Here is a 72,089-nt window from a genome sequence, read left to right on the forward strand (position 1 = left end):
ACTCGACCTGTTTTAGAATCGAAGTCAATGATATAATATTAAATACAATTACTGATTTGTTTCAGACAAATGGAAATGTATACGAGTTTTGTATATGTTTTTTTTTTTACAAAAAAAAACAATTAGTAATGAAGATAATGATATGCAATTTTAAAATTCAGATGGGATAATTTCATTACATGGTTTTCAATGCAAATGCTTCAGATTCGTGTATATAACACAATTTGAGATTACAATACATGCGTCAAATTCCAAGTACAGTGTTATAATGAACTGCTGTAAACATTAAATCTTGGTTACAAAATACCGTTTTTTGTATGCTGTATAATACATTGCAAACTAAAATCTCTTACATAGCGTCAAAACATTGTAAAATGCAGAAGATATACAAGCAGGTTAATGAAACGTCCTGTAATAACGTTTGCAAATGTAAATAAGCATTTTAGCAGTATCAATGAACACATTCTCCCAGCAAGTAATCATTTCGTAAATCACTTTGTATAACTGTAAACGTAAGCGTAAATGTAGCTCAAATTAAACTGAAATTATGAATTTGAAACCAGTCAAAACTGAATGCAAACTAGTTCGTTTGACACTCGTTTGATACTAGGAACGAAGAATCAGCCCATTGCATTAAGAAAATAAGGACTAAAAGCCCGGTTCATACTTCATGCGAATGCGATTAGACTCTGACGACACGAAGCATTTGGTGCGAAATTAACCGGAGTTGACATGTGTTCAACTTTTGCGAATGCGCAGTGCGAAAACTCCCTCTGACGTCACAAAGCTGCGTTCGCGTTTGCTTTCCCACCGAGTGTGAACCGGCCTTTTTAACAATCTTAAAACTAGACATTTTCATTCCTTACTTTATAGCAGTTACTTCACATAAGGTACAAAGTTGAACATCCCAAGCAAGCAAACAAAATATAAATGTCAGAAAATCCAAACTACTTTCATTACAATAATGAGAAAATGAGACAAGCCGGGAGTTTTGATTTGCGTTACCCTCTTAAAGGGAAAATTCAAGAATGATCTAGAAGCAGCTTTTTTTCCAAAGTCTAAGCATTCCTAGCAGCATAGCTGTACTATTTTTTTAGTGATCAATGATCTGGTGTATTAATAAGAACTCTTATCGTATACGTACACATATTTTAACAAGTAATTAAAATATATTACACATTCAAGACTTATCAAAACTGAAAGCCAACCATTTGTTTTCAATAAAATCGAGTTTAAGAAATAACATATCTTTGGGGTTATAAATAGACTCATCATTATCTTTTGTGAAATTAACAGAAAGCAAGCTCATAGACATCTAATTTCGAAGCAGCTGAGCTGACACATACACTATTTATGACATACAACATACTTCTCTTGGTGGCCTAGTTGTCCCCAAATAAACGAGGTTATCCTTACTTGTAGCTTGTATGAGCTCTCTTTCGCGTGATGCTGAAACAAGCAACACGTGACTCGAGCTCTCCCATTGTTATACACCGACTTATTCATTTTTTATTTATTAACAAACCTACTCTCACAATGCCCCGTGATTTTACGGTGAAAATGAAAACTTGTATTTAATAAAGGACAATCTAAGTGAAATATTCAAGTGATGTTATCTTACATATTGCCAAGACTCAGGTTGCAAGGTAGCGTAATGCATGGGCGAATTACAGCGATTCCATGGCATGTTAATTTTCGCCAAATTTAGATTTTTTTCTTTTTTCTTTTTTTAATTTCAGAATGCAACAAAACATACAAACAGAACAGGTTGAGTATAAAAAAAATGGTAAGCAATACACCAACACAAGCAATTTTCGAGAAAACTTAAACTAAAAATTAAAAAAAAACCAGACAACCAACAGACAATGAACTATACAATACCAACTTAATACCTAAACATTACAAAAAGAGATATTGATGAGGAGAGAAAATATCTTATTGGAAAAGATTAAGTCATTTGTTATGAAGTTGTCAAGTGACCTATTTCTGTAGCAATGGCCTGCTTTGTTTTGAAATAGAAAAAAAATCAAGGCAGTTATTGACAAAAGAGGTAAAAATCTTCACACTTATTATTAAAGACAAACTTTTCGCCAGAACAACGGTAATAAACCAAAGCAAATATCTTTACAACTTAAAATCACTGTACGATGATAGGTAGAATTAAGCCGGGTAAAAATAGAACAGCTGGATTTGTCCACAGTCCCAAAAGAGATGTAGCAGATTCTCACACTTTTTCTTTCTTATTGCAGAGGAAGATTTGTCGGGATGAGAAAGTGAACACATATATTTAGAAAATATTGCAGCTTAGAATATTTGGTAATCCCAAAAGGAAATTGATGTATCTCATCCCACTGTGGGAAGAATCCAAGTAAAGTGGTCCACTTCTGCTGGCATTTAATTTTGCTACAGCTTGGGAAATTGAATTCTAAACATATTTGGATTGCTTCTATTTTATAAATTTTAATCAAGCTTTGTCTTAAGACGCACTCTTCCCGCTATTCCAATGAAAACGTCTTCCTCAAAATCAATATCATGTATTACTTAAATAGGTCTGGACAGCTGTGTAATATATTTTGTCTACTCTAAAATGTAAACGTTTCTTTAAGTAAAAATTACATGCAGTCAACACTCTTCATACAAATCCTGCAGCTGCCTAAAACCAGTGCACAAAAATGTTGCTGAGTACAAATGCTTTGAACACTTAATTTAAATCCTACTTCGGTTATCACTTAATAGCCTACTTCGTAGCCTACTTTGGATTTTATTGATAGAATAAAAGAATACGTTTTCATAGACTTAGGCTTTAAGTCACTGTTTCTTTTACATTTTTGAGTAAATATATTGCTCATATTTTCATTTAAAAAATGGCTAAACAAATTTCTATTTGATACGGCACTGTTCAGTTGGAATATGTACATGTAATTGTTTAACGTTCTTGACCTCATAATTATTTTCAGCTATTTTGCATGAACAATAAAGCTTCTCAAAGCTAGTCCTAGCTTGGATTTCGGAAAATGCGACAAAACTTCGTTTAAAAATTATCGTCTAAGGGCCTTGTTTCTTCACTTTAGGAACAAATATACACCGATTAAAACAGATACAATATACCTCCATTTCAGACGTATTCAGTCGGTTATTTTCTTTCGTATAAATTGTTATAAGACTTTAGTAATTATGTTGCTGATATATTTTCCCAGTAAAATCGGAGTTTCTTTGTGGAAGTACACATTGATTACATGCTGATCCAGTAATTAGACGCATGAAGACTATATGTTTTACCTGTCAACTTCTCTTTTGTTTTACAACACAGCGATTTATATATGGAACATTATTCGAATTCATTTAACGTTGTATTTTTATTTATCCCTCAAAATTATTTTAATATTAATATAATGGAGACTGTTTCAAGAAACTATTCCGACCTACATGTGTTATCCTGTTATGTAAATAATTCAATACAAAATACAAGTACATATACGAGTTTTTATATTTGATAAATTTTTACAAGACATTCCCCACAAGTAGACTTTACACTTGTAGCATTCATTTCCTTGCTGCACGTAACATAAAGTATATATTTACAAGGTATACAGTCTTAACTTTGTATTCAATGTCTCTTAGTCTTTAAAGTACATGTTCATCAAATATGGTAACACGCCACTTAAATCTCTCTACCTTATTCTGCATTGTGCTGTTAATGATTTAAAGCATTTGCGAATCGGTAAAACTATATAAAAATAGTCTGGAAAAAACACGCATTTATTTATTTATTCCTGCCACATGTTACAAAAAGGGCAATCGCGTGAAATATAGTAGCACGCCAAACTCGTCGTGAATGCACGTAGGATGAGAATGCGCAAATCTATATGGAATTTATATAAAAATGTAAATAAACATTTATATTTTCATTTAGTTGTGTTTAATCTACTTGTGTTTCATGCATTCCCACAGTCATATCTTGCATAGTCCTGAACATTTTATCCAGACAAATATGTGTTTCTGGTTTGACCGAATTGTTCTGTTACCTCCTTCATCACGATCTCTTTTTTTCAAGACCCTTCCTGAATGATCTGAACCGCTCTCTCGAACGTCAAATCTTTTAGTAATTTTACCAAATACTCTATTGCTTTCTCGTCTGACGTCTTGCTGGTTCTGCAAACGCTGAAGTAGAGTTTCAATAAACCTTTCGCCTTAACGTTGCCTGATTTAACAGCAACGGCGACAGATACGTTAGGCAAGTCGGCCATCCGTTCCGCGAGACTCGTCCATCTATTATCGGTGTCGAGATGGTCACACAAGGACCACACAGTTTTCGGTAACAATCCGCCGAAATCGTGGGGGTCAACCGCTCGGTGAACCATGGTTGAAAATCCATTCCGAATCTGCTCCTGAGTGAATTTGAAATCAAATTCCATTTTCAATCGGCAACCTAAGCAAGGCCTAAATGCGAAATCGCTGAAATCGGATTAGTCTTTTCCCGGTTCGATTGAGGTGTGGTTTAAAGAAGGCTGTAGGTTTTGGTTTAGGTTCTGCATATTTAACTGGGATTGCTTATAAGGTTCCCGAAAGGATAGAAGAAAAACCAAGTTTGCTCTGCCCATCGTTGGGACGGGTATTGAGTCTCCTGGGTCTTTTTAGAACCTTATAACAACTCACAAAATAAATTTACCACTTGGTACTACCATAAACGCTGTCTTATTGCTACCTCGAACATGCAAACCTTCAAATTATAAGACCTGTAACAATTGCTGACCATCAGGTCCGCTCATGCACATTTCATTTCTCCCCCTTCCCCCTCCCCCCCCCCCCCCCAAGGCATTGCACTCTAAAATGGCTGCTTCGCACAGGGTATATATTTTACTTTGATTTTTTTTACAGGGTTTGTATGTCTTGGCTGCTACGTATCAGAAGGGATTGATAGAATAGGAGAAAAACAGACTGTGATGCATGAATTGGTGGTATGATCTTACCTTGCAATAGGTACAAAACTCAGCAGCCCCTTCTTTCTGATAAAAAGAAACATTAAGGAAATTGAGGTTCCTTTAAAAGTAAATCTGGGCTCCTTGTAAATTGAAATTGCATTTGGAACTGCATGCTTCCCTGAAAGAAATACATGTTCATCACTAGTCCATCACAAAGTTCAGAACCAAGTCGCAACTAATTGAACTGTAACAAAGGCATCATCCTTCGTTCTCTGTTCTGAACTGCAGAGGATTGTGGGAGAGCCGATCGAAAGTGAAGTGACGTGCTTGCAATGGATTTTCCGCGTGGCATTTACATTATACATGTAATATCAAACGACACAATTCCATTCTAAAACACAAACAATAATTAAATTAGGGTGGTATAAAAGTCCACCTGTGAAAACGTATCAGTTTGCGGATCCTGGGAAGAAACAAGGTACTGCAACTTATCCACGAAAGACAATTGGATCTTAGATTGCACTTAGCACTGCGCCTTTGTTCTTATCGTCTTATGTTTGACATGTCTTAGAATTGGACTGCTGTCGTTTGCCAACAGCCCGAGAAATGTTTTGACGTTTCACTCCTTACTACAAAAGTCTCTGGGCATTAGGTTCGCTTGATAGAAATGTTATATCGAAAGACAACTTACTTGCAGGCATGTACAGCCACTGATACCTTTAGTAGACTCGACGCAAGGCTTAAAAACAAATACAGTTTTTAAATCTCAAATATCAAGAGTTACGAATGACCAAGCAGTATAGAGGCAGTTGCATACTGGTACTATTACCCTAATAATGCTTGAAGATGAACTCTTGTTAACCAAGTTTAGTGTCAAGAAATTTAATCCAAAATTCAAAAGCGGTAGCATCCGTAACATTGGCACAAAGTCGGCCGAATGTTCTCTGACGTGACGCACATATACGAACCCCAGAAATTCCCAGGTGAACATTTTCTGCATTTTAGGATTTTTGCTAGCATTCGCACTCCAAATAAAATCGGAAAATCGCCTCAGATTAAAATTCTCTCTTTACTTTGGGACCTAAAATCAAAGCTTCCGAACGTAGATGCTGAGAGGTAGGTAACATTTCACTTTAATACCGTGAAGTTTTAAATACAACTTTTGGTCTAGCATGGCACTAGGGGTAAGACATCAATGTGCGCCAAGTTTACACGTTCGTAATGCGTTTTAAATTTGAAGTTTTAAATCTGCTTCGCCAAAAGTCATCCGTGTTGAGTGCGTAAGCAGATATAGCTCCCGTGTGCGGTCAGGTTTACCAAAGATTTTGGTCATTCGTGACGCTGTGCCAAAAATCTAACGTGTATGATCATTTCAGTCACTCGTGCCAATGTCTTACCATAGAGCAAGGACCCAAGGAGTTCGTACTCCAAGACTTCAAAAGTAAAATGATGGTCTCCGCGCTCGAAAGCTACAATAGAAAGCACCTGGCGCCAGCTTGCTCAGTTGCTCACTACGCTAATCTCGACACAATAGAGATCCGCGCTCACTAATGCCAAAAAAAGGAGTTTGGATGTCTTCGTAGACAGTACCATGGTAAATACGCATGCGCAGTTGTCATACATGGCTAAAAATGAATGATTTTGAAGTGTTTGTTCGGAGTTGGCTAATACTGGCTAACAATGTGGTCAACATCACTGAAACAATCATTTCATGAAGAACAAAATGATCTGTACCTTTAGTGTGAAAACTTATGAAATTGTCCAAAAAAACACATTTCATCAATGATATATTGCCAATTAAAATGTCTGAAAATACATGAAAACTTATCTGAAAAAATCCAATTTATCTCCAAATTACAGTGACAGATAACGCCTTTAAGCACCAACAACTGCACATTGCTAACTTGAGTTCATAACTCACATCTAACAGCTGCGCAGTTGTAAAAACCTATCTTGTCGTAAAATATATTTTTCAAAAAAGAGCAGCGACGTGACATGACTTATTATGCAGCATATAGGGAGGTTGTTGGTTACCAACTAAAAAGGCGGCGACGATCATCGTGTTCAAAGGCCGCTGGCATTCACGCTTTGAATGGTCGAGGCTTGCGGTCACAGTGCTGTAGCTATAGACATTCCCGAGGGATTGGTATGTTAACGGTCAAAATGTAAATCGCCCAAGAGTTCTGACTCCTTGCGTCCTTGCTCTATGCTTTTCCATAGTGCTGTTACTGCAGAGTAAATGCTTTTAGTTTTTGCTTAAACTTCCTGGCATTTGTTCGTTTTTATTCATACGACCCATTGACTCCCCGCCCACAAAGAATTGTACCCTACAATGCATTTGGGAGATTTTAAGCAATAATACAGTTCTCGCAGATTTTACGATAGTTTGTATTTTGCCTAGAAATATGGTGAGAAAGTTTGTGGATGGGAACTGCAAATCTGAGTCTCGCTTATGCTCTTTTGTCTCGAATGTCCACCGGCACACTATGACGATTTTGTTCGACACGACAGTGAACCAAAACAACACAACTTTTGCACCACATTTTCAAGACCACGGTGCACAATTATGGATTACCTCTCTTTGAAACACCCTGTATTTCTGTGAGAAAAACGTGTGTCCAGAAATTTACTTTAACATGAAAAAATGTCTCTGTTCTTTGTCAAAAGATATCACTTTTTTAACCGCTTATAATTTGTCATTACCATATTGCCACCAGAAACGTATTCTTAGTCAATATATTGTTTACATGGCAATGAAAACAGAGTTAATGAAACGAGGAGCAATAAAACGTTATCCACGGGATACAATAAAAACAAGTTCCGGTAATTAAAAGCGGACAAATAAGAAAAGAAACCTACTTGGGAGCATTTGCAGCGATTTGTATTTTCTTCAGTTGACCGGACACCAGGCTGAAAAAGGAATAACAATACTGTTTACTGCTGAAGCAATGAGCAGCGCCAACATGCTAAATTCTTAGAGTGTTTCGCATGTCAAATTAAGGATTACTATTTAAAGGGCAATAAAGGGGCAACAAATAACTGCAGACTCCACACACAATCTCGTCCTATACAGGATGATCCAAAAAGGCAACCCCAAAACATTTAACTTAAAAAAAAGGGATCTGTGGATTTTATGTTTTGGGTATTGATTAAAAACTGAGAGTTTGTTCTTTCAAAAACTAAAAAAAATATGAAATAGCACTTAGGTTGCTTAAAAAAAAATGCCAATTATGTAAAAGTAGTGATTTTTATCCTTTACAAGCATTAAAACATTTTTCTGCAAGCCTACTTTGCAATTATCCATCATTTGTGAAATGTATTTAGTATTTTTACATTTTTATGATGCTGAATGGTTTTTAGATTAGGACTTAAAAGGTTGAGATACCTGTTCAGGTGCAAAAAAAAGGTATTTACATCAAATTCATTTATAAGTACTCTCGCCATTTTATGTGCCGTGTTGTTTTTAAGGATTAGGACATGCGCAAAAAGTACAGTGAAAATCCCTTACTAGGGTAATTGATTGCATACAGGAAAAATTACAACTTTTACATAATTGGCATTTTCTCAGTAACCCAAAGTTCTATTTGCACGATTTTTTTTCAGTATTTGAAAGAAAAAAACTCTCAACTTTAATCTGATACCGCTAAATATAAAATACACTGATCCTGTTTTTATTTTTAAAGGCAAATGTTTTAGGGTTGCATGTTCTATGGGGGTCACCCTGTAGATGTCTGCAGTAACTATTTTAGGTCAGTTTGGTAAACAATTCTCTATCGTTACAATGTAGCTCAATCTACTGAAGTCCTCAGCCCTGTAAACTGGACTTATTAACGCTCTTCTATGGTAATCATCATGTGCCTTATGTAATTTACACATTTGTTTTTAATTAATAAGCTATTAATTTCGCAAACTCATAGTTGCATAATCCTTTCAGACTGAGACTGTCGAGGAAGGACTATACAAGCCTAAAAATGCTGGTTCAAGAGCACACAAAATTCCATTCAATTGATTCAAAATGGCTTAAATGTTCTTGAACTAAGCTAAATGATGTAGTAGACTTTAGTAAATGTAACCCATGATATAGTGACATAAGCCACTTGGATAGGTAACTACTCTCATTCACAAGTGACAGTCAGTCAGTGAGATCGGTAACCAGTCTAATTTACAAGTGACAGCAAGTCAGCGAGAGATATTAGCAAGTAGATGTCACAAGTGACAGTCAGTCAGCATCAAAGAGGACCATAGGCTGGTCCACTGGCACGAGCAAAATTACCAACTTAAGAAAGCAAAAATGTTGTCCTCATTAAAATTACTGACTAGTCGTCCTTTGTCACGACTATGTTGGGAAGCAACTAAAATAGGACAATGACTTACTTGTATCGGACAGATCGACAGAAGAACTTTGCTTTCGTTCCTCAAATCTTCAGTTGGAGAACACTGGTATGTGTGAGCAAGGCAGTACAACCCTTCGTCTTTTAGATCCCGTGCTTGCAGTATTAGCTGGAACGTTACGGAGTTTTCAGCATATAATCGTATTTGTTCCTTGCTTATGATCTAAAAAAAATATATTCAAGTAGAAAAATCGAACAGTAATAGCAATTAGTGACATATTTGTGAGATAACTATGGACAGAATGTTAGCTTTACAACACTTGAAAATGAATGCAAAAGTGGGACAAATACAAGTGAAACTCTAATCACAAAATGACTATAAATATTCAACTGTCATATGATGCCCTTCTTTTAAAATATAGTATTGAGAAACTCTTTGTGGTAAAACTACGACTTCTGGAAAGCAACTGTAACCACGATGAGTTACCCAAAATCAAAACATTGCAAGGACAATCACAACAATAAGAGAACGGAAATGATTACACTACACCAACCTGTTCAGTCGCTCCTAGAACTTTCCATCCATCCTTAAGATCAGACACCCTGACAGTCAAATTCCCACTATCCCAGAAAAACGGCAGGTTTCTGAAGAAGTCCAAGCTGTTTGTTGCCATCTGCCTCCCCGTCTGTTGGACGACATTCTTTGCAAAAAAAAAAATACAATTACATGGCGAATTACAAATGTGATTACTAACAAAGTCTGTCTCGATACTCCGGACCGCCTGCGAATCTTTTTTTCCCCAAACGACATTCGTTTTCCATCTTCTGATTGGTCAATTACATTCATATCTAATGCATTTTTCTCCAAAACACAAACCCAAGATAGGCTTTACGTCTTGTGAGATAATGTTCCTTCCTCACTTTAGTTGTTTAAAAGGTAAAATGAGAAGAAGTGAAAAACGCTCAATGAGATTCGTACTCGGATCACCTGATTAGAAGTCAGGACTACTTCCAACCAGTCCCTAAATCAGCTGCCAGTTGTCGGCGATTTAAACGCCATTATTCCTTGTTACATAACTTATTCTCTAAAGCCCTGGACATCATGAATATTCAGAGAATATAACGCAGAGAAAGTGCCCTATTTTGATATTGTCAGATCTTGTTTGGGAAAACAAATCGCAACCCGGTTTGCCTTTAGGTTAGTGACATCGTAGGGTACAGGAAAAAAAACGTGCGTATTGCAGTTTAGAACAGGGGACAGGCTTATAAGCATTGTTGGACCACAAGGAATGGTCTGCGTTTTCACGTTAAAACTGGATCATGAATCATTTCCAATGCGCGCGCTTAAAAAAAATAAAAATAAAATATGATGTCTCAAAACCGCCAAACTCACTGGTTTGACTGGAATCCTGCTGCTGCACAATTTTAACGTGTTTTTAGATGGGATTATGATCGAGAATAAGCTTTATGTGGCCTCTCTGGACTCCCATATATTTGCACTAAGTTTAGTCAGGCACCATTTGCAGTCATCAGCCGACATTTGACCCAAAAAAAAACAGATAAAAAAAAGCTGCGTCGCCGCACCACTTTTTGGAAGCAAGTCCCATACCAGAAACCGGAGACTTTTTTGGCCTAAAACGTTGTTCTATATTTTGTGCAAGTCGAGTCAACGAATAAGCGGGTTTTAATGTGGTAGACGCAAGGGCGCCCTCACTTGACGGGTATGCTTTCCATCGCTTGACGAGGATGTTTTCCCCTGCATTCGACAACTTTGTTACACAGTCGACAATTTCACTGAATTCTCAAGCACAAATTTAGCTTATTATTTTGTCTTGTAGTAAGGTTGGGCATTTTTGTAGAACAGCTTACTGAATGTCCTACTTGATCATCCAGGAATGGGTGAGTGGAGATACATGTTACAAATTGTTTATTTTGTGTGATCTATTCAACGTTAAGGTCACATAATTATAATGCCCTATTATAAATGTGTCTGTTGCGTGTAGGTGTACATGCATTCAAGTATGGGGACGCTGGTTTGCGTGTACTCGCATATATGCACGCGTACGATAGCATTAGCCATGTGAGGCGTATTTTAAAGTCTTGTATTCATTATACAATGTGTTTCTTGGAGTGTTTCTTGGAAGTGTAATTAGAGTGTTTCTTGGAGGTGGTTGTTGTGACAATGAATAAATAACCATTGATATCAGTTGCTGATAATCCTGACTGTTGATTTGAGTTGACTTCTGTGTACCAGCCCGCCTCCTAGCCTTGGTCCAAGCAGGGATTCATGTCCCATCCTCGTTGTCGTTCACACCTCAACAAACCCTGGGGCTGCGCAAGTAGCTTACATCACATTAAGTCACGAAATGTTCAGGAAAAAAAGTTAAAATATGTGCCTCACAGTTTTGACGAAACGTCAAATGATGCATTGATTCGCATGTAAGCGCAAATACAACATAGGTGGACAGTTTTCCATGTTGTTTTTTACATGTAGACTATTACGTACCTTTTCAACGTCTTTGTTGTCGTTCCAAACATGTACTCGAAATGCATACTGACCACATCCTGGGTCAAGGCGGCCTCCAAAGGCACCGACCTTCAGCCGCTTACCACTACCGGGAGTAAGTTGGCCAACCAGGTAAAATACGCAGAAATGATCGATCAAGACAGTTACCATTTCCTCTGTTACTAATGCAGGATTGCCATCCTCCCATTGACCGTCTTGTGAGTCGTCATGACGCATTCTGACAACTAACTTGTCATATCTTTGACCTTTCAAATCAGCGTGGTGAGGAAAGGACAGCCCCACGCTCTCTTCAAATCTCAACCCTTTAGGACCGCACTTGACAGGTGGTGAAAGCACGACCTCTGTAGGCTCAACAGCATTATTCGGTGGTGCAGTAGGGTCTACATAGATGTAGACTTGCTGAGGAGAGCCTGGAGCTATTGCACCACGTGGGATGGTGAGGTGCACGCCGTACTCATCCAGGGACAAGCTTCCACCCTCCTCGTTGAAGTAACCCATGGCGATGTATGGTAACTGTAGTCTGCTATCCAACAGCTCACTTTCAGTGTGTTTCTCTGTCAGCTTCTTTACTTCATCTAACACCAGATGGAGATGGTCTGACTTCTGCATTTCGGTGATCTTTCTAGTCTTGAATGGCAAAATATGTTTCAATTCGTTAATAAAAATATTCCAATTTGATTGGCCATAGTCCTAGTTCTAAATCACCATTATTTGCAATAATTATTACCTTCACACATTTTAGAATGTCGTTTTAGTGTTTTTTCAAAAATAACTATTGATTTAGAAAATTACAACGGAGGGATTTGTTTTAATTTGTGGTCTTTAACACCTTAAAACAATATTAAAAAACACAAGACATAAATTGATTAGACTCTTGAGGTAACGATAAAGTTAAAATATCTAACTCGGTCAGTTTCCTGACTTTCCGAGTCTTTGTTCATACGCAGATGTGTAGGAAAGCAACTGTAATTTGAGGCAGTGATAACTTACCTGTTTTGGGCAGATCGCCATACAAACTCTGATTTTATTTCTGGAATATTCAGTTGGGAAACACTGATACTGATTTGTAGTAACAACGCAGTAGAATCTTGCGTCGTCTGAACCCATCGGTTGCTGTATCACGGTAAACGTCACGCAGTTCTCTGCGTCCTTTCGTATGTTTTCCTCATTGATGATCTGTTGGTAATAAGTTTGAAGTAAATAATTCGGACGTTACTAGCAAAGAGCAAATTAGTGACACATCTGAGACAAATTTAGCTAGAGTTTAAAGTGCTTGAAAATCCATGAATGTGACTTGTCCGACAAGAGCCATTCTATTTATTGTTGTGAATATACAAAATCCAACTTTTATCAGATGCATTGCAATATATGCATGGTAATCCATTTGGTCACAAGGATATTGGAAATTGTTTACACATCTGGGAAGTGTCTTTTTTGAACAGATAGTTGTCAAAACAATAGAACAGGACTCATTGTATAACACCAACCTGTTCGGTCGCTCCTTCAACTGACCAACCACCTCCCAGACCTGACACACTGACAGCCACGTTTCCACCATCCCAGAAAAACTGCAGGTTTCTGAAGACGTCCAACATCTTGGACTCCATTTTTTCCTCCAATTTGAGAACATACTGTGCAGACATTTCAATGATAAGAACGTTATATATTCGATGTTAAACGTTGAGTAACTAGTAAGCGGATTCAAGTTGCGGAATTTTTAGGCGAAAAAGTTTCGCACTTTCACGATTTACAACTTTGACGCATCATCAAATGAAGCATTGATTTGCATGTAAGCACAAAAGCGATAAAACATGGAATGATTCCTGCATTTGTTTATCTATACATACCTCTTCAACTCTTTTTTCGTCGTTCCAAACACGGACCCGAAATGCATACTGACGACAACGCCTGTCAAGGAGGCCTCCGAAGGCGCCGACCTTTAGCCGCTTACTGCATCCGGGAGTGTGCGTACAAACTAGAGATGATTTGTTGAAATTATCGATCAAGACAGTTACCATTTTCTCTGTCACTAATGCAGGATAACCATCCTCCCACTGCCTCTCTTGTGAGTTGTTATGACGCTTCCTGACAACTAGCTTGTCATATCTTTCACCTTTCAAAACAGCGTGGTGAGGAAAGGACAGCCCCACGCTCTCTTCAAATCTCAACCCTTCAGGACCGCACTTTACATGTGGTGAAAGCGCGACCTCTGTCGGCTCAACTGCATCATTCGGTGGTGCAGTAGGGTCTACATAGATGTAGACTTGCTGAGGAGAGCCTGGAGCTATTGCACCACGCGGGATGGTGAGGTGCACGCCGTACTCATCCAGGGACAAGCTTCCGCCCTTCTCATTGAAGTAACCCATGGCGATGTAAGGTGACTGGAGTCTGCTATCCAACCGCTTACTTTCAGAAAGATTCTCAGTCAGATTGTTGACTTCTTTTAACACCAGTTGGAGATGATTTGACTCATGTGGACCTTGCTCATTTGTGTCGTGGCTGGTCTGAAACTGATTCACAACATAAAATCACCATTTTCATATAAAAAGTGTGATTGATAGGCTTTAGTTGCGATTTAACACAAATATTCATTGCGCCCAAATTAGTAAGTCGTTTAGCATTCCACTAAGCAACTTTTCATCACGAATTGCACAGAAACATTCTTATATAGGGCATCAGTTATTTCAACGAGAACTACAAAAGAGCGTACAAGTTAATAGCTCACCAAACCGGAGATGAACTACTAAGTTTGAAAACACGCTCGTATCGTATTTTTGTGCCTGTTGTTATAGAGTTTTCGTCCCTTTCATCATTTCAACGTCCTGATTTATCTTCTGTCAGTGTCCCGATTTTGCTTTTAAAACCTCCAGCCCGTTGTACTCTGCCACACTGCTGCTAAAAATGCATAATGGCCTTTTGTTTTCAGCATTATAAAAGAGAGCTGACATCAATTTACAATAGCCATAACAATTAATCGAACCAATTACACCCATCGTAAAGACACCGTTAAAAATACCTTTGATTTGGTTGAAGAAATGCTTCCAGTAATCAAGGATTCACGACTTGCTTGAGCTCTGCACTCGTGTGTTTCTTTGGATTTGAAAAATAGTAGAAAATCGGAGGTGGGTGTTAGTCTATACAGTGAATTTGAACGTAACCAACACAGTTAACAAAGTAAGATAAACACATAATGTTCGTCAGTTGTGCATGTCTGCCTTATCTCAAGGTCTGACAAACCTATTAATAAACTGGTACATCCTGATAAACAACAAACGACAGAAAGCCTCGTTTCCCTCTCAAACAGTCGTAACTGGAGGAGCCATGTTGGACAGAACAGATGAGCAGTGACCATGACAGTATCTGCAAAATAGACAGAGGTTGGTAACAGACCAACGGTGGGAACGACCGAGGCTGTAACGGACAAGCCCAACTCCATACCAACCATATTAGCTAAATGGCCTACCGTAGGTGACAGGCAGAAAGAAGCTCAAGCCCATATGTGGCAGCAGTACTCTATAACAGGACGAATAGCTATCTTATACATATGCGGATGGAGAGGACAGCATAGGTGAAAAATACGATTCTACCTTACCCGCCAAATGACTGAAGCTTGTGCAAAAGGCCAGCATGCCACACTATGTCAAAAGTCTCTGAGATCGCTCAAGCTATACACAAGTACACAAGCCTCATCCCTCAGATCTAAGGTCCCGTTAGAATAGTCAGTGATTAGGGACAGCAGAACAATACAGCAATACTGGCAGTCGGTGAGAATGCCGTTGTTCTCTTGGTGAAACATCTTACTACTACAGGAAGCAGACTGATAGGACGTTAAATGGTGGGCTTGGAGCGCTCACAAAAATCGGGGACAACTGACACCACTGTCCAAAATGAAGGAAATACCGAGGCATCAAAGCACACTTTTAGCCTGGACAAAATTGCAGTAAGTTCAGAGTACCACTCTTTCAAAGCACGGCCAGTACATTTGGAAGCATCCAGGGTATGAATAATTTTGGCAACCTTCTTAGTAGTGATGAGGGTTACATATACTTGGACTAAACTGCAGAAAGTTCAGGTAAACACATGTTCATTGCAATGACAGAGATTACATCAGGGCCAGTGCGTTTCGAAGCTTCCATGGTTTAAAATATTTTGGAGGGATGAGGGTGATCAGTCCTGTTCGTTGTAGTGCGAGAAGGAAAAGCAGAGGGTGTGTCCATCATTATGTGTAGAATTAGACAAAGTTGATTGCAAAAGAGGTTTGCCTTATGTGATTGAGCAGCAATGACTTTAGCTTTAAGAAAGAGAGCAGGAATAGAAGACGTGTTTGGGTCACGAACGCCGATGGCAATCCAATATCTTGGATGCCTTAAGATGATGCCTAGGTTTCGGGCAGCCAACTCGCTCCTTTCCTTTAAAGATTTCTCCGTAGAATAAAGTCCGAGGAAGTCTTGACTCATCCGTCCGTACTAAATGCCCAGCCCATCTCAACTGGGCAGTAAGAAGCTTAGACTCAACACTTGGCATGCTGCCATGTTCAAGAACCTCAATATTTGTCACACGGTCCTTCCAATGAATTTCAAGGACATGTATCAGGTGACGAAGCTTCACGCTGTATAATTTCCTTATGGTCGTCTGTAATGAATGTACATTTCATCGGCTGAATACAGCAATGTAGTTAGGTCAAGAGAACGATAGACTTTGCACTTTGTGGTGTTCAGAATGTTCTAAAAAACCGTGTTTGGTCCAAGTAAGTTTACCATGCTATGACCAACTACGTTTTCGGCTTAGCTCCAGCTTGGATGCAATATAGAAATCTCGGCATCAAGAGTGTCGTTGAATGTACTGTACTCACCAGATAATTATGTAAACTTCGGGACTGACTGCAGCTCAGTAAATCTTTATAGAATGACGGGTGAGTATAGGGTTCGGTGCTGGTTGGTAGAGCACTTCTGTCTTTTTTATGTTAATATTGAGGCCCAACTTCTGAGAGGCTTCAGCGAAGTGGTTGATGACCTCCTGGATGTCCGCAAAGGTGTGAGCCACAAGGCCAGAGTCGTCGGCAAAGATCAGCTCTCAAACACAGTCCTCTCTCACCTTTGTTTTTGCTCAGAGTCTTGCCAGATTGAATAACTTCCCATTTTGTCGGGAATTAATGAAGACAACATAACTTAGTTTGTCTATCAGGGTCTTCAGAACTGCTGACAGGAACAGATAGAACAGGGCTGGTGCTATTATAAGATGGGATTTTTATTATAAGATGGGATTTTTATAATAGGACTGGTGCTAAAACACAACCCTGTCTTACTCCATGGGAGATCTCAAAAGGGTCAGACATTGATCTGCAACGAGTTTCTACCGACCATGCCTTCGTTAAATCCTCGAATGATGTCAACAAAACTCAGACGCCACTTACCAAGACGAAGGAGATACAGAGGCATTCTCGACATGTTAGATAGCTGGACAAAACTAAAAAAAAAGTTCCGGGAAACACGTTTTCATTGCAATGACAGGAGTTACATCAGGGCCAGTAAGTTTGGAAGTTTCAAACTTCCATGGTTTTAATTATTTTAGCAACCTTCTTTGGAGTGATGAGGGCGAGTAGACCTGTTCAGTAGTGTGAGAAGTAAAACAAGAGAGGGGGGGGGTCCATTCTCATATAGTGTACATGAAGAATTGACATAAAGTTGTTGCATAAAGGTTTGCCTAAGTGATGGAACAGCAATGACTTCAGATCCATGAAAGAGAGGAGGAAAAAAAGACGCGTTTGGGCTAAGAACGGGCAATCCGCAGTAAGAATTCAAACACTGCGGCCACGAGTCTATTATTCGCCGAGAACGTATGATCATCCCGCTCACTTAGTTTGTGCGCATGCACCAAAATCTCGGCGAATGCCAGTGACTGTCGAAATGGCAGCACCGCGGAGAGGAAAGACACGCCAGTTTTTATCTGAAAAACATCCCGTTCGTTTTGTTCAACTAAGTGAAAAACATGCCATCGGATGAAGTTCAATGAGTTCATTTTAATCTTATTAACCATTTTTTTGTGATAAAAACTCGACATGTTGAAGAAATCTCATTTTTATCTAAACCCCCTTCGTGTAATCTGTCTTCTCGTTCAGCTCAATAGCTTCAAATGACATTCCATGGACACCTATAAAATTGGTTGCATTTAAATAAACGTGCATAACTTCGGGTAATATGGAACAATTTCAGTAAATCTTTTCTTTTTTCATTTTGAACTAAGAGGAAGAAGATGGTATTTTTTGAGATATACTTCCTTGGTGTTTGAAATTTGAGGGAAAAAAAACTTTAATTCAGGTCACTTTTGTTTTGACTCACCGTGTATGTGATGCGAATCTTCACCTTGTGCTAATGGCTCTGTTAGGGCTCTTCTTGTCTTTGTGTGGCCCAATCTATCCTTTTCCTGTGTTTTGAATTTTTCGTCCATGTCTGTTTAAAATAATATGGCACAATATAAATTTAAAAAGAACGAAACATATTACCCATAAAGACATTGCGAATGTTCAGGAAAACATTCAAATGACCTAAAAAAAAAATAACGCCCGATATCGACCACCGACCGACAGACCGACTAACTTTGCAAACATATTAGGCAAATCTTTCCGAAAAGAATTTCACCCCTTTCAATTATTAAAAGAAAGGAATTGTCTTAATATTTGACGAAATTTGATCAAACTTGATGGATTAAACTCTCATATTTCCGTCCAGTTGTTTCAATCTGATTTACCTTTGTATATCGTAACGTTGTCGAACCCTCCCACTGCAAGATATTGCTGACCAGTGACAGTAATCCTATGGGGCGGGTTGATTGAACGGTGCCAGCCAATGCATTCAACGAACTTCCCTCGGTTATCAAGCCGATGTGTGTGCCCTCCGTAGCGTAGGCCCGCATATAGATCCACGAAGATACCCAATTTATTGCAGCATAAACCAGATACTTCACCTGTTCGACCGTCTATCGTTGGTTGGAAGGTGATGGATTGAGCGCTGCTTTCGTCGACTTCGAGTATATTGTGGCAATCGCTGACGAGGATTCTGTTGTCGTCATCAACGGCCAGAAATGTCGGTTTAATCTTGACCTGCATGGTGCGTAGGATCTTACCATCTTTGGGGCTGTGCTCAGTCAACACATACCTTGCCACATCACCCACTACGATGGTACCGTCCTTCTTTACTGCCATACTCTGTGGACAAGGAATCACTAACCCAGTAGCCTCCTCGCCTTTATCATCATGTTGTTTCGTCAAAAACTGGAAGTCAACCTTTCCTTCCATTGTGTACATTTTGACATAAGGGTCATCTTTTTGTATCACCACCAATCGATCTTGTGTAGCTGAAATGACATCTGCATCTGTAGTTCAATCAAAATTCGAAGAAAATACATGTAAAATTATCTCAGTAATAGCCTTTCAAACGCCAGTAAGGCCAAAAATAAAAATACTCGGTCTCTGGTCAGACCAAAGTTCCGGAATTGATGCGGCGAAGCGGCTTTTTCCCCCCTTTTTTTCAAGCTTGTATTCATTGTACAGACAAGGTGGGGGACTATTTTGCTTTTTTGGTGTCCTCATGTACATTGGTGTCCTCCATAATTTGCCTTGGTGCCCTCGATCATTTGCCTTGGTGCAATTTCCCATTCTTTGGTGCGGCACTAGAGGGCGCTGTTGGAGCTACCGCGGAACGTTTTGGAAATAAAGTCGACGCGCATGATTAAAATCGACGCGCGCGCTGACCAGAGACTGACTATTTTTTTTGGCCTAATTTTTTTACATTGGCATTATATCCAATATAATTAAAATTATGGAAGATTTAATAATATGAGAAGTCCCATACAAGTAGTGTTATTTCACATTTAAGCCATGTAGTAATTTTGCAGTCACCAAACCGATGGAGAAAAGTTTTAAGTAGCGCTATTAGTGTACGAAACTTTGTCTCGTTGCGAAATTGGTATTCCGATGTGTGCGAAAGACATTTAGAAAATATGTCGAGAAGAATCGACATTTAGACAAACAAGCATGGCGGTGATATTCAATGAAAAACAAAGAACTGCCGGTTGAATAAAACTGATGAAGGTCTTGGTACACAAACTTTACAACGGCCTTATTCGACGCCATTTTGTGGACAATAGTCAGTAAAGATGGACTGCACCAACCTCTGTATGGAACAAAAGCAAAGCGGAATATATCTTCTTGGATTGTGAAGATTCCTTTTCGAACACCTTTGATGATGTCGTATATCTTCACTGTGTTATTATCTGATTGCAGTGCTATATCATTAGAAGGAGTTGCAACAATAGAAGATGGCGAAGGTGGCCAAAGTGGCTTCGATCTTGAACTTAATTTCCCCCAAGAAAAATCTTCCCAGGAAGGCAATCTCCTGAAGTGAGGACTGGGCGGGGTCGGTGAGGGACTCTCTGGCAACCACGTAGATGGACTAGTGCCTGTGGAATAAAAAAGCAACATTCAAAAATTTAGTTGTTGTTACTGTCACACACAGTATTGGTTTAAAAGTCGAACAGTTGAACAGCGGTTTCAAAAAAAGAATATTATCTAACAACAGTAGATTTATCTTAATATGAGAGTCTTGCCATGATTATTTGGTAAGAAGATTTGTCGTTTGATGGTTTACCAGAAAACAAAAGCGTGCATGCTGCTTTGTAACGGCAGTTTGATTTTCGGAGGACAAAACTTGAATCAGGAAGATTTTTAAACAGAAATGTCTCAAAAAGAGCAATGATTTTTTTTGGCAGCGGCAATATTTACAAGTACATCAAGCGCATTTATTATGGCGATATCCAAGAATAGCCACAAAATTACCAATGACGGCTGCCATTTTTTGACATAATGATTGGATTGGTCATCATGGGACTGATTATGATTTGAATTATTGTCAGCGAAATCTGGCTCACAAAATATTTATTTTTTGACAATGATAATATGTCAATAGGTTTTTAGCATTCTTAAATTGCCTCATTTTATAACTAACATGAAAAAAACGAAACATGAGAATAGAGACAGGTACAAAGCCGAATTAGAGTAAAAAAAAAATCGAAGAAAAAAAATGTATTTTTGAAGCAAAAAGTGTCTTTTGAAAGATATAACGTGTGCTTTAATAACGGAATGTACTTTCTCAAGAGAAATTATGCATTCAAACGTGTACTTTATTTACAAATCAAATGCACTAAAAAACAACGTATTTCGAAACATCCAACCTGCGTTTTACTACTTGAATGTTTTTAAAAAAAGGTGTATTTCGAATGCCATTTCCAAATCGGAATATCTCATGAATCTAATGTTTGTTGACTTCCGCTGGTTTCGATCAAAGCACATGCATTCGACATCTGAAATTGAATTTGATCCATCCTTAACAAAAAAAGACAATTATGTTTGCCCGGCATGCACGAGAAGCTCTTAATGCTGAAGTGATTGAAACCTTAAAGGATCATTCATTGGGGAGCCCTTTCCTGCTTTGCTCACTGTTACAAATCTTAACTAAAGTGCTGTCTTATGGAAATCTTCACCTGGTTTGGATGACTGAAGAACTAATCCTTTGACGAGTTTCTTCTCAAAGCCCAAGCTAGGCTGTAGCTCCACTGGCGTTTTGAGTTCTTCGTCCATTTCTGTTTCACAATTGAAAACGGAATATCTCTTGACTCAATGCTTTTTTGACATGCACTGGTTTCGATCTAAGGCTAAGCACATGCATTCGACATCTGAAATTGAAATCAGAAACTAAAATTCACAACACACTTGCATTAGATATGTAAAAACAAGTTGTCGAAAAGGTACCTACATTTCATAGTTTTAGGCAAATACCACTTTTTTTTAGCAAAGACACATACAGAATGTCCTGAAAATAATGGTGCATGTAAACCCCGCCTTTTTCGCCAATTTACAACCGGAATTTACTGCAACTGTTTACACGATCCTCAAGAACACAGACTTAGCTTGAAAATACCGTTTGTTTAGTTAAGATTGCTATTGTAAATATAGAGATACGTTTCAATAACCGCAAAGACAAAAAAAAACACATTCTGTGCCACTTTTAGGAAGCGAGTGTTTCAAAGAAATGTCCTATTTGGTCTGCGTTGCCAATAGCCTCTCCTATTCACACTCCTACTGCCCGGCTTCTCGTGAAGATCCCTATTTCCAACTGAGGGCAGAGGTGTGCAGGCGGATCTCTGGCGCCTTAAAACCAGACCGCTCCGAGTAGGTGGGGCTCGTCAGCCATGGGAAAGTGATACTCTGATTCTAAACTCGGGCAGGTGGGGCTCGTAGCCTTGGTTGGCTGCTCACCTAGGAGAGTGATACTCTGATTCCAAACACAGGCAGGTGGAGCTCGTAGCCTTGGTTGGCTGCGCACCTAGGAGAGTGATACCCTTAATCTAAATTCGGGCAGATTGGGCTCGTAGCCTTGGTTGGCTGCTCACCTAGAAGAGTGATACTCTGGTTCCAAACTCAGGCAGTTGGGGCTCGTAGCCTTTGTTGGATGCTCACCTAGGAGAGAGTGATACTCTGGTTCAAAACTCAGGCAGGTGGGGCTCGTAGCCTTGGTTGGCTGCTCACCTAGGAGAGTGATACCCTGATTCCAAACTCAGGCAGGTGGGGCTCGTAGCCTTGGTTGGCTGCTCACCTAGGAGAGTGATACTCTGGTTCTAAACTCGAGCATGTGGGACTCGTAGCCTTGGTTGGCTGCTCACCTAGGAGAGTGATACTGTGGTTCAAAACTCGAGCAGGTGGGGCTCGTAGCCTTGGTTGGCTGCTCACCTAGGAGAGTGATACCCTGATTCTAAACTCGGTCAGGTGTGGCTCGTAGCCTTGGTTGGCTGCTCACCTAGAAGAGTGATAGTCTGGTTCCAAACTCAGGCAGGTGGGGCTCGTAGCCTTTGTTGGATGCTCACCTAGGAGAGAGTGATACTCTGGTTCCAAACTCAGGCAGGTGGGGCTCGTAGCCTTGGTTGGCTGCTCACCTAGGAGAGTGATACTCTTATTCTAAACTCAGGCAGGTGGGGCTTGTAGCCTTGGTTGGCTGCTCACCTAGGAGAGTGATACCCTGATTCTCAACTCGGGCAGGTGGGGCTCGTAGCCTTGGTTGGCTGTTCACCTAGGAGAGTGATACTCTGATTCTAAACTCGAGCATGTGGGACTCGTAGCCTTGGTTGGCTGCTCACCTAGGAGAGTGATACTGTGGTTCAAAACTCGGGCAGGTGGGGCTCGTAGCCTTGGTTGGCTGCTCACCTAGGAGAGTGATACTCTGGTTCCAAACTCGGGCAGGTGGGGCTCGTAGCCTTGGTTGGCTGCTCACCTAGGAGAGTGATACCCTGATTCCAAACTCAGGCAGGTGGGGCTCGTAGCCTTGGTTGGCTGCTCACCTAGGAGAGTGATACTCTGGTTCCAAACTCGGGCAGGTGGGGCTCGTAGCATTTGTTGGATGCTCATCTAGGAGAGTGATACTCTGATTCTAAACTCGGGCAGGTGGGGCTCGTAGCCTTGGTTGGCTGCTCACCTAGAAAAGTGATACCCTGATTCTAAACTCGGGCAGGTGTGGCTTGTAGCCTTGGTTGGCTGCTCACCTAGAAGAGTGATAGTCTGGTTCCAAACTCAGACAGGTGGGGCTCGTAGCCTTTGTTGGCTGCTGACCTAGGAGAGAATGATACTCTGGTTCCAAACTCAGGCAGGTGGGGCTCGTAGCCTTGGTTGGCTGCTCACCTAGGAGAGTGATACTCTGATTCTAAACTCAGGCAGGTGGGGCTCGTAACCTTGGTTGGCTGCTCACCTAGGAGAGTGATACCCTGATTCTAAACTCGGGCAGGTGGGGCTCGTAGCCTCGGTTGGCTGCTCACATAGGAAAGTGATACCCTGATTCTAAACTCGGGCAGGTGGAGCTCGTAGCCTTGGTTGGCTGCTCACCTAGGAGAGTGATACTCTGTTTCCACCTAGGAGAGTGATACTCTGATTCTAAACTCGGGCAGGTGGGGCTCGTAGCCTCGGTTGGCTGCTCACATAGGAAAGTGATACCCTGATTCTAAACTCGGGCAGGTGGAGCTCGTAGCCTTGGTTGGCTGCTCACCTAGGAGAGTGATACTCTGTTTCCACCTAGGAGAGTGATACTCTGGTTCGAAGCTCGGGCAGGTGGGGCTCGTAGCCTTGGTTGGCTGCTCACCTAGGAGAGTGATACTCCGTTTCCACCTAGGAGAGTGATACTCTGGTTCGAAGCTCGAGCAGGTGGGGCTCGTAGACTTGGTTGGCTGCTCACCTAGGAGAGTGATACCCTGATTCTAAACTCAGGCAGGTGGGGCTCGTAGCCTTGGTTGGCTGCTCACCTAGGAGAGTGATACCCTGATTCTAAACTCGGGCAGGTGTGGATCGTAGCTTTGGTTGGCTGCTCACCTAGGAGAGTGATACCCTGATTCTAAACTCAGGCAGGTGGGGCTCGTAGCCTTGGTTGGCTGCTCACCTAGGAGAGTGATACTCTGATTCTAAACTCAGGCAGGTGGAGCTCGTAGCCTTGGTTGGCTGCTCACCTAGGAGAGTGATACCCTGATTCTAAACTCGGGCAGGTGTGGCTCGTAGCCTCGGTTGACTGTTCACCTAGGAGAGTGATACTCTGATTCTCAACTCGGGCAGGTGGGGCTCGTAGCCTTGGTTGGCTGCTCACCTAGGAGAGTGATACCCTGATTCTAAACTCGGGCAGGTGGGTCTCGTAGCCTTGGTTGGCTGCTCACCTAGGAGAGTGATACCCTGATTCTAAACTCGGGCAGGTGGGGCTCGTAGCCTTGGTTGGCTGCTCACCTAGGAGAGTGATACCCTGATTCTAAACTCGGGCAGGTGGGGCTCGTAGCCTTGGTTGGCTGCTCACCTAGGAGAGTGATACTCTGATTTTAAACTCGGGCAGGTGGGGCTCGTAGCCTTGGTTGGCTGCTCACCTAAGAGAGTGATACCCTGATTCTAAACTCGGGCAGGTGGGGCTCGTAGCCTCGGTTGGCTGCTCACCTAGGAGAGTGATACTCTGATTCTAAACTCGGGCAGGTGGGGCTCGTAGCCTTGGTTGGCTGCTCACCTAGGAGAGTGATACCCTGATTCTAAACTCGGGCAGGTGGGGCTCGTAGCTTTGATTGACTGCTCACCTAGGAGAGTGATACTCTGGTTCAAGGCTCGGGCAGGACTGGTGGTGATCGTAGCCTTTGTTGGATGCTTACCTAGGAGAGTGATTCTCTGATTCTAAACTTGGGCGGGTGGGGCTCGTAGCCTTGGTTGGTTGCCAATATAAGTGCTTAACACCTCTCTACAAGTCACATTTCCACTTCTGGCTTTCGTGTTCCTGGCCAGGAGCTATCTACATCATATTCAGTAGAGCTCGGCCGTTGTTTGCCTCCGGAAATAGGCTGTTCGCCTCCGGAAATAGGCTGTTCAGGGCCAATCACCCGTTCAGTTTTTTTCCAGACCTGGACTAAAATATTGTCTGGCAAAGAAACGATTACGAAAACTACAACAATGAATCTAAATACTTCATTGAGCAGTTATTCGCTGACATGTCAAATCCTAACCATAGGCTGAATCATTTGCTCGAAAAACACAAGCCTGTATCGTATGCATTAAGGAACCAAAGACAGTTCAGCCTGCCAGTTCAGCCAGTCAGTTCTGTAAAACGAACAGACTAAAGAATAGTTTCATTCCCTGGTGTCTCTATAATTTACAGTCCTAATCGTTAGTCATTTTTTGGCAATGTTATTGGTTGATAATGATGTTGATATTAATGAGTATTTTAGGTTGAAGTGTTTTTATATCGTGTTAAGTTACCTGTGAATGCATGTGTGTCTAAATGATTTAAATATGTGTTATAACGGAAATGTTTTGTTTTTAAATTTAAATATTTGTCATGTCCGGTGGAGCTCTATTAGTCATGTTCTAGGTCTGTGAAAGCATGTTTCCAGTAACTTGGTTTGGATTGATTTTTTTTTATAGGAGGTTTTAATGTTTAATGTGCATTGCTATTTAAAAGTTTTAATATTTTAAACTCAAATGTTATTTAAATATCTTTCAAAATGTTTTTAATCCAACCATTTTAGATGCCTTGGTTGCTAATAATAATAATAATAATAAAAGCTAGGCGTCCGTCTACTAATGACTTCATGACGGGCCGGCGGGAAACCGGGAAGTCATCACGGACCGTTGGTCCTGATAAGCGTCGTCTGCCTACCTTCAAACCCCTTGTTGTGTCCACCTACAATGTTTGTACCCTATATCAACAAGGGAAAACCCGTCAGCTGTTCTTTGGTTGTGCTGATGCTGGTATTGATATAGTCGGCATACAAGAGCATCGGCTAATTACCTCTAACCCAACTGAAGAGCTATGGTCTGATGATAAGAACTGGGTACTTGTTTACAGCTCAGCCACTGACAGGAGATTGGGGGGCGTTGGACTACTCATGTCTAAACACATCTACAAATGTCTCCAGTGTGTTCACGTCATCACCAACAGAATTCTAACAGCAACATTCTATGAAAATCCCCAGTTAATCATCACCATTGTGTATGCTCCAACGGAGTGCTCCGCCGTTTCTGACAAGGATGCATTCTACACTTCACTGACTGACTACTTGGACCAAGTCAAGAGGCACAACATCACCCAAGTCCTAGGTGATTTCGACGCCAGAGTTGGACTAGACAGCCATTCCCATCACCCGACAGTTGTAGGACGACACTGCTTTTATGAGACCACAAATGACAATGGTGAGCGGCTAGTCACCATGTGTGAAGAAAACAACTTGCATAAATCTCCAGCACAAATGAGATTCCCCCAGCCTAAATCACGATTCTGATCATGGCGTCACCCCTCAGGCTCTGTGCATCAGCTGGATTACATTTTGATAAACAACAAGTGTTTACAAGGTTAACTCTATACGGAATTGCCGTGCTTACAGCACAGTAGAACTGGATTCTGACCATCGCATGTCAGCATTACCCTAGTCACCAGTCTTAGAACTAGCAAGGATAAGCCATCTCGACGACCAAAGTTCAACTGAAAGAGACTGCAAAACCCTGCCATCAAGGAGAAGTTTCAACTCGAGCTATCCAAAAGATTTAAAGCACTCCAGAATGACATCACTTCAACAATTTCTGAACGGTATGACAGCTTCGAAACCGCTGTAAAAGAAGTGGTTGAAAATGTGATCGGAGGAACGCAGACCATGTGAAATGCCAAGCTTGGTGTCAGGAAAAAACCCATCGAACTCAAAGATGAAAGAGATGAGGCCAAAAAGAGGTACTCAATATCAAAATCACAACAATCAAGGGAGAAGTGGAGGAAACTTAACACCTCTCTGAACGAATCATACAAGAGGGATGAAAATGCCGCACTCAACAAACAGATAGATGATCTCAAGCTAGCAGACGAAATGGGAGACTACACCACTACATGGAAAATTATCCATGACCTCTCGGGGAATGACAAAAGAACAAGTGTCAAAGTCAAAAGAGAGATGGAACAGTCCCTGCTAGTGATTCAGAACTGCTTTCAGAGTGGAGCAAATATGTCAGCTACTTACTCATTAATGTAAATGGCCCTCCATCGGAGTTACCCCCACCTGCTGTGAAGGACTTACCCATCATCATCGACTCTCCTTCACGGTACAAGACAGCCAAAGCCATCAAAGCTTTGAGAACCAACAAGGCAGCGGGTCTTGATTGTGCAATAACTGCTGAAGCTCTACAGAGTGGAGCTGATCAAATAATAGACGCCGTCCATAATTTCTGTGTTGAGGCGTATACAACATTATCACCACCACATCACTGGACCACAAATGTCATCGTACCACTGCCCAGGCAAAGGGAATCTCTCTCTCATGACTAACTACCGCGGGATAAGTATCACATCAATAGCTGCAAAAGTTTTTAACAAAATTCTGCTGAACAGGATTTGCCCCGTCGTTGATTCAAAACTGAGGAGCAACCAAGCTGGCTTCCGTCCGGGACGCAGTTGTGCTCAGCAGATTCACGTCCTTCGAAGGGTAATGGAAGGCTTTAAAGACTACCAACTTCCTCTTGCTGTCACCTGTATTGACTTCAGGAAAGCCTTTGACTCCATCAACAGAGCTGTAATGTTTTCCATATTACGCCAATATGGCATACCCGAAGCAGTGGTTAGCGCCATTCAAGCCATGTATCTTAACTCTGAAAGTGCTGTTATGGTGGGTGGAAGAATCTCAGAGCGTTTTGATGTATCCACTGGAGTTCTGCAAAGGGATGTGCTTGCTCCTTTTGTGTTCATCATAGTTGTTGACTACCTTCTAAACAAAGCCACCGCTGGTTTGGATTCTGGAGCAGCTTCAGCTTCAGTAGCAGAAGGCGTTGGCCTCATAATTAATGTACCCAAGACGGAGTACATTACGGCACATTGCGAGCCTTCCTCCTCACTTCATGTCCACGGCAGTCCAATAAAACATGTGACTGATTTTAAATATCTGGGATCAATGGTAGAATCCAGCGCAACCGACCTCAAAAGACGCAAGGCACTGGTCTGAACGACTTTTTGGAAGTTGGAACAGCTGTGGAGAAGCCACTCGTTACCAATTATCACCAAAATGAAGTTATTGACACAGTTCTCCTCTATGGATGTGAGACATGGTAATCTGAAATCAACTTTCATGTTTTTTTACGTGACGAGTATAATAAATTGAATTGAATTGAATTGAAAGACATGGAAAGAAAAATGAACACTTTTGCTACCTCTTGCTACCGCATTATGCTGAGCATCAAGCGCACCGACCATGTCCCCAATGCCACCATCGATACTATGACCAACTCAAACCCTCTTGTGGAGAGTGCAAGAACTGGGTAGCTCAAGTTCCTTGGGCACATACTCCGCATGCCAGACCATGAGCCTGCAAAAGTGTATGCCCTTTATTCTGGTATCCCGGGATAAAACACTCCTTTGCAAAAAGTACTCATCGACATCTGGTTTGAAAAATAATAAAAGATAATGATATTTTTAGTCGATACTGTGAACTTCTCTCTGTCTCAAAGTCCCTGTTACAAAACCGACAGAAGACAGATGGAGATTGAGGATTATCACGCCTGGCGCGTTGCTTCTCATACGTGTCCGATGTTGTCAATTCGACTTTCTGAGCTCATATCCTGATGGAAGCCCTCCACTCTGTACGATTTTGTGCTGTTGCTTCCCAGTTGTCCAATATAGAAAACAGCCTGACTCATCTATCCGTACTAAACACACATCCCATATCAACTGGGCAGTAAGGGGCACAGACTCAACACTTAGCATGTTGCCACGTTACAGGACCACAACATTTGTAATTCGGGTCCTTCCAAGAATTTCCAAGGATCTGTATCAGGTGTCGTAACTACACGCTAGTTAATTTCCTGGTTTGTCGTCTATATTGAATGTACATGTCATCAGCCGAGTACAGCAATGTAGTTAGGTCAAGAGCACGATAGATCTTGCACTTTGTTTAGAATGCTTAGAAAACGTGTTTGGTCCAAGCGAGTTCACCATGCTATGACCAAACACGTTTTCACCTTTGCTTTAGCTTGGATGCGAATAGAAATCTCAGCATCAAAGGTGTCGTGGAATCTAACTGCACTCCCCAGATATGTGAAATTAGGGACTGACTGCAGCTCGGAAGGGCGGGTGAGTGTAGGGTTTGCTGGGTGTTGGATAGTTTGTAAAACGCATACTTGTCTGTTTATATTACTAGTGAGGCCGAACTTCTGAGAGGCTTCAGCGAAGTGGATGGTGACCTCCTGGATGTCCGCAAAGGTGTGAGCCACAAGGTCAGAGTTGTCAGCAAGAGCAGCTCTCTAACACAGACCTCTCTCACCTTTGTTTTTGCTCAGAGTCTTGCCAGATTGAATAACTTCCCATCTTGTCGGGAATTTATAAAGACAACATAACTTAGTTTGTCTATCAGAGTCTTCAGAACTGCTGACAGGAACAGATAGAACAGGGCTGGTGTTAAAACACAACCCTGTTTTACTCCATCGGAGATCTTAAAAGGGTCAGACACTTATCTGCCACATGAGTCTCTACCGACCATGCCTTCGTTAAATCCTCGAATAATGTCAACAAAACTCAGACGCCACTTACCAAGACGATGGAGATACAGAGGCAATCTAGACATGTTAAATAGCTTGGACAAAACTGCAGAAAGTTCCGGGGAACACGTTTTCATTGCAATAACAGGGGTTATATCAGGGCCAGTACGTTTGAAAGTTCCAAGCTTCCATGGTTTTAATTATTTTAGCAACCTTCTTTGGAGTGATGAAGGCGAGTAGACCTGTTCAGTAATGCGAGAAGGAAAACAAGAGAGGGGGTGTCCATTATCATATAGTGTACATGGAGAATTGGACATAAAGTTGTTGCATAAAGGTTTGCCTCAAGTGATGGAACAGCAATGACTTCAGATCCATGAAAGAGAGGAGAAAAAGAAGACGCGTTTGGGCTAAGAACGGGCAATCCGCAGTAAGAATTCGAACACTGCGGCCCCGAGTCCATTATCCGCCGAGAACGTATGATCATCCCGCTCACTTAGTTTGTGCGCATGTAACAAAATATCGGCGAATGCCAGTCACAGTCGGAATGGCAGCACCGTGGAAAGAAAAGACACGCCAGTTTTTATCTGAAAAACATCCTGTTCGTTTTGCTCAACTAAGTGAAAAACATGCCATTGGATGAAGTTCAATGAGTTCATTTTAATCTTATTAACCATATTTTTGTGATAAAATCTTGACATGTTCAAGAAATCTCATTTTTATCTAAACCCCCTTTGTGTAATCTGTCTTCTCGTTCAGCTCAATAGCTTCATTAGTTGCATTTAAATAGTTGCATCTAGTCCAACTCATAGTTGCATTTAAATAAACGTGCATAACTTCGGGTAATATGGAACAATTTCAGTAAATCTTTTCTTTTTTCATTTTGAACTAAGAGGAAGAAGATGGTATTTTTTGAGATATACTTCCTTGGTGTTTGAAATTTGAGGGAAAAAAAACTTTAATTCAGGTCACTTTTGTTTTGACTCACCGTGTATGTGATGCGAATCTTCACCTTGTGCTAATGGCTCTGTTAGGGCTCTTCTTGTCTCTGTGTGGCCCAATCTATCCTTTTCTTGTGTTTTGAATTCTTCGTCCATTTCTGTTTAATATAATATGGCACAATATAAATTTAAAAGAACGAAACATATTACCCATAAAGACATTGCGAATGTTCAAGAAAAAACATTCAAATGACCTAAAAAAAAAAATAACGCCCGATATCAACCACCGACCTTCAGACCGACTAACTTTGCAAACATATTAGGCAAATCTTTCCGGAATGAATTTCACCCCATTCAATTGTCTTAATATTTAACGAAATTTGATCAAACTTGATGGATTAAACTCTCATATTTCCGTCCAGTTGTTTCAATCTGATTTACCTTTGTATATCGTAACGTTGTCGAACCCTCCCACTGCAAGATATTGCTGACCAGTGATAGTAATCCCATGGGGCGGGTTAATTAGAGGGTGCCTGTCAATGCATTCAACGAACTTCCCTCGGTTATCAAGCCGATGTATGAGCCCGCTGTAGCGTTGGTCCGCATATAGACCCACGAAGATATCCCTTTTGTTGCAGCATAAACCAAATACTTCAGCTGTTCGACCCTGTATCGTTGGTTGGAAGGTGATGGATTCAGTGCTGCTTTCGTCGACTTCGAGTATATTGTGGCAATCGCTGACGAGGATTCTGTTGTCGTCATCAACGGCCAAAAATGTCGGTTTAATCTTGACCTGCATGGTGCGTAGGATCTTACCATCTTTGGGGCTGTGCTCAGTCAACACATACCTTGCCACATCACCCACTACGATGGTACCGTCCTTCTTTACTGCCATACTCTGTGGACAAGGAATCACCAGCCCAGTAGCCTCCTCGCCTTTATCATCATGTTGTTTCGTCAAAAACTGGAAGTCAACCTTGCCTTCCATTGTGTACATTTTGACATAAGGGTCATCTTTTTGTATCACCACCAATCGATCTTGTGTAGCTGAAATGTCATCTGCATCTGTAGTTCAATCAAAAATCGAAGAAAATACATGTAAAATTATTAAAACAAAACATTAAATCAAACCTCAGTTATAGCCTTTCAAACGCCAGTAAGGCCAAAAATAAAAAATACTCGGTCTCTGGTCAGACCAAAGTTCCGGAATTGATGCAGCGAAGCGGCTTTTTTTTTTCAAGCTTGTATTAATTGTACAGACAAGGTGGGGTACTATTTTGCTTTGTTGGTGTCCTCATGTACATGGGTGTCCTCCATAATTTGCCTTGGTGCCCTCGTTCATTTGCCATGGTGCAATTTCCCATTTTTTGGTGCGGAGGGCGCTGTTGGAGCTACCGCGGAACATTTTGAAAAAAAAGGTCAACGCGCATAATTAAAATCGACGCGCACGCTGACCAGTGACACACTATTTTTTTTTTGGCCTAATGTTTCTTACATTGGCATTATATCCAATATAATTAACACTATGGAAGATTTAATAATATGAGGAGTCCCATATAAGTAGTGTTATTTTACATTTAAGCCATGTAGTAACTTTGCAGTCACCAAACTGATGGAGAAAAATTTTAAGTAGCACTATTAGGCCAAAAAAAAGTCTCCGATTTCTGGTATGGAGCTTGCCCAAAAAGTGGTGCGGCGACGCGGCTTTTTTTTTTTTACTTGATTTTTTTGCTTCAAATGTCGGCTGATGACTGCAAATGGTGCCCGACTAAACTTAGTGCAAATATATGGGAGTCCAGAGAGGCCACAGAAAGCTTATTCTCGACCATAACCCAATCTAAAAACACGTTAAAATTGTGCAGCAGCAGGATTCCAGTCAAACCAGTGATTTTGGCGGTTCTGAGACATCATCTTTCATTGAAAAAAAACACTGTTTCATTTTGCCGACGCGCATGGCTACGGCGACGCACGCGCATACCAGAAACCGGAGACTTTTGTTTAGCCTTAGTGTACAAAACTTTGTCTCGTTGCGAAAGTGGTATTCCGATGTGTGCGTAAGACATTAAGAAAATATGTCGAGAAAAATCGACATTTAGACAAACAAGCATGGCGGTGATATTCAAAGGAAAACAAAGAACTGCCGGTTGAATACAACTGTTGAAGGTCTTGGAACACAAATTTTACAACGGCTTTATTCGACGCCATTTTGTGGACAATAGTCAGTAAAGATGGACTGCACCAACCTCTGTATGAAACAAACGCAAAGTGGAATATTTCATCTTGGGTTGTGATGCTTCCTCTGGGAACACCTTTGATGTCGTATATCTTCACTGTGTTATTATCTTGCAGTGCTATATCATTGGAAGGAGTCGCAACAATAAAAGATGGCAAAAGTGGCATATATGACCCTCTGTTTGATGCAAAAGTCTCAAGAAAAGGATGATCTAGTTCCTCGCTCCAGGAAAGCCATTTCCTGAAGTGAAGACTGGGCGGGGTCGGTGAGGAACTCTCTGGCAACCACGTAGATGGACTAGTGCCTGTGGAATAAAAAAGCCACATTCAAAAATTTAGTTGTTGTTACTGTCACACACAGTATTGGTTTAAAAGTCGAACAGTTGACCAGCGGTTTCAAAAAAAGGATATTATCTAACAACAGTAGATTTATCTAAATATGAGAGTCTTGCCATAATGATTGGGTAAGAAGATTTGTCGTTTGATGGTTCACCAGAAAACAAAAGCGTGCATGCTGCTTTGTAACGGCAGTTTGATTTTCGGAGGTCAAAACTTGAATCAGGAAGATTTTTAAACAGAAATGTCTCAAAAAGAGCAATGATTTTTTTTATGTACATGTACTCCAAGCGCATTTATTATGGCGATATCCAAGAATAGCCACAAAATTACCAAAATTATTTTTAGTCCTTATTTTTTTATTCCAAAAGTAGCTGAGGGCCTAATATTGACGGCTGCCATTTTTTGACATAACTATGGGATTGATAATCATGGGACTGATCATGATTTAAACTATTGTCAGCGAAATCTGGCTCACAAAATATTTATGTTTTGGCAATGATAAAAAGTGTCATTAGGTTTTAGCATTCTTAAAGTGCCTTATTTTATAACTAACATAAAACAAACGAAACATGAGAATGGAAACAGGTACGAAACCAAATTATTATTAAACATATTTTGAAAAACAAATGTATTTTCGAAGCTAGAACGTGTCTTTTTAATGATCTAACGTGTGTTTTGATAACGGAATGTACTTTCTCAAGAGAAATTATGCATTCAAACGTGTACTATATTTACAAATCAAATGCACTAAAAACAAAACGTATTTCGAAACATCCAACGTGCGTTTTACTACTTGAATGCTTTTCAAAAATGGTTTAATATTTCGAATGCAATTTACAAAACGGAATATCTCATGAATCTAATGCTTTGTTGGCACCCGCTGGTTTCGATCAAAACACATGCATTCGACATCAGAAATTGAATTCGATCTATGTTTCACAAAAAAATGACAATTATGTTTGCCCGGCACGCACGAGAAGCTCTTACTGCTGAAGAAATCGAAACCTATAAGGATCATTCATTGGGTAGCCCTTTCCTGCTTTGGTAACTGTTACAAATCTTTGTAAAACTTTTGAAAGTGCTGTATTATGGAAATCTTCTCCTGGTTTGAATGACTGGAAGAACTAATCCTTTGACGGGTTTCTTCTCTAAGCCCGAGCTAGGCTTTAGCTCCACTGGCGTTTTGAATTTTTCGTCCATTTCTGTTTCACAATTGAAAACGGAATATCTCATGAATCTAAAGCTTTTTTTGACATGCGCTGGTTTCGATCTAAACACATGCATTCGACATCTGAATTTGCATTCAATGTTTCCTTAAAAACAAAAACTCACAACACCACTTGTATTTTGCGTGTAAAATAACAAGGTGCCTAAAATGATATTTTTAGGCAAAATGCCGGTATTGTGGTAAAGACACGCGTAACCGTATTCTATCTCATTGATACAACAAAATTCAAATGAAAGATATTGTTAACCCATTTTATTTGCTTTGTCATTGTACTTTTGTTTATTTGTTGGCCGAATAAATAATAATAATAATAATAATACCACAATTTGGGTTATAGTACTTGTATTTTTGAGGCTTTTAATGAAATGTCCATTTCCAGTCGTATATCCACATTCTCATGGAATTGCCGATAAGGCCCAAACAATCCCTCTGACTACTTTGCAGAAGTGGTCAGAATCACTTGGGGTCTGGTTTTTGGTAATCAGACTAGTCTACCATACACACGCATACATCATTTTACACGGTGATGGGGAATGCAGTGAGTGACTAAATAAAACAAACCAAAACCCAATTGTCGGGACTATTGTTTTAGTGAAGTTTCTTGTGTAGCATTTTCGGGTTTGTGAAGTGGTGTGGAGATAGAAAAGTGACAATTACGCTTGCCTTAAGGGTATGCACGGGAAAGTGGTCAGAATCAGATTGAAAACCTGAAAGGATTATTCATTGGGGAGCCATTTCCTTCTTTGGTAACTGTTTATAATTCTGTGTAAAAAATGTTTAAGTGCTATATTCTGGAAATTCTCACCTGACATGGATGACTCAAAAACAAATCCTTGGTCGAGTTTCTTCTCTTTGCCCGAGCTAGGCTCCAGCTCTACTGGCGTTTTGAATTCTTCGTCCATTTCTGTTTCACAATTGAATCTACCAATAGAAAAAAATGTTGTGGACACATTTATTGACATCTGCTGTAAACTCTGAAGATCTACAGTGTTATCAAAAAATTGCAAACAAAATATAACGGCATGCGACTGACGTAGAATGTGTAACCAACATAGATAATATATGTATGGTTTGAACGATACGTCTTTCCACTTTAAAATGAGATATCAAACATCCAGATCTTAATTTTTTGACAGAGATATGATTAATTTTCCGAGAGAGGTCAAATTCACCATGGGATTATCAAGTTTTAAATTTAGGCACAAATGTAGGGACAAATGTAGCCTACTGCCTGTGTGGATATTTGACTGACCTACAAAAAAAGTTTTCAGCGAGTACCTGCTATATCACCTCATGCTAAAAAGTTAAGCATGTAAATAGCATGTAAACATGTTTACAAACTGATAGCAAGAAAGTATTTAGAATTGTGTTTACTCGCTCAACACATTTTTGTCGGCCCGGCAATTATCCACACAGAAGCATTACCCATATGTTAAAAATGATGGGACTTCGACGTTTGATGTTTGATGTTTAAAGTGGGAAGACATATCTTTTACACCATACCTTTATTATGGCGTATTATTGCCCAATGCTATGAAAGGCATAAAGGCAAATGCATGGTTGGGGGAACTGTAAAATCATTCATGTAAAGCCCGCCACACACCCTTCCCAGTGATCAACAGTGATCACCAGTCGATCACATGACCAAATTCTGATGACCAGTCACATGACAAAATGGCAGCCGTCAATCTTAAATCATGTGAGATCATTCCTTTGTTAATCTGATTGGAGGTTAACATAAATATCGCGAGTCACATACGTTGTATACAATGCCGAGATTCAAGTCGGTAATTGGAATACGGACATGGATGCGTATCGGGCTGAGGACTCCTGCACAAGCCGTCCGCATTTTGCCAGTGACGCTGTACCAGCGGGCGGCCGCGCCCGAACTAAAACCAGCAAATTACCGACTTGACTTCAAGTTTACGCCTGAAGGCGTAATAATGGTTGATACGAATTAATTTTTTTTCGTGGTTGTTTTCTGATGACATGTGCAACTTTGGAGGGTGCGCTTCGAATTCGATCATAGAGCTGATTTCGATATGTTCATTCATTTTAAATTTTTATTTGTAAACGGCACTTTCGACGGTACAGCCGGCCGTTCGCGGGTTAGAGACCACTTGCACTTGGAAATTCCCCGGATCCCACTTTTTTTAAGCAAAGTGAGAAACCAAAAAAATGCGGCTTTTTAGGTATTTTGTCGAAGTTTCCAACAACAAAAATGTATCAACTGAGCATCACAGGTACTGTACATGAGAATTAGAAACGGATAATGAGAGAAAAAAATATGGCACGCAAAAAAAAGCTTAATGCTCCGATTTAATTTAAGCTAGGTTAACGTTAATTGGTGCATTATGTACGTGCTTGTGGCACCTTAAAATAAAGGCAGTGGATATTTTGCCGGAGACGGCAAACCTTTAGTAAACGTTAGTTTGCCGGCTATGCACTGAACATGCGCAGTTACTGTTTTTTTTTTGTACTTGAAAATTTTCCGGTGACATATTTTAGTCTGGCTCCATGCCAATATTATCGTTGTAACCTCGTATTTACAAGATGGGATTCAGACCATTTTATAATTTCGGACTTTATTTCCCTTTTAAAAAAAATCCTCCAGAGCCACAAATCTGAAAAAGAAAATGTAATACTCTGCAATAAAATGTTTGAGACATTTTAAAATAATAAAAAAAGAATATTCTTATTTATTTGGGGATGGGAAAAAAAAACCTTAATAATGTGGCGGTGATCGGATTCGAACTCGAGTCATCCCGCTCACTAGAGCTTTTGCTTAACCACTACACCAAACGTGCTGCACAACTATTTGTGGGAATTAAATACATCTTAAAATTCAGCCCTATCTTAAAGAGTATAGCGCCCTCTATTGATATGGATTGCCGCCGGCAAACCTTTAGTAAACGTTAGTTTGCCGTCATTACCTCCGGCAAAATATCCACTATCTAAAAAAAAAAGAGATTTTCAAACTGAATTTATGTTTCCTAGAATTACATTAGTTATGCGCTTTTCCAATGAGACATCGAACAAATCGGCCCAAGAAAAGTTATCAATTAATTTTTACTTTCGAATTAAGAGCGGGACGCTCAGTGTTAATTCCTTCTGAATAGTGTGCGCAATTTCTGAAACGGAGCGCGCAGTTACCAAAAAAATGACATTGTATATTAGGGCCTAGCTGCAAACCAAACAAGCACATTTATTTGTTGCAGGACTTGTCTAATTTTGTGCTAAAAAAGAAAATCGAAAAATTTAAGAAAAAAAAATACATACGTAGCAGGCCCCAATATACCAACTTGTATGTCTGAGCTTTGCGCGGTCCGCGCTCATTAAAATAAAAAATAACTCTTTTAATTACAATTGCGTAATCATCCTGGCTTGCGCTCATGAAAACCGCATATCAAATAACGTACACTTTACAGTCTTCACTAATACTTACCGAAGTTTCCCTTATATTATTATTTTTTTTTATTTTATAAGTTTTTTTCTGTTCTTTTCATTTCCTTTTAGTTGCTTTGTGCATGCACTTGACAAAACTCAACCGATCTTGCGCTCTAGTCTGGTTCCCTGACCAAAAGATTCTGACTATTCCTGATAAATCTTAGGTCAGGCAGCCTCCGTGTCTACAAATAAACATGTTGACATTGATGGCCCTTTTTCAAAGCTCGGCTTCGTTTGCGATTTCGTTTTGTCACTTTTAGCTTTTAATGTTCGATCTGAACAAATTTGTAAGTAAATCACTTGTTTCGTAATATCATTCATGTCGTACATGTCGTATGCGAGCCAACTCGTACACCAGCCAACTTGTATGCCGGCCAAAATTAGACAATTTAAAGAAATTGAACAATACATCGTTCCCAGTATATAGTCAAGAATCTTCGACTGCATACAATTTTGTATACGAGTTTTATTCTGTGTACGAGTTGGACCGCGTACGAATGTGTCCACGTACGAGTTGTGGAAAGAATGTTGCAACCTGACGCTGTTTTTTTTCTTCATATATCACCCCAATGAAGGTCAGTCATTGCAAAAATGATGATAAGACATGAATCTGGGACTGAAAAAAAAATCCAATTTTGTTAGTAAATACTTAAAAAATTGTCTAGACTCTCCATAGACTTTGTATACAACCACTGAAGTAGCGTCAGAATGCAACATTCTTTCTCGAGTTGTCCTGTGTACGAGTTGGTCGCGTACGAGTTGGTTCGCCTACGAGTTGACCTGTTTTCGGCCTATGTACACGCATACATTCATGCGTGCATACTCGCCGTGGCCGAGCTGTGGGGTATGGGGTATGCATCCTGTACTGTTGTAGCTTATCTTGCAAAGTGTCCAAGAACTGCTAGGGGACGGTATGACAATCACAAAGAGCTTGAGGAAAATGTTATTTTCAAAGACCAAAAATAGCTTTTGTCACAGACGTCATGGTTTCTCCAACTTATAGCTATATGCTGTGATATGCTGCACAGTTCGGGAAGGGAATAAATAAAATTAAAATTAAACAGGTCGTGTTTTGATGGGCTTCCGTAGTTGTTTACGTTTAGAAAATGAGGGATTCCACTGATGTTGCGAAGTTATAAGGAAGGGTGCGGTGAGGATGCAGGATTTCCCAAAGGGGTGTTTTTTTTTGTTGGGCTCTTGAAATGCAAGATCTTTTTAAACAGTGATTGGAGGGCAGGTGTAAATGCAGCGATGAACACTTTTCTCTCTCTCTGTTAAATGTCTTTATGTTCACAGTTTTTTGTTTATTGAGGTATATATTCTTTAAATAATCCTATGGAATTCAATGAGATAGCTGTGCTGGTATAATTATATATCCAAATAAGTTTCCGTTATGGCCTAAACCGGCCTTTATCTGCATGTGTAATATTTGCCGATGTTCGTACAATTCACGTAACCTTAATATTAATGCCCTCACTTCCAGAGAAACCAATTTAAATATTTTTTTATGTAGGCCTATTTTAACTTACCGCTGGAGATGTAGGCCTAATCCAACGGGAAAAGGGCATAACAAATTTTCAAACTCAAAAATGGCGCTTCTGATAACCATAAAGAGATCGGGAAAACATGCCAACAATAACACTTACGTCAAGACAGCTGTTGTTCAGTAATTATGATGTAAATACTTTTGTGAAATTACACAGACTTTATTGCTCATCGATTATTGATTAATTGCTTTAAAATAGTTGAACCGTATTTAATCCGAGAGATTGTTTCACTATTCTCTGCGTTTCTCACGGACGAACTCACCACAATAGATCACGAACTTGGCACACATAAATGGAGAGTATTTGCAGGGGTGATATTTCAAATTGTTCGATCACAAACAACGATTATGTACTTTACAGGGTCAGTGTGTTGAACAATGCTTTCAAAAGGCTTGAAGGCTTTATGGTTTACTTGATGCTTTTGTGTGCTTTTCTAATGATGACTTGTCAGTAGAATATTGAGATATTTTCATTTTGGATGGGACTTACAGAACTGTTTTTCACAATATTCATTCAAAACAAAAAGGACAAAAATGAAGCTCACCAACCGGCCTGCCGGCCAGCCGTCGACATTTACCAGTCCAACAACCCTTATGTACTGCATAGTCTAGTGGTATTAGTCTCTATTTCTACACATTTTCCCGTAGTCAGTCACCAGGCTAATGACAAAGACCAAAGAGGTCAATCTTGTCTAACAGCATAATACGGTTTTCAAGCCCCAAAAAGATCATTTTTCACAGTCACGTTGGTCGTTAACACACAGATTATATCGCCCACTAAGTTCACTCTTATTAAGCCAAATATTGTCCCATTGATTCATACAAAACATATGGGAGGTCTTCCTAAAAAGTCGAAGTATAAACGAAAGAGGGACAATAGGAGGTCCCTAATTGCAGGCAAATACACACGTGGGTGTGTGTGTGTAACAGTTTATGTACAATGTGCTCTTGAAAATTACTGTAGTCTAATTAAGTTCATCATAAAGAACAATCTAAACTAATGACAGGATGAGTAAATGTATCTGACACTGCTAAGTGACTCTTGAACCGTTTCAATATTAACGTGTAAACCCTTATTTTGTTCGTGTCTTCAGTAAAGCGAGCCAGCACGGAAGTCCAACCCTAACCAGGAACTACTGTCAAAAACATAACAAGGAAAGACAGACATGCACTCTGTAAATTTGTGAAGTGTACTTGGGGGCAGTTTCTATGAAAAGATACAGACCCTATGGTTTTGTCACTTATTCAAGAGTCATATTCCGTAACAATTTGCAAAACAAAGCACTTCAGCAGAGTAAATAAAAACGCGTCTTTTAACCCCAACCCCCCCCCCCTTCCGAAAAAAGATCTTTCAGGAAATTTGTCAAATAATACTTTTGGCCGGGATGTAAATGTGCATTGTTTAGGAAGTTGAAACAATAGAGAAATTTAAGGTGAAAGAGACAGAATACCACACATTCTATGTAGAAATTTGCAGATGAAGTTTACTGTTTTCCACGTGAGAATATTGATTCTAAAGAAACTGAGAACTGGAGATAATTCTAAAAGCTTTTCATATGGTTATCGATCATTCTTCTGTCCACAACACTTATAGGCTATTGTAGGTTTAAAGCAATATCTGTTGGGTAATGGAGAATAATCACTGCACATGCAAATATTTTTGTATTTAGTATTCATGCTTTTTTAATTAAGTTTCATGCTATTTAGTTTATTGACATAGGTAAACACAAAGGTCCCTAAAAAGTATTCTCTTTATCTCACAGCTCCTTACCTGGTAACAAGTTGTGTTCGTGTTTTATTTTATTTTTGAAGGCATGGCCTCGTTGCCCCCGCCCCTCCCCCGCCTTGGATCCGCCCTTTGGCCTTCGTCCACGGCAGTAACCTTTTTGGGTCCGCCCTTGAATTTGACTAGCTATTCTATTCTAGTTATTATTATTTTATTCTATTTTATTTTAGTTATTTGGTTTTATTCGCGTGAGGAAGAGCACTATGAAAGCCATTTGTCCATGAGAGGGGCACAAAATTAACATTGCGAGTGGGGCAACAACACAATTGTGCTTTTGATGGGAAGTTTCCATCTTCAGATGTTTTGATGGCAAATTTTTCATCTCGACAGGGGCACAACTTTATTATTGCGATAGTGGTATTTGCGCTTTTAAGGGGTAGTTTTCCATCTCGAGAAGGTGCACAATCCTGGCAATGCGACAGGGGCACTTGTGTTTTTGAGGGGTCGATTTCCATTACAAGAGAGGAGACAATTTTATTAGTAGTGCAATCATATGCTTTCATCATACTTGTGCGTTTGAGGGGCACTTTTGTTTTCATCTCGTGAGGGCACATTTATACCCGCCAGCGGGGCACTTTTGTTGGCTTGTGAAAATCGGGGGAAGCCCCCCCCCCCCGGTTCCGCCTCATCTCTGAAACAAATTGTAACAGCAAAATACCAAACTTAATGTAAAATCTTCCCGAAGAAGTGCTGATTGTGAGGCCCATCGTCTACTTTTTGTGATGATTGGTGTTAACCCCCACCACCCTTTGGTTTTGTCTATGGTCTTTGTTTTTCTGTTGTGCGTGTGCAAACACTGCCTTTTGGGGTACCGGAACAGTTGGAGGTACCCCACAAGGAATGCCGATCGACTTGTGGGGTACAGTTTTGGTACCCCACAAGTTTTTTACGAAATAGATATATAGATTTTACTCAAAAACTAGGAATTTCCAAGGTGGGTTGATCCGTCGCAAATGGAAGAATTTTAGAAAAGGGATATTAAGTGCGAATTTCAGCCCAGGAAATTTACTTTGGATAAAATAAGAGCAAAATTTTGACATAAGTGTGCGACGTTGCAAAATTTTAGTACACAAGAACAAAGGAAGTACCCCACTTCTATGCCTATGTAAGCGTGACTACAAATTCGTATCCTTGTGGAGACACACACACAATAGGGAACAAAACATTGTTAAGGTCTCCACAGGGCAATTTCTATAGATGAATAGGTCTCCACAATGTTTTCACGAAATAGATATATGAGTTTTACTCAAAAACTAGGAATTTCCAAGGTGGGTTGATTTGTCGCAAATGGAAGAGTTTTAGAAAAGGGATATTAAGTCTAAATTTCAGCCAAGGAAACTAACTCTGGTTGAAATAAGAGCATTTTGAAACTTCACTTTCAAAATTGAACACTTTACTACACGAGAACAAAGGAATGTCTCCACAAGGATACAAATTTGAGAGTGTGTGTGTGTGGGGGTGTGGGTGAGTTTGTTTCTGCATTCAATAGGGGATGTTGAACAATTCAGGACAATAGGGTCCCAAGTTCCCACGAGGTTCCCAATTTGGATTTGTGTACAAAACATTTGGGAGGTCTTCCTAAAAAGTTGAAGTACAAACGAAAGAGGGACAATAGGAGGTCCCCAATTGCAGGCAAATACACGTGGGTGTGGGTGTAACTGTTTATGTACAATGTGCTCTTAAAAATTACTGTAGTCTAAGTCATCATAAAGAACAATCTAAACTAATGACAGGATGAGTAACTCCCACTACTAAGTGACTCTTGAACCGTTTCAATATTAACGTGTAAACCCTTATTTTGTTCGTGTCTTCAGTTAATCGAGTCAGCACGGAAGTCCATCCCCAACCAGGAACTACTGTCAAAAACATAACAAGGAAAGACAGACATGCACTCTGTAAATTTGTGAAGTCTACTTGGGGGCAGTTTCTATGAAAGGATACAGACCCTATGTGTTCGTCACTTATTCAAGAGTCATTTTCCGTAACAATTTGCGAAACAAAGCATATCAGCAGAGTAAATAAAAACGCGTCTTTCAACCCCCAGCCCCCCCCCCCCCTCCAAAAAAGATCTTTCAGAAAATTTGTCAAATAATACAACATTTCGGTATTCGCAATACATCAAGGAATTAAATTAAGTCATCAACTTATCTATTGTTAGGTTCTCTTTTTTAAGAACAAATTTGTCAAAAACGCTTAAGGACCGAAAAGTATGAGCTAACTTTATTTTCAGTATTTCTATGGAGTCTTGAATGTCTCAGTACTAATTCAGAAATTGTCAACTTGGGTGATCATGACACACATCTCGCTGTGATGATAGAAATAACCATGAAGTGGTTTTTTTGTGACTTTACAATGTTTACTCGGCACACCAGCGGTTTACTTAATACGAAACTTGGACCCTGAATTTCTAGAAGCCTAGTCAATTTCGATATTTAACACACATTTTCATGTCAAAGGTAAATATCTCGTGTACAGGTCCTTATTGGCTTTTGCGTTAATACTTCGAATACTACATCTTATCTGGGCTTTGGGGCGGCTGTATTAATTGCTGTGATCTCTAACAATGTCAGAACTGTAGGATTTCTCCATGCTACGAGCTGCATGACTCAAAACGTGGCGCTGCCCCTTACGTGGTGTTTTTTGCCTATAGTGCAAAGAGGACAAGTTTTAACTCAAAATATGTCAAATTTAGCAGAATTTCAGAAAGCTCTTAATATTCCTGTTCATCAACCTTAAGGCCAAAAAAAAAGTCTCCGGTTTCTGGTATGCGCGCGCATCGCCGTAGCCATGCGCGTCGGCAAAATGAAAAAGGTTTTTTTTTCAATGAAAGATGATGTCTCAAATCCGCTAAACTCACTGGTTTGACTGGAATTCTGCTGCTGCTGCACAATTTTAACGTGTTTTTAGATGGGGTTAGGATCAGGAATATATTTGCACTCAGTTTAGTCGGGCACCATTTGCAGTCATCAGACGATATTTGAAGCAAAAAAAGTCAGGTAAAAAAAAATAAAAATCCGCGTCGCCGCACCACTTTTTGGCCAAGCTCAATACCAAAAAGCGGAGACTTTTTTTGGCCTAAGGTATACCTACTAAAAAGTTTAATGGTAACTTTTACCTGAGCGCGATTTTGAAGTCCATTTGAGAAGTGAGCATACCTGAGCCCTTTTAACATTCACCCCAAATTAAGAAACAGATTTCTGGCAACGCCCACGGGGGTTAGAGACGCGTAGGCCTATATCTGCCGGTGACATCAAAATTGTACTTGCACTGGCGTGGCCGACATTCAATCTGTCCGTAGGAATGCACCAACTATCAGCAAACTGCGGGCTGTTCGATGTTTTTTTTATAGGTAATAGTAAGCGTAAACACACTTGTAATTTGCCTCGTTAGCGCCTGTGGCCATCGTGCGTCTACCATTTACAAAACCAGACGGATTGCAATATCGCAGTCTTCCCAAGACGGCTTAAGGGAGCGTCTCATAAGTTGGAACGCTCGGAACGTTCTCATTGGAACGGCGTGTTCCCAAACTGGAACGCTCCGGCGTTCCACTGGGAACACGGGACCGTTCCGTTTGGAACGGCGAAATCCCTTTGCGAGAACGGTCCAGCGGAACGGTCGGGCACACGCGTTCTGTTGCGCGTTCCAGCGGAACGTTCCCAGCAAATCGCGTATACCATGGCCCAGTTTCGAATATTAGCCCATTTTGCGTCAGGAAAAATGGCGTCGCGATCTCCGGCAAACCGTGCGTCACTGAACTGTAGGTTTTGCCTGTTTTTGAGGATTTATATGTAATATTTGGACGTGATTGTGAAATTTCTGTGATGGTTTGGGTAAAAAGTTCGTCACAAGGTACGAGTGAGCGTTAATGCGGATGGAATCTTGGTAAATCTAATGATGTAAATATCGTTTCTGTGGTGAAATGTCGGTAGCCCCGAACCTACCATCACATGCATAATCGATTACGAACCGCAGTGGCTATTGTTACGGCAGATGTGAAGTTCGTCGGTGAAATTTCGCCCTGAACTTTTACATGGCTACGGTGATTGTGTTTTCTCGTTTACAATTGATACAGGGCCCATGTTTGTAGAATGCATGCAAGGACAAAAATTGTCTTGAACACTACGTGATAGTTACTGAAATTACCCGACAAAAATAGCGTAGAAGGAGTGAGGGATTTTGAATTAAAAACAAATCATTTCCAAACAATTATAGTCTTCATCTCGAAAACAGCCCAGCTGATAAAATGTACTTGAGGGCCTGAATGTTTTGGCATGGTACTATGCTATGCTTTTACGAAATAAAAAAAGGATAAAAGCGGAGCTTACTATTGACGATATAATTTTTGTCAGACAAAATCTGCGTTTGAGCATAAACTCTGACTCCAGGTCCTGCTGCACGGACGTACTCACGTACGTATACCCAAGCGCGAATACCCATCTGTGGAGCGTTCCGCCGGGAACACAGTGTTCCCTCCCCGTTCCAGCTGGACCGCAGATCGGTGCGTTCCATTCATTGCGTGGAACGCACCCGCGTTCCATTGGGAATGCGGCACGTTCCCATTGGAACGCCTGGCGTTCCTACGGAACGTTCCATTGGACCGCGAACGTTCCCGACTTATGAGACGCTCCCTAACCAGTCTGATTTTCTTCCCAGTTGGCTTGTGCGCCCATATGCATTTTTGGGTAAACTCTTGAAACATGCCGTCCATAATACATGTATAAGCCACGCCGTGTTCATTATAGTATAAGCTTTTCCGGTCACTTTTATTTAACAGCCAAATTGATGAAGATTCGCCGATTTTCGCACAAGTTTGAATGTACATTCAGATCAACTTTTAGCTATCTGAAAAGATCGTAAAAGTTAGTGATCTCACTTTTCAAGGTTGCTATTTGAAAATGTGTTCTATGCAAGTAAAATCAATTCGCTATTAGGCAAGCATTTGTGAAATCTACGCAAAGGAATTCGAAAAAAGTGACAAAATCGAAACTAAGAAATGACAGGCACACCGAATGCATGAAGCAAAATCATAAACAAAAAGCAGCCACAAAATGGCTGACTGGCCAAGAAGAGAGTTGTATCCCCACCATTCCAAAATAATGACAAAATGGACGCTAGAATTGACAGACACACCGAATGCACGAAGTAAAATCATAATAACAGTAGCCAGTAGTTTGATTGCCACAAAAAAGTCGTATCGATTGCTTCTTATTTGTCTTCTAAACATCAAAATAAAGAAATCAGATGTTACTGAAAGGAACTTCCAAACTGTTTTAGATAAAATGGATTGAGACAATGTTAAACAGAAATAAGAAAATCAACACTGCAATTAACGAGAGAAGATAATTAAAGAGCACAATAATTAAGGTGATATGTACTTGAATGACATGACTTTAACAGGTATATATACAGCATGTAAACGTCTGAACTGAAAGAAGAAAAATGAACACCCGAATTTTAGTGCAGACCACAAGAACGACAGCAAGGGACTAATTGGCTTCATATGGACTACTATCAACAGGAATGAATTCTATTTTTGCTAAGCTGAGCGGGATATCTTTACAACTGTCATATAGTGACGCTATGTTTTCTTACTTTTAATCAAGTTTACGACAAAATTCAAAAACAAAATACGATGTTAACAACTTTCTGCTTTCGCGGAAATGTGTTCAAAAATTAGAATATCTTACCTTGTGCATGTAGTTTATTTTCAGTAGTCCTATGGAGTCTTAAATGTCTCACGTTTGGGCCCAAAAATTCCAGACTTAAGAGTATTCCAACGTGACCCAAATTAGAAGTGATCGAATGAGGTGGTATATCACGCGATTATGACGCACGTCTAATTATCTAGATTTGGTGTTGATAAAAGTAATGAAGTGGTTTGTTTGTGACTGCAAATTGTTTATTCGGCCACACCAGCTGTTCACTTAAAATGAAACTTTGACCCGAAATTTCTGGAAGCCTAATCAACCTCGATTTTTTACACACTTATGTGCAGATATGTACGTATCTCCCGCCAATGGTAAATATCCCGCGTACAGGTTCCTTTGTGTGTTTGCGTTAATACTTTGAATATTACCTCCTATCTCTGATTAGGGGGGGGGGGGGGGCTAAATTAATTGTCAAATAATAAACAAGCAACAAGCAATAAAAAAACTTTTTTATAAAAAAATATGTTCTCGCACAATTTCAGAAGTGCAGGATTTCTCCATGCTTCAAACTGCATGTCTCCAAACATGGCGCAGCCCCTTAAGTGGTGTTTTTCCCTATTGGCCAAGGGAAGAACTTTCAACTCAAATATGTTCAATCATAAAGCAAGATTTGTGACCAATTTCCGGATTCTACCAACGGGACGCATCAAGAATATTGCAACCTCTTTAAATGTTGGTATAATCTTGGGAAATGAAGATCTACAGCAATATCCTATGGGTTTTGCCTTTGGAAATCATGAAGGATAAAAAAAAACCAAAAAACCGAAAATGTCAAATTGGTATTGCTTACAAAATTGGCTTACAATCAGCGTTCAAGTGGTTTGTTTATGACGAAGTTGTAATTACTCAGTACGCACTGTGTGATAAAAGACGGGCAAATTTGGTTCCAGCTATGACTTTATTTATTGAGTAGATATGCGGGGACTTTCCAGAGTTGATTGGAGCTTCAGTTTGGAGGCAAATTTTTAGCCCCTGAGTAATAATTAACATTCATAAATACCTCAGACAGTTTAGCCATTCCTATTGGTCGAGAGCCCGTCACGTGGCCGGTATTAAACGGATGATAAAGACATGGCTAGCTGGTCTTAAACACTTTTCCAGTGTCACAATAAAATGTGGACTCCTAAAAATCCAGTGCCTCTTATCGTTTCATTGGTTGAACGTTCACAATCCTCACGTAGGCATGCGCAACACTACCAGGTAGTTAGAATTTTATAGTTCTAAATTCAAAACGCAACGCGCCAGGTGCGTTCTGCGCGACATCGCGTAGAACATGATACGCGCGCGTCAATCTCCATAAAAGGGTTGTTTTCATCTTACTCGCCAGCTGAACACTCCATTATTTTGCAGGAGGGATGTTTCAAAAAGCATAAAGTGAATTTGTTGAACAAAATCGGGATGTTTTGAACGAATTATATGATTTTTTTTTACCGAAAAGGTATTTATGAATGGGAATAAATATGTACTCCGTCGGTATTTATCACTCTGTTTAATACCACTTAGAGTCTGGGTGCTGATAATTACCCTCGCCTCCGGCTCGGGTAATTATCAGCACCCAGACTCTAAGTGGTATTAAACAGAGTGATAAAAACCTCCGGAGCACACATTTATTCCCTTAATCGTACACTGGTTTTATACCTGCTGCAAGATGGTTGTTTTGTGGATATATGATGTCAGGCAATAGCTTAATCAAATCAAGTTTTGAGATTTGCCCTTTTTTTGAGCCAGTGTACATCACGTAATACACTGTAAGTTTTCAAAAGTAACTTCTAAGACTAGAGGCACTATGCGTTCGTATGGAGGCAAAAGCAAAGTTATGTGATTCTTTTCCCCGTGATATTTAAGTAACTTTTTTATCTGTTCCAATGAGGCATTTAAAGATAATATGAGTACCATCAAGAGCCTCCAATTTTTCCAGAAATTTAGACATCTTTCTGGATTCCATATCATCATACACACGTACAACGTTTGCCGATGGCATCCATGTTGAGTGTTAAAACTAGATGTTGGTATTGTCAGACTAAATAAAAGATAAATAAATTAAAAATTTGTATTGTCAGACCAATTAAGAGACAAATAAATTAGATGTTGGTATTGTCAGACTAATTTAAAGAGTAATACATTTTGTTGTTTTACTAATTAATTTTTCATGATTGACTAATAAAATTTCGAGCATTACCGTCCGAAGAAAAGTAAGTAAAACTAAACCGTTTTGAAAGACGAATTATTATTAGTAACCCGATCCCGATATAAAGCATGACCAGACATCAGACCATTACATATATTATTGTAATGTGCAAGATTGTAAATGACCAAAAGCCTGGGCGAAAAGGTTGCTCGTCGCCATGGGGACGAAGTTGGTGCCTCAATTTTTCCCAAACCGTCCGCAAAACATGTACAAGCCACGCCCTGATCATTAAGTAAAGGTTATGCTGGCCACTTCAATAGATTTGGCAGCCAGATTTATGGCGATTTACCAGTTTTCGCACGATTTTGAATGAACGTTCAGATCAACATTAACTCAAAAGATCGTTCACTTTAAATATAAAGGCAAGCAATCTCACTTGTCAATGATGCTATTTTAAAATGAATTCATATTTAAAAATTCACATTGTGTTCTTTAAATTCGCCAGAGCTTCCAGTTGCGTCGATTTGCGTCAAATTCGCCGTTAAGCAAGCATTTGTGCAATGTAAGCAAAGGAATTCGAAATAGGCCCACAATATTCATTTGTTGTTAGAATTCAATAAAGTGGTCAACTTTTCAAGAACTGCTTCGCACAAGATTCTTCCACTCTCCGAATAACCGTGCATAGAGCAATGGTACAACCATTGACGTGCGTACACACCGAGAAGCTTGACACACACAAAACCGATGGCTGACTGGCCAAGAAGAGAGTTGCATCCCCACTATTCCAAAATAATGACCAAATGGATGCCAAGAATTGACAAACCCACCGAATGCATGAGGCAAAATCATAAAATTAGCCACAACATAGCCGTCTGGTTGCCACAAAATAGTCGTATTGGTTGCTTCTTATTTCTCTTCGTCAAAATAAATAAATCAGATGTTACTGACAGGAACTTCCAAACTGGTTTAGATGAAGTGGATTTAGACAATGTTAGACATAAATAAGAAAATCACTCTGCAATTAAAGGAAGAAGATAATTAAAGAGCAAATGAATTAAGGTGATATACTTGAATGACATGACTTCAACTGGGATATATACATCATGTAAATGTTTGGACTGAAAAAAATTGAAAGCCTGAATTTTAGTGCAGACTGCAAGAACGACAGCAGGGGACTAATTGGCTTCACATGAACCACTATCAAGATGAACGTGAATTCTATTTTTGCTAGGTTGGGCGGGATATCTTTACAACTGTCATATAGTGACCTTATGTTTTCTTACTTTAATCAATTTTACGACAAAATTCAACAAGCTATCAGATGTTAACATTTTTCTGCTTTCGCGAAAATGTGTTTGAACATTTGAATATCGTTCCTTGTGTAGTTTATTTTCAGTATTCCTATGGAGTCTTAATTGTCTCGTGCTTGGGCCAAAAATTTCAGACATAGGAATATTCCAACGTGACCCATATCAAATTAGAAGTGATCGAATGAGGTGGTATATCACGCGATTATGACGCACGTCTAATTATCTAGATTTGGTGGTGAAAATAACAATTAAGTGGTTTGTTTGTAAATTCAAATTGTTTATTCGGCCACACCAGCTGTTCACTTAAAATGAAACTTTGACCCGAAATTTCTGGAAGCCTAATCAACCTCGATTTTTTACACACATATGTGCAGATATGTACGTATCTCCCGCCAATGGTAAATATCTCGCGTACAGGTTCCTTTGTGTGTTTGCGTTAATACTTTGAATATTACCTCCTATCTTGGATTGGGGGGGGGGGGGCTAAATTATTGTTGAATAATAAACAAGCAACAAGTAATAAAAAAAACATTTTTATAACAAAAATATGTTCTTGCACTATTTCAGGAGTGTAGGATTTCTCCATGCTTCCAACTGCATGTCTCCAAACATGGCATGGCCCCTAAAGTGGTGTTTTTTCGCCTATCCGCTCCGTTTACACGTACCCCCTCACCGGCAAAGGAAGTACATTTCGAGGTGACCGACCGACGCCATCTTGCCTGACTGCAATTAATTTTCCGCAAAGCGCGGTCACTGCGTTTACATAGTACAAATCCCCTGGTGCATGTGCGTCACACACAATGGTGCAAAAGCAGCCACAAAATAGCCATATTGATTGCTTAATTCCTTTGCGCATCAAAATAAAGAAATCAGATGTTACTGAAAGGAACTTCACGTTGATAGAGAAAATGTTAGACGTCAATAAAAAAAAAATCAACATTAAGTTGAGACCATAAAAGCAAAAGGATTCAGGTGATATATAATTGAATGAAATGACTTCAACTAAGGACATATATTTACCATGTAAATGACAGGATTGAAAACGAACTTGAACGCGCTATGAGCATCTTCATTCCTTAAAAATTCGTTAAAGAGCCATTTTTCCTTGAAAATTACAGTTGACTTAATTTTCACGGATTTTTCAACATAGTAAGCCAGATTAGGAGTCCGTGAAAACACACTTAAGAAAGTCCTTTGTTTACCCATGGAGATAGACCCAGTGTACCGTTATGTATAACCAATGATAATCCTCAGTGGCAAGGGTCATTAAAAACCGTGAAAATACCCTTATAGGATTAGTCCTATGTAAGCCCCAAGTAAATGTCCGTGAAACATCTTTTAAAGGTTATTTTCACGGAGAAATGGACTTTTAATGAATTTTTAAGGGATGAAGATGTTCATACCACAGGAACCACAGCAGGGGATTAATTGCCTTCACATGGACCACTATCAACATGAATGTGAATTCTATTTTTTGCGAAATTGGCCAGGAATATCTATACAACTGTGATATAGTGAACTAACGTTTTCTTACTTTCAATAAATTTTGTGACAAAATTCAACGAGCTATCAGATGTTAACAACTTTCTGATTTTGCAAAAATGGGATTTAACCTGAGGATATCTTTGTGAACTTTATTTTCAGTATTTCTATGGAGTCTTAAGGTCTCATGTTGGGGCCCAAAATTCTAGACGAACGGGTATATATCCCAATGTGATCTGTAGCAAATCAGAAATCGTCAAACTGGGTGGTATATCACACGATCGTGACGCACGTCTAATTATCTCGCTGTGATAATGTAAATAACTTCGAAGTGGTTTGTTTGTGACTGCACCTTGTTTACTCGGCACAACAGCAGTTTACTTAAAATGAAACTTAAACCTTTGGAGGCCTAGTCAATTTTGATCTTTTATGCTCATTTTCATATCAGTGGTAAATATCTCACGTATATAGGTCCTTATTTGCTTTTGCGTAAATAATTAGATTATTTACGCAAAAGGGGATTCTGGGATTGAAGGCAGCGGTTGGTTCAATTGTAGATTATAAAAAAGCAAAAAAAAATTATACAAAAAAAAATGTTCTTGCACAATGTCAGAGTGGGCAACAACACAATTGTGCTTTCGATGAGAATTTTGAGTATGAGTATACTGAGTATACAGTGCTTAAAAAAAAACGTCGGTGAAGGGCAAAACCTAATTTGATTTATTTTATTTTAGTTATTTGATTTTATTCGCGTGAGGAAGAGCACTATGAAAGCCATTTGTCCTTGAGAGGGGCACAAAATGAACATTGCGAGTGGGGCAACAACACAATTGTGCTTTCGATGGGAAGTTTACATCTTGAGATGTTTTGATGGCAAATTTTCCATCTCGAGAGAGGCACAACTTTATCATTGCGATGGTGGTATTTGCGCTTTTTATGGGTCGATTTCCATTACAAGAGAGGAGATAATTTTATTAGTAGTGCGATCATATGCTTTCATCATACTTGTGCGTTTGAGGGGCACTTTTGTTTTCATCTCGTGGGGGCACATTTATACCCGCCAAAGGGACACTTTTGTTGGCCTGTGAAAATCAGGGGAAGCCCCCCCCCCCCCGGTTCCGCCGCCCCCGTTAATTCTTAATCTCTAATTGTATATCAGGTGGTGTTTTTAGTAATTTTGAGGACATTTTAAGGGTGAACTCTGACTGGTTTTTTTTTTTTTGGGGGGGGGGGGCGTTTGTAGTAAAGTTTCAGTCGGATGGGTTGCATCATGTTTGGACTATAGTACTAAATAAATATAAAGATTTTACTCAAAAACTAGGAATTTCCAAGGTAGGTTGATTTGTCGCAAATGGACGAATTTTTGAAAAGGGATATTAAGTGCGAATTTCAGCCCAGGAAATTAACTGTGGTCAAAATAAGAGCATTTTGACAAGGCCGAAGTGTGCAATGTTGCAAAATGTTAGTACACGAGAACAAATTAAAGGAAGTGCCCCACTTTTATGCCTATGCGTGTGTGGGTGTGTGGGTGTGAGTTTGTTTCTGCATTCAATAGGGGATGTTGAACAATTCAGGACAATAGGGTCCCAAGTTCCCGAGAGGTTCCCAATTTGGATTCGTGTACAAAACATATGGGAGGTCTTCCTAAAAAGTTATGGTACAAACGAAAGAGGGACAATAGGAGGTCCCCAATTGCAGGCAAATACACACGTGGGTGTGTGTGTAACTGTTTATGTACAATGTGCTCTTAAAAATTACTGTAGTCTAAGTCATCATAAAGAACAATCTAAACTAATGACAGGATGTATAAATGTATCTGCCACTGCTAAGTGACTCTTGAACCGTTTCAATATTAACGTGTAAACCCCTATTTTGTTCGTGTCTTCAGTTAAGCGAGTCAACACGGAAGTCCATCCCCAACCAGGAACTACTGTCAAAAACATAACAAGGAAAGACAGACATGCACTCTGTAAATTTGTGAAGTGTACTTGGGGGCAGTTTCTATGAAAAAAGATACAGACCCTATGGTTTCGTCACTTATTCAAGAGTCATATTCCGTAACAATTTGCAAAACAAAGCACTTCAGCAGAGTAAATAAAAACGCGTCTTTCAACCCCCCCCCCCCTCCTAAAAAACATCTTTCAGGAAATGTGTCAAAAAATACTTTTGGCCGGGATGTAAATGTGCATTGTTGAGGACGTTGAAACAGTAGAGAGACCTAAGATGAAAGAGACAGAATACCACACATTCTATGTAGAAATTTGCAGATGAAGTTTACTGTTTTCCACGTGAGAATATTGATTCTACAGAAACTGAGAACTGGAGATAATTCTAAAAGCTGTTCAAATGGTCATCGATCATTCTTCTGTCCACAAAACTTATAGGTTATTGTAGGTGTAAAGCAATATCTGTTGGGTCATGGAGAATAATCACTGCACATGCAAATATTTTTGTATTTTGTATTCATGCTTTTTTAATTAAGTTTCATGCTATTTAGTTTATTGACATAGGTAAACACAAAGGTCCTTAAACGTATTCTCTTTATCTCACAGCTCCCTACCTGGGAACAAGTTGTGTTCGTGTTTTATTTTATTTTTGGAGGCATGGCCTCCAAGCCCCCCCCCCCCCTCCCCCGCCTTGGATCCGCCCTTTGGCCTTCGTCCACGGCAGTAACCTTTTGGGGTCCGCCCATGAATTTGACTAGTTATTTTATTCTAGTTATTATTATTTTATTCTATTTTATTTTATATTAAAGATTGAATTTTGCGTCGGGGTGATATAAATCAAATTAGGTTTTGCCCTTCACCGACGTTTTTTTTAAGCACTGTATACTCAGTGTATTACCTCCCGAGTGAAAGTTGGAAAAAATCACTCGGGTGGGACTCGAACCCACGACCTCCTGCTTTCTAGTGCAGATGTCTTACGAAATACAAAAATATTTGCATACGAAATACAAAAATGTTTGCATGTGCAGTGATTAAGCAGGAGGTCGTGGGTTCGAGTCCCACCCGAGTGATTTTTTTTCCAACTTTCACTCGGGAGGTAACACACTGAGTATACAGTGCTTAAAAAAAAACGTCGGTGAAGGGCAAAACTTAATTTGATTTATTTTATTTTAGTTATTTGATTTTATTCGCGTGAGGAAGAGCACTATGAAAGCCATTTGTCCTTGAGAGGGGCACAAAATGAACATTGCGAGTGGGGCAACAACACAATTGTGCTTTCGATGGGAAGTTTACATCTTGAGATGTTTTGATGGCAAATGTTCCATCTCGAGAGGGGCACAACTTTATCATTGCGATGGTGGTATTTGCGCTTTTAAGGGGTAGTTTTCCATCTCGAGAAGGTGCACAATCCTGGCAATGCGACGGGGGCACTTGTGTTTTTGAGGGGTCGATTTCCATAACAAGAGAGGAGACAATTTTATTTGTAGAGCGATCATATGCTTTCATCATACTTGTGCGTTTGAGGGGCACTTTTGTTTTCATCTTGTGGGGGCACATTTATACCCGCCAGAGGGACACTTTTGTTGCCCCCCCCCCCCCCCGGTTCCGCCGTCCCCGTTAATTCTTAATCTATACTTGTATATCAGGTGTTTTTAGTTATTTTGAGGACATTTTAAGGGTGAACTCTGACTGGGTTTTGTTTTTTTTGTGGGGGGGGGTGTCGTTTATAGTCAAGTTTCAGTCGGATGGGTTGCATCATGTTTGGACTATAGTACTATCACCAGATCATGTCCAAATGTAAAAAATAATAGCGATAAGTGGGATCCAGGTTACGGACTACCTTTATTGGGGACACACTGAGTATTTTATGAAAGTTCACATCCTTAGGTTTATATGTACACACTGCGTGGCTTGACACCCCGTCACCCACACTCAGACCAGTTTGCGAATATAAAAAGTGTTTAGCATACATAATGATAAATGTAAATTGTATCCTCCAAAATCCAAACTTACGTAAACTCTTCTTCTGGAGACGCCTCTTGACGACCTCCCTTGTTTTCCTTTTTCTCTTGTGATTAAGAAAACATTTAAACAAATCGTTCCTTCCGGCGACTCGTTCACTACGTTTGTGGGCTAGAACCTTCTAGAATTAATACGCAATTTTCGACGTTTAGCATGCTGTAAATAGACCAGTAGGGAAAACCCAACGCACGCAATGATCTGCGCAATTCAGACTGGTTCCCAGTCCCTTCATTATTGCACTCGCCTCTGAAAAAATTGTAACAGCAACATACCAAACTCAATGTAAAATCTTCCCGAAGAAGTACTGATTGTGATGCCCATCGATTGTTTACTTTTTTTCGATGATTGGTGTTAACCCCCACCACCCTTTGGTTTTGTCTATGGTCTTTGTTTTTCTGTTGTGCGTGTGCAAACACTGCCTTGTGGGGTACCGGAACATTGGGAGGTACCCCACAAGGAATGCCGATCGACTTGCGGGGTACCGTTTTGGTACCCCACAAGTATTTCATGAAATAGATATAAAGTTTTTACTCAAAAACTAGGAATTTCCAAGGTGGGTTGATCTGTCAAAAATGAACGAATTTTAGAAAAGGGATATTAAGTGCGAATTTCAGCCCAGGAAATTAACTATGGTTAAAATAACAGCAACATTTTGACAAAAGTGTGCGACGTTGTACAATTTTAGTACACGCGAACAAAGGAGGGCCCCACTTCTATGCCTATGTAAGTGTGTGTGTGGGTGGGGGTGTGTGCGTGTACAAACACTGCCTTGTGGGGTACCGGAACAATGGGAGGTACCCAATAAGGAATGACCACCGACTTGCATGGTACCGTTTGGTACCTCACAAGTTTTTCACGAAATAAATATATAGATTTTACTGAAAAAACTAGGAATTTCAAGGTGGGTTGATTCGTCGCAAATGGAAGAGTTTAGAAAAGGGATATTAACTCCGAATTTCAGCCCAGGAAATGAACTGTGGTTGAAATAAGAGCATTTTGACAGAGGCCTAAATGTGGGACGTTGCAAAATTTTATACACGAGAACATATTAAAAGAAGTGCCCCACTTTTATGCCTATGGGTGTGTGGGTGTGGGTGTGTGTGTGAGTTTGTTTCTTCATTCAATAGGGGATGTTGAACAATTCAGGACAATAGGGTCCCAAGTTCCCGAGAGGTTCCCAATTTGGATTCGTGTACAAAACATATGGGAGGTCTTCCTAAAAAGTTAAAGTATAAACGAAAGAGGGACAATAGGAGGTCCCCAATTGCAGGCAAATACACACGTGGGTGTGTGTTACTGTTTATGTGTACAATGTGCTCTTAAAAATTACTGTAGTCTAAGTCATCATAAAGAACAATCTAAACTAATGACAGGATGTGTAAATGTATCTGCCACTGCTAAGTGACTCTTGAACCGTTTCAATATTAACGTGTAAACCCCTATTTTGTTCGTGTCTTCAGTTAAGCGAGTCAACACGGAAGTCCATCCCCAACCAGGAACTACTGTCAAAAACATAACAAGGAAAGACAGACATGCACTCTGTAAATTTGTGAAGTGTACTTGGGTGCAGTTTCTATTAAAAAAGATACAGACCCTATGGTTTCGTCACTTATTCAAGAGTCATATTTCGTAACAATTTGCAAAACAAAGCACTTCAGCAGAGTAAATAAAAACACATCTTCAACCCCCAGCCCCCACCCCTCCAAAAAAGATCTTTTAGGAAATTTGTCAAATAATACTTTTGGCCAGGATTTAAATGTGCATTGTTGAGGAAGTTGAAACAGTAGAGAGACCTAAGATGAAAGGAGACAGAATACCACACATTCTATGTAGAAATTTGCAGATGAAGTTTACTGTTTTCCACGTGAGAATATTGATTCTAGGGAAACTGAGAACTGGAGATAATTCTAAAAGTTTTTCATATCATTATCGATCATTTTTTCTGTCCACAACACCTATAGGTTATTGAAGGTCTAAAGCAATATCTGTTGGGTCATGGAGAATAATCACTGCACATGCAAACATTTTTGTATTTTGTATTCATGCTGTTTTAATTAAGTTTCATGCTATTTAGTTTATTGACATAGGTAAACACAAAGGTCCCTAAAAGTATTCTCTTTATCTCACAGGTCCTTACCTGGTAACAAGTTGTGTTTGTGTTTTATTTTATTTTTGGAGGCATGGCCTCCAAGCCCCCCCCCCCCTCCCCCGCCTTGGATCCGCCCTTTGGCCTTCGTCCACGGCAGTAACCTTTTTGGGTCCGCCCATGAATTTGACTAGTTATTTTATTCTAGTTATTATTATTTTAGACTATTTTATTTTATTTTAGTTTTCCATGAGGGGGGCACAAAATTAACATTGCGAGTGGGGCAACAACACAATTGTGCGAATTTCACTCCAGGAAATTTACTTTGGTTAAAATAATAGCAAAATTTTGACATAAGTGTGAGACGTTGCAAAATTTTCGTACACAAGAACAAAGTAAGTACCCCACTTCTATGCCTATGTAAGCGTGTGTGGGGGTGTGTGTGCGTGTACAAACACTGCCTTGTGGGGTACCGGAACAATGGGATGTACCCCGTAAGGAATGCCCACCGACTTGCGGGGTGCCGTTTGGTACCTTACAAGTTTTAAACGAAATAAACATATAGATTTTACTCAAAAACTAGGAATTTTCAAGGTGGGTTGATTTGTCGCAAATGGAAGAGTTTTAGAAAAGGGATATTTGGCCCCCAAAAAAATGTTCGGTCTCTGGTCAGACCAAAGTTCCGGAATTGACGCGGCCGCGGGCATTCTTTTTGCTTCAAGCTTGGATTGTACAGACAAGGTGGGGTACTATTGTGCCTTTTTGGTGTCCTCATGTACATTGTGTTCTCCATAATGGTGCAATTTCCCATTCCTTGTTGCTCTTAAGCAAGCCAGTAAAGCTATTGGTTTACAACAAGAATCTCCAGAGGCATTATACAGGTCTCTTATGTGCAATAAAATTAAGACGGTTCTTTCCGACTCATATCACCCATTGAAAGCCGACTTCCAAACGAACTCCAGAAGTAATTGCTTTTTACAACGAAGGATCAGGACACGGTGATACGGCAGTTCATTCGTTCCAGCAGCTATCAAATGGTACAATGAGCAACTGGAACGATGAACTGCCGTGTGGCTGACCCTGAGCCCTCATTAATGCATTGTAATATGTGTATTATATGTAGTAGTTTGTTTTTTACCTGTAATTATTGGATTTATAAGTTTGTGGTAATTACATTGCATTTTTACATCTATTTAATTAATGATTGTATGTTTTTATAACCCACTTTTTGTCAAGGCCATTTTAATTTCCCTCCTGAGGGATAATAATTTCAATCTTATCTTATCGTATCCTATCTTTGGTAAAACAAAATTGAGAAGGTGCGGAAATAGAGGGCGCTGTTGGAGCAACCACAGAACATTTTTGGGAAAAAAGATCGACGCGCATGATTAAAATCGAGGCGCGCGCTGACCAGAGACCGACTTATTTTTTTGTTGGCCTTAACTCCGAATTTCAGCCAAGGAAATTAACTGTGGTTAACATCAAAGCATTTTGACAGAGGGCTAAGTGTGCGACGTTGCAAAATGTAAGGACACGAGAACAAATTAAAGGAAGTGCCCCACTTTTATGCCTATGCCTGTGTGGGTGTGTGTGTGTGTGAGTTTGTTTCTGCATTCAATAGGGGATGTTGAACAATTCAGGACAATAGGGTCCCAAATTCCCGAGAGGTTCCCAATTTGGATTCGTGTACAAAACATATGGGAGGTCTCCCTAAAAAGTTGTACAAACGAAAGAGGGACAATAGGAGGTCCCCAATTGCAGGCAAATACACACGTGGGTGTGGGTGTAACTGTTTATGTTCAATGTGCTCTTCAAAATTACTGTAGTCTAAGTCATCATAAAGAACAATCTAAACTAATGACAGGATGTATAAATGTATCTGCCACTGCTAAGTGACTCTTGAACCGTTTCAATATTAACGTGTAAACCCCTATTTTGTTCGAGTCTTCAGTTAAGCGAGTCAGCACGGAAGTCCATCCCCAACCAGGAACTACTGTCAAAAACATAACAAGGAAAGACAGACATGCACTCTGTAAATTTGTGAAGTGTACTTGGGGGCAGTTTCTATGAAAAGATACAGACCCTATGGTTTCGTCACTTATTCAAGAGTCATATTCCGTAACAATTTGCAAAACAAAGCACTTCAGCAGAGTAAATAAAACCCGTCTTTCAACCCCCAGCCCCCCCCCCCTCCAAAAAAAAAGATCTTTTAGGAAATTTGGCAAATAATACTTTTGGCCGGGATGTGAATGTGCATTGTTGAGGAAGTTGAAACAGTAGAGAGACCTAAGATGAAAGAGACAGAATACCACACATTCTATGTAGAAATTTGCAGATGAAGTTTACTGTTTTCCACGTAAGAATATTGATTCTAGAGAAACTGAGAACTGGAGATAATTCTAAAAGTTTTTCATATCGTTATCGATCATTTTTTTTCTGTTCACAACACTTATAGGTTATTGTAGGTCTAAAGCAATACCTGTTGGGTCATGGAGAATAATCACTGCACATGCAAATATTTTTGTATTTTGTATTCATGCTTTTTTAATTATGTTTAATGCTATTGAGTTTATTGACATAGGTAAACACAAAGGTCCCTGAAAGTATTCTCTTTATCTCACAGCTCCTTACCTGGTAACAAGTTGTGTTCGTGTTTTATTTTATTTTTGGAGGCATGGCCTCCAAGCCCCCCCCCCCCCCGCCTTGGATCCGCCCTTTGGCCTTCGTCCACGGCAGTAACCTTTTTTTGGGTCCGCCCATGAATTTGACTAGTTATTTTATTCTAGTTATTATTATTTTAGTCTATTTTATTTTAGTTATTTGGTTTTATTCGCGTGAGGAAGAGCACTATGAAAGCCAGTTTTCCGTGAGAGGGGCACAAAATTAACATTGCGAGTGGGGCAACAACACAATTGTGCTTTCGATGAGAAGTTTCCATCTTGAGATGTTTTGATGGCAAATGTACCATCTCGAGAGGGGCACAACTTTATTATTGCGATAGTGGTATTTGCGCTTTTAAGGGGTAGTTTTCCATCTCGAGAAGGTGCACAATCCTGGCAATGCGACAGGGGCACTTGTGTTTTTGAGGGGTCGATTTCCATAACAAGAGAGGAGACAATTTTATTTGTAGAGCGATCATATGCTTTTATCATACTTGTGCGTTTGAGGGGCACTTTTGTTTTCATCTCGTGGGGGCACATTTATACCCGCCAGAGGGACACTTTTGTTGCCCCCCCCCCCCCCCCCCGGTTCCGCCGTCCCCGTTAATTCTTAATCTATACTTGTATATCAGGTGTTTTTAGTTATTTTGAGGAAATTTTAAGGGTGAACTCTGACTGGGTTTTGTTTTTTTTTTGTGGGGGGGGGGGTGTCGTTTATAGTCAAGTTTCAGTCGGATGGGTTGCATCATGTTTGGACTATAGTACTATCCCCAGATCATGTCCAAATGTAAAAAATAATAGCGATAAGTGGGATCCAGGTTACGGACTACCTTAATTGGGGACACACTGAGTATTTTATGAAAGTTCACATCCTTAGGTTTATATGTACACACTGCGTGGCTTGACACCCCGTCACCCACACTCAGACCAGTTTGCGAATATAAAAAGTGTTTAGCATACATAATGATAAATGTAAATTGTATCCTCCAAAATCCAAACTTACGTAAACTCTTCTTCTGGAGACGCCTCTTGACGACCTCCCTTGTTTTCCTTTTTCTCTTGTGATTAAGAAAACATTTAAACAAATCGTTCCTTCCGGCGACTCGTTCACTACGTTTGTGGGCTAGAACCTTCTAGAATTAATACGCAATTTTCGACGTTTAGCATGCTGTAAATAGACCAGTAGGGAAAACCCAACGCACGCAATGATCTGCGCAATTCAGACTGGTTCCCAGTCCCTTCATTATTGCACTCGCCTCTGAAAAAATTGTAACAGCAACATACCAAACTCAATGTAAAATCTTCCCGAAGAAGTACTGATTGTGATGCCCATCGATTGTTTACTTTTTTTCGATGATTGGTGTTAACCCCCACCACCCTTTGGTTTTGTCTATGGTCTTTGTTTTTCTGTTGTGCGTGTGCAAACACTGCCTTGTGGAGTACCGGAACATTGGGAGGTACCCCACAAGGAATGCCGATCGACTTGCGGGGTACCGTTTTGGTACCCCACAAGTATTTCATGAAATAGATATAAAGTTTTTACTCAAAAACTAGGAATTTCCAAGGTGGGTTGATCTGTCAAAAATGAACGAATTTTAGAAAAGGGATATTAAGTGCGAATTTCAGCCCAGGAAATTAACTATGGTTAAAATAACAGCAACATTTTGACAAAAGTGTGCGACGTTGTACAATTTTAGTACACGCGAACAAAGGAGGGCCCCACTTCTATGCCTATGTAAGTGTGTGTGTGGGTGGGGGTGTGTGCGTGTACAAACACTGCCTTGTGGGGTACCGGAACAATGGGAGGTACCCAATAAGGAATGACCACCGACTTGCATGGTACCGTTTGGTACCTCACAAGTTTTTCACGAAATAAATATATAGATTTTACTGAAAAAACTAGGAATTTCAAGGTGGGTTGATTCGTCGCAAATGGAAGAGTTTAGAAAAGGGATATTAACTCCGAATTTCAGCCCAGGAAATGAACTGTGGTTGAAATAAGAGCATTTTGACAGAGGCCTAAATGTGGGACGTTGCAAAATTTTATACACGAGAACATATTAAAAGAAGTGCCCCACTTTTATGCCTATGGGTGTGTGGGTGTGGGTGTGTGTGTGAGTTTGTTTCTTCATTCAATAGGTGATGTTGAACAATTCAGGACAATAGGGTCCCAAGTTCCCGAGAGGTTCCCAATTTGGATTCGTGTACAAAACATATGGGAGGTCTTCCTAAAAAGTTGAAGTATAAACGAAAGAGGGACAATAGGAGGTCCCCAATTGCAGGCAAATACACACGTGGGTGTGTGTTACTGTTTATGTGTACAATGTGCTCTTAAAAATTACTGTAGTCTAAGTCATCATAAAGAACAATCTAAACTAATGACAGGATGTGTCAATGTATCTGCCACTGCTAAGTGACTCTTGAACCGTTTCAATATTAACGTGTAAACCCCTATTTTAATCGAGTCTTCAGTTAAACGAGTCAGCACGGAAGTCCATCCCCAACCAGGAACTACTGTCAAAAACATAACAAGGAAAGACAGACATGCACTCTGTAAATTTGTGAAGTGTACTTGGGGGCAGTTTCTATGAAAAGATACAGACCCTATGGTTTCGTCACTTATTCAAGAGTCGTATTCCGTAACAATTTGCAAAACAAAGCACTTCAGCAGAGTAAATAAAAACCCGTCTTTCAACCCCCAGCCCCCCCCCCCCTCAAAAAAAGATCTTTCAGGAAATTTGTCAAATAATACTTTTGGCCGGGATGTGAATGTGCATTGTTGAGGAAGTTGAAACAGTAGAGAGACCTAAGATGAAAGAGACAGAATACCACACATTCTATGTAGAAATTTGCAGATGAAGTTTACTGTTTTCCACGTGAGAATATTGATTCTAGAGAAACTGAGAACTGGAGATAATTCTAAAAGTTTTTGATATCGTTATCGATCATTTTTTCTGTTCACAACACTTATAGGTTATTGTAGGTCTAAAGCTATATCTGTTGGGTCATGGAGAATAATCACTGCACATGCAAATATTTTTTTATTTCGTATTCATGTTTTTTTCAATTAAGATTCATGCTATTAAGTTCATTGACATAGGTAAACACAAAGGTCCCTAAAAGTATTCTCTTTATCTCACAGCTCCCTACCTGGGAACAAGTTGTGTTCGTGTTTTATTTTATTTTTGGAGGCATGGCCTCCAAGCCCCCCCCCCCTCTCCCCCGCCTTGGATCCGCCCTTTGGCCTTCGTCCACGGCAGTAACCTTTTGGGGTCCGCCCATGAATTTGACTAGTTATTTTATTCTAGTTATTATTATTTTAGTCTATTTTATTTTAGTCATTTGGTTTTATTCGCGTGAGGAAGAGCACTATGAAAGCCAGTTTTCCATCAGAGGGCCATAAAAATGAACATTGCGAGTGGGGCAACAACACAATTGTGCTTTCGATGAGAAGTTTACATCTTGAGATGTTTTGATGGCAAATTTTCCATCTCGAGGGTCGATTTCCATTACAAGAGATGAGATAATTGTATTTGTAGAGCGATCATATGCTTTCATCATACTTGTGCGTTTGAGGGGCACTTTTGTTTTCATCTCGTTGGGGCACATTTATACCCGCCAGAGGGACACTTTTGTTGGCCTGTGAAAATCAGGGGAAGCCCCCCCCCCCCCGGTTCCGCCGCCCCCGTTAATTCTTAATCTCTACTTGTATATCAGGTGTTGTTTTTAGTAATTTTGAGGACATTTTATGGGTGAACTATGACTGGGTTTTTTGTTGGGGGGAGGGGGGTCATTTATAGTCAAGTTTCAGTCGGATGGGTTGCATCATGTTTGGACTATAGTACTAAATAAATATATGGATTTTACTCAAAAACTAGGAATTTTCAAGGTGGGTTGATTAGTCGCAAATGGAAGAGTTTTAGAAAAGGGATATTAACTCCGAATTTCAGCCCAGGAAATGAACTGTGGTTAAAATAAGAGCATTTTGACAGAGGCCTAAGTGTGCGACGTTGCAAAATTTTAGTACTCGAGAACAAATTAAAGGAAGTGCCCCACTTTTATGCCTATGTTCAATTTTGAAAGTGAATTTTCAAAATGCTCTTATTTTAACCAGAATAAGTTTCCTGGGCTGAAATTTGAAATTAATATCCCTTTTCTAAAACTCTTCCATTTGCGACGGATAAACCCACCTTGGAAATTCCTAGTTTTTGAGTAAAACCCATATATGGGTCATTCCATGTCAGACCAACGCACTTTTTTACCTCATGTCTTCCGATTTTAATAAAAATTGCTGTGCTTGTAGGTCCTAATGAGCAATGAATACACACCAATTTTTAGCCCGATCCGACCTATTATGTGGTCAGGGCAGAAGCCACAAAAAATGGCATTTTTAGAGTAAAATACTATTCTGTTTCTTAAGTTACTAAAATTTATCTAGATTTTTATGTATAAAGTACAAAGCCAGAAAAACAAAATTCTACCTTCTGATTCCAAAGAAACTGTCTAATCAGAATATCTGGACTCGGAAGTGTGCTAACCACTAACAGTAACCAGGCCTTCACCCAGTACAGCGGACTCACGTCCAGGTCAAATTCATCTCAAAGAAACAAAATGCCAAGTCTGTGAGAGTCATTAAAGTTCAAGAAGCACAGTGATGAATGAGTAAAGGTAACTTTGATTGTAATATTAAGTATTATCTTCAAGCAAACTTGAATCCTAGACCCTGATTAGTCCATCTATAGCAACAACTGTGCGATTTTATATAATATTGCACAGCTATATTGCACCCCAGATATAAAAAATGTACGTGTACATATGTTGTGTTATTTCCTGCTGGACGGACCAATACACTACATGTATGCACGTATATCTTCACCGCGTGTACGCATTTGATATCAAGTTTGCTTGAAGATAAATTGGTTATAAATCCCACTTGCGCTCGTGGAATACGGAATTATGTAGTGCATCGAGTGGCATATGGGTCACGGCAACATTGCATTATTTCATATTCCAAGCGCGCTCGTGGGATAACTAATTATCAGTGGCACCCAGGAGGGGGTGGGGGGGGGCTTGAACCCACCCCCAACATTGTCAATTTGTTTGTTTGATTTTAGGCTAGTTTTGTTGGTCCAATCTTTTACAGAAATTTGAACAAAAAACGATTTATGACCCCCCCCACCAAAATCCAAATCCTGGGTGCGCCACTGCTGATAATTTACACTATGAGTCTGGTTAGACCTCATCAGCCCTCAGAATGAGAAATTCACAAACCAAGATATATTTTAGAAACTTTAGAAACAGAATAGTAAGTTCTGTTGGTGGATTTCTTATGTAAAGTCTATAAATTGACTCATTTGTAACCTACCAACTGTACAAAAATAGTCATAAAGTTGTAAATTTTGAAGACCCCAACTGATTTTTAGTAGATTCTGATAGAGGAAGACATGCTCTAGCAAGTTATTTTTATTTCGTTGATTTTCGGAATGATACATTATTACAAAAAATGGGTCAAAGGTCACGATAGCATATTAAAGGTCATGTTACCTACTTTTCACAAAATTTAATTTTGACAAAAAGAAGTGCTTTGAGCATGCAATCCTCATTATTTTAATACCAAATTCACATATATTCGATGAAAATTGCCATAGTTTTGACATATTTATACCAAAAGGGTGGTATTTTACTCTAAAAATGCCATTTTTTGTGGCTTCTGCCCTGACCACATAATAGGTCGGATCGGGCTAAAAATTGGTGTGTATTCATTGCTCATTAGGACCTACAAGCACAGCAATTTTTATCAAAATCGGAAGACATGAGGTAAAAAAGTGCGTTGGTCTGACATGGAATGACCCATATCTATTTCGTGAAAACCTTGTGGAGACCTATTCATCTATAGAAATTGCCCTGTGGAGACCTTTACAATGTTTTGTTCCTTATTGTGTGTGAGTCTCCACAAGGCTGCAAATTTGTGGTCACGCACTTTACTACACGGGAACAAAGAAATGTCTCCACAAGGATACAAATTTTGGAATGGGTGTGTGGGTGTGTGTGTGTGAGTTTGTTTCTGCATTCAATAGGGGATGTTGAATAATTCAGGACAAAAGGGTCCCAAATTCCCAAATTTGGAATCGTGTACAAAGCATATGGGAGGTCTCCCCTAGTTGAAGAGGGACAATAGGAGGTCCCCAATTGCAGGCAAATACACACGTGGGTGTGTGTGTAACTGTTTATGTACAATGTGCTCTTAAAAATTACTGTAGTCTAAGTCATCATTAAGAACAATCTAAACTAATGACAGAATGTTTAAATGTATCTGCCACTGCTAAGTGACTCTTGAACCGTTTCAATATTTTTCTTAGTCATCATAAAGAACAATCTAAACTAATTACAGGATGTTTAACTACTGTCAAAAAAATAACAAGGAAAGACAGACACGCACTCTGTAAAATTGTGAAGTGTACTTGGGGGCAGTTTCTATATTGAAAAGATACAGACCCTATGGTTTCGTCATTTATTCAAGAGTCATATTCCGTAACAATTCGCAAAAACAAAGCACATCAGCAGAGTAAATAAAAACGCGTCTTTCAATCCCCAGCCCCCCCCCCCCCTCCTTCAAAAGAAAGATCTTTCAGGAAATTTGTCAAATAATACAACATTTCGGTGTTCGAAATACATCAAGGAATTAAATTAAGTCATCAACTAATCTATTATTAAGGTTTTTTTATAACAAATTTGTCAAAAACGCTAAAGGACTAAAAAGGATGAGCTAACTTTATTTTCAGTATTTCTATGGAGTCTTGAATGTCTCAGTACTAATTCAGAAATTGTCAACTTGGGTGATCATGACACACATCTCGCTGTGATGATAGAAATAACCATGAAGTGGTTTGTTTGTGACTTTACAATGTGTACTCGGCACACCCGCAGTTTACTTAATACGAAACTTGGACCATGAACTTCTAGAAGCCTCGTCAATTTTGATATTTAACACACATTTTCATGTCAATGGTAAATATTTCGCGTATAGGTCCTTATTGGCTTTTGCGTTAATACTTCGAATACTACATCTTATCTGGGCTTTGGGGCGGCTTTATTAATTGCTGTGATCTCGAACAATGTCAGAACTGTAGGATTTCTCCATGCTACGAGTAGCATGTCTCCACTGACGTTGCGCTGCCCCTTACGTGGTGCTTTTTCGACTTTAGTGCAAAGAGGAGAAGTTTTAACCCAAAATATGTCAAATTAAGCAGAATTTTAGAAAGCTCTTAATATTCGTGTTCATCAACCTTAAGGTATATACCTACTAAAAAGTTGAAAGGTAACTTTTACCTGAGCGCGATTTTGAAAGTCCCTTTAAGAAGTGAGCATACCTGAGCCCTTTTAACATTCACCCAAAAATAAGAAATAGATTTCTGGCAACGCCCATGGGGGTTAGAGACGCGTATATTTTCCGGCGACATCAAAATCGTACTTGAACTGGCGTGGCCAACCTTCAGTCTGTCCGTAGGAATGCACCAACTATAAGCAAAATGCGGGCTGTTCAAATTTTTTTTATTTGGTGTGAATTGGTAGTAAACAATCCCAGGTCAATGTAAGCGTAAACACACTAGTTTGTAGTTTGCTTAGATAACGCCTGTGGCCATCTTGCGTCTACCATTTTTACAAAAGCACACGGATTGCAATACCGCAGTCTTTCCCAGCCGGTGTGCAAGTAATTCTGTCCCCCCTGGTAAATGTGTCCCCCCCCCCGGACACATTTACCGGCTCGTGACCCGGTAAGTATGTCCGGCGACACTTTGTCCTTGGTAGATTTGTCCCCCTCCAGGTAAAAATGTCCCCCACCCCAACGGTGAAAGTGTCCCCCTGGAAAATGTGTCCCCATGCATTTTATACTGAGAGCAGCAGCGTGTCGCGCTTCCCAGTACGTGCTGCAAGATATGTGGCAGTGATTATCACATTTGTACATATGCTCTCCCTCTACAATGGAAATTCATCCTATAGGAAATTTCGTTACGCGCTATGATGGCAACACAGACCGATCCAAGTAGGCGTTGTATCAATGAGACGAGGGCCATCGCCATGCATCGCCGCTGTATTGACCTATCGCGGTAGAATCGCGATAGATTTTACCGTACCTAAAATCGAAACATTATGTTCACATATCATCTAATGGACCAAATAAAATATTTTGATATTCATGAAGAGCAGAGTAAAAATCCAAAATGTATACCTTGTAGAGTGAATTCATAAAAACAATAAAGATAACTGGCCTTCCAGGTTTCAAAAGAGGGGGCAAAAAAACCTTGGGGACAGAATTACCTGGAGGGGGACAGAATTAACGGGCCGGGGAAGACACTTTTACCTAGGTAATTCTGTCCCCCGGACAATTTTACCGAGGGGACAGAATTACCTTCCACACCGGCTTAACCAGTCAGATTTTCTAGCCAGTTGGCTTGTGGGCCCATATGCATTTTTGAGTACACTCTTTGAAACATGCCGTCCATAATACTTGTGCAAGCCACGCCCTATTCATTATAATATAGGCTTTTCTGGTCACTTTATTCGACAGCCAAATTGATGAAGATTCACACATTTTCGCACAATTTTGAATGCAAGTTCAGATCAACTTTCAACTGTCTGAAAAGATCGTTCACTTTAAATGCAAAAGCAAACGATCTCACTTTTCAACGAATTTATTTGAAAACGTATTCATTCAAGTGAAAAAAATCACATTGTACTGTTCAAATTTCCTGGACCTTCCAGTTGCGTCGATTTGGTCATTCGAATTCGCAATAATGCAAGCATTTGTGAAATGTAAGCAAAGGAATTCGAAATAGGCCCAAGATATTCATTTGGCGTTAAAAATCAATAAAGTGATTTTTGTCCACTTTCCAATAACTGCTTTTCACACGATTCTTCCACTCTCCTGATAACCGTGCACAGAGCAATGGTACAGCCATTGCCGCACCGAGCAACTTGACCCAAAAAACGATGTCTGACGGACCAACAAAGGACAGGTATCCTCACCATTCCAAAATAATGACAACATGGATGCTCAGAATTGACAGACACACCGAATTCATGAAGCAAAACCATAAACAACAGCAGCCACAGAATAGCCATATTGATTGCTTCTTATGTCTTTTTTGCGCATTTAAATAAAGAAATCAAATGTTACTGAACAGAACTTCAAAAATGTTTTACATAAAGTGGATTGAGAAAGTGTTACACACAAATAAGAATATCAACATTAAAATTAACGGGAGAAGATGAAAGAGCAAAAGAAATTAAGTTGACATATACTTGAATAACATGAATTCAACGGGGATGTATTCAGCATGTAAACGTCAGGACTGAAACCAAACTGGAACGTCCGAATTTTAGTGCAGACCACGGGAACGACAGCGGAATTGGCTTCACATGGACCACTATCAAGTTGAATGTGAATTCTGTTTTTGCGAAATTGGCCGGGAATATCAATTTTATGACACATTTAACAAGCTATAAGATGCTAACAACTGTCTGCTTTCGCCAAAAGGTTGAACTGTCTGCTTTCGCCAAAAGGTTGAACATTAGAATATCTTACCTTCTGAGCTTTATTTTCAGTACTTCTGAGGAGTCTTGAAGGTCTCAGGTTGGGGCCCAGTGCTCCAGACGTAAGGGTGTCTCAATGTGATCTGTACCAAATCAGAAAAAGGCCAACGTTGGTGATCATGACACACGTCTAATTATGTCGCCGCGATGATGAAACTAACTATGAAGTGGTTTGTTTGTGACTGCACACTGTTTACTCGGCCACCTGCAGTTTACTTACAATGACACTTGGACCCGAAACCTCGGGATCTTTTACACACATTTTCATGTCAATGTAAAATATCTCGCGTATAGTTCCCTATTGGTTTTGTGTTAATACTTAACATACTTTTAATACTTAACACACATACATTTCGCTGGTTGACGCACGCGCACTGTTCCTTGTGTGTGACGCACGTACACCAGGGGATTTGTACTAAGTTCACGCAGTGGCCGCGCTCCGCGGCAAAATATTGCAGTCAGGCAAGATGGCGTTGTTCAGTCATCCCTTCTATACTTTCTCTGCCGGTAAGGGGGTACATGTGAACGGAGCGGATAGTGCCAAGAGAAGAAGTTTTAACTCAAAATATGCCAAATTAAACAGAATCTGAAAAAAACTCCTAATATTTCTGTTCACCAATCTTAAGTAGACAAGGCCTAATCACTTTTACCTCAGCGTGATTTTGTCCTTTCTAAAAGTAAGCATGCATTGAGCCATTTAAATACAAACCCAAATATAAGACATTGGTTTCTGTTTCTCTTGGGAATTTCAGAGACGTGCAAATGCGCCATTTCAGAAAACAATCAGCCATTTTGTGACCAATTTCCGGATTTCACCAACGGGACTCATAAAGAATATTGCAACCTCTTTAAATGTAAATATTCATCTTGGTAAATTAAGATCTACAGCAGTATTTTGGGGGTTTGTGCTTTTGGAAATTGTAAAAAAAAAAAATCGAAAACCGAAAATGACCAAAAGGTATAACTACCAAAATTGGCTTACAATCAGCTTTGAAGTGGTTTGTTTGTGACGACGTCGTATTTACTGAGTACACACTTTTGTGTGACAAAAGATGGGAAAATTCGTTCCCAGCTTTGCCTTTATTTGTACAGTAGGTTCGGGGACTTTTTGGTGCAGGTACATTTGAAGCCTCTGAGTAATTATTAAAACTAATACGCTGGTGGTATACCATAGTTTAACCAAATAAAGTTTTGGGCTTGCTTCCTTTTTTTGAGCCAGTGTACATCAAGTTATACACAGACTGTTTTTATTGAAAAGTAACTTCTAAGACTAGAGACGTTTTTTGTAGAGAAGGGTTGCGGGGACTTTCCATAGAGTGTTGGTGGTGAGGTTTCTAGGTAAATTTGTAGCCTCTGAGTAATCATTAACAATCATACGCTGCTTGTATTCCTACTGCGAATTGGGTGTTTTGTGAATAATGCTATAAGGCAATATAGTTTAACCAAATAAAGTTTTGAGCCATGCTATTTTTGAGCCAGTATACAGCAAGGAATACACTGTATGTTTTGAAAAGTAACTTCTAGAACTAGAGGCGCTACGCGTTCACTGGAGGCAAAATCAACGTTATGTGATTCTATTTCCGGTGAGGTTTAGGTAATTATTTTTATCTGTTCAAATGCGGCATTTAAAGTTAATATGAGTAACACATACAGGGCCCATGTACTGCCACTTTTGTCCACGCAATCCTTAAAATACACCCATGTGTCCCATTTAATATTTAGTTTCAATTTTCGCTTTGCCATTTTCAAGCGTATTTTGGTGCCTTTTTTGTTTTTATGCTGATGTAAAT

General features: G+C 39.8%; 1 protein-coding gene across 1 annotated transcript; it reads left to right on the forward strand.

The window, feature by feature from the left end:
• Window positions 1-25,928: 25,928 nt before the first annotated feature.
• LOC119732992 (craniofacial development protein 2-like) lies at window positions 25,929-26,618 on the forward strand. The gene has a single exon (XM_038206573.1). The coding sequence runs from the start codon at window positions 25,929-25,931 to the stop codon at window positions 26,616-26,618; it is 690 nt and encodes a 229-aa protein (XP_038062501.1).
• The last annotated feature ends 45,471 nt before the right edge of the window (window positions 26,619-72,089 follow it).

This window comes from Patiria miniata, unplaced genomic scaffold, assembly GCF_015706575.1.
Source record: "Patiria miniata isolate m_02_andy unplaced genomic scaffold, ASM1570657v1 HiC_scaffold_25, whole genome shotgun sequence".
In the NCBI taxonomy this organism is placed as follows: domain Eukaryota; kingdom Metazoa; phylum Echinodermata; class Asteroidea; order Valvatida; family Asterinidae; genus Patiria; species Patiria miniata.

Coding starts and splice junctions, on each gene's coding strand:
- LOC119732992 (XM_038206573.1), top strand. CDS start 25,929: ATGACGGGCCGGCGGGAAACCGGGAAGTCATCACGGACCGTTGGTCCT.